The sequence below is a fragment of the Cornus florida genome, unplaced genomic scaffold (genome assembly GCF_030987335.1).
Source record: "Cornus florida cultivar Cherokee Brave unplaced genomic scaffold, ASM3098733v1 CherokeeBrave_3.0.0_Hap2_Chr10, whole genome shotgun sequence".
NCBI lineage: Eukaryota > Viridiplantae > Streptophyta > Magnoliopsida > Cornales > Cornaceae > Cornus > Cornus florida.
Genome location: NW_026775580.1, coordinates 84,614,523 through 84,686,611, shown reverse-complemented (window position 1 = coordinate 84,686,611; position 72,089 = coordinate 84,614,523). Strand labels below are relative to the sequence as shown.

At 34.3% G+C, this 72,089-nt stretch overlaps 3 protein-coding genes across 4 annotated transcripts; 2 read left to right on the top strand and 1 right to left on the bottom strand.

The window, feature by feature from the left end:
* Window positions 1-19,621: 19,621 nt before the first annotated feature.
* LOC132279532 (uncharacterized membrane protein At1g16860-like) lies at window positions 19,622-24,536 on the top strand. 2 transcript variants are annotated; one of them, XM_059781527.1, is made up of 5 exons: window positions 19,622-19,779; window positions 20,764-21,826; window positions 22,378-22,533; window positions 23,299-23,510; window positions 23,928-24,536. In XM_059781527.1, exons 2-5 carry the CDS (start codon window positions 20,948-20,950, stop codon window positions 24,118-24,120), a joined length of 1,440 nt encoding a protein of 479 aa, XP_059637510.1. In that variant the 5' UTR covers window positions 19,622-19,779; window positions 20,764-20,947; the 3' UTR covers window positions 24,121-24,536. The 2 variants fall into 2 exon arrangements, with proteins under 2 accessions (XP_059637510.1, XP_059637509.1); XM_059781526.1 differs by having other exon boundaries at window positions 20,741-21,826.
* A 3,548-nt stretch (window positions 24,537-28,084) lies between these two features.
* Window positions 28,085-38,396, bottom strand: LOC132279530 (RNA-binding KH domain-containing protein PEPPER). Its single transcript, XM_059781524.1, has 6 exons — window positions 37,865-38,396; window positions 33,496-33,754; window positions 30,822-30,970; window positions 30,492-30,746; window positions 29,064-29,258; window positions 28,085-28,648 (listed from the first exon to the last, which is right to left on the bottom strand). Exons 1-6 carry the CDS (start codon window positions 38,258-38,260, stop codon window positions 28,469-28,471), a joined length of 1,434 nt encoding a protein of 477 aa, XP_059637507.1. The 5' UTR covers window positions 38,261-38,396; the 3' UTR covers window positions 28,085-28,468.
* A 5,653-nt stretch (window positions 38,397-44,049) lies between these two features.
* LOC132279529 (DNA ligase 4) lies at window positions 44,050-70,305 on the top strand. Its single transcript, XM_059781523.1, has 26 exons — window positions 44,050-44,515; window positions 46,731-46,822; window positions 50,242-50,327; window positions 50,406-50,542; window positions 53,567-53,641; window positions 53,887-53,978; window positions 54,305-54,376; window positions 57,870-57,949; window positions 58,058-58,105; window positions 58,369-58,524; window positions 60,640-60,715; window positions 61,703-61,827; window positions 61,924-61,958; window positions 62,044-62,102; window positions 63,031-63,114; window positions 63,561-63,656; window positions 63,764-63,812; window positions 63,975-64,062; window positions 64,224-64,433; window positions 64,992-65,117; window positions 65,248-65,347; window positions 65,442-65,547; window positions 65,775-65,905; window positions 66,012-66,173; window positions 66,967-67,116; window positions 69,233-70,305. Exons 1-26 carry the CDS (start codon window positions 44,183-44,185, stop codon window positions 69,984-69,986), a joined length of 3,522 nt encoding a protein of 1,173 aa, XP_059637506.1. The 5' UTR covers window positions 44,050-44,182; the 3' UTR covers window positions 69,987-70,305.
* Window positions 70,306-72,089: the final 1,784 nt, after the last annotated feature.

Here is a 72,089-nt window from a genome sequence, read left to right as displayed (position 1 = left end):
AGAAAGTTTCTCAACCAAACAGCTTCTTTTGCTGCCTCAGAGGCTGCAATGTATTCTGCTTCCATGGTTGAGTCAGCAGTACAACCCTGCTTGACACTCTTCCAACAAACTGCCCCTCTATTGAACTTGAACACATATCCAGATGTAGATCTCCTGGCATCTGGATCTGATTGAAAATCAGAATCCGTATATCCGACTGGAACCAGATCATCACCTCCATAAATGAGCATTAGATTCTTAGTTCTTCTAAGGTATTTTAAGATATTCTTCACAGCTGACCAATGATCAAGTCCAGGATTGGACTGATATCTACTGACAATCCCTACAGAGTAGCAGATGTCCGGTCTGGTACAGACCGTGGCATACATGAGACTACCAACTGCCGAAGCATATGGTACCCGCCTCATTTGCTCAATTTCCTTATCAGTCTTGGGAGACTGATCATTAGAAAAAGCCAACCCATGTCTAAATGGCAAAAACCCTTTCTTAGAGTTTTCCATTCCAAACCTGATCAGAACTTTGTCAATGTAAGACTCTTGAGACAAGCCTATTTTCTTTTTAACCCGATCTCGCATAAGCTTGATCCCAAGAATATAGCTTGCTTCTCCAAGATCTTTCATCTCAAATTTATTGAACAACCACCTTTTAACTGATGACAAAGCATCTACATCATTACCAATGAGTAAGATGTCATCAACATATAAAACGAGAATCATGATGACATTACCCTGTTTTTTCTTATAAACGCAAGGTTCAAACACGTTTTGTTCAAAGCCAAATAATTTGACTGCCTGATCAAAACAAATGTTCCGTGTGCGTGAAGCTTGCTTAAGTCCATAAATAGACCAATTCAACTTACATACACAGTCCTCACGACCTTTAACCACGAAACCGTCTGGTTGCCTCATGTAGATGTCTTGTTCAAGATGGCCATTTAAAAATGCCGTCTTAACATCCATCTGCCATATCTTATAGTCATAATAAGCACTAATGGCTAAAAGAATGCGAATAGATTTAAGCATTGCAACTGGTGAGAATGTATCCTCATAATCAATACCTTCACGTTGAGTGAAGCCTTTGGCAACCAGTCTAACTTTGAATATCTCAACATTCCCATCCATTCCTCTCTTTCGTTTATAGATCCACTTACAACCAATGGGCTGAACCCCACTAGGAAGTTTTACAATATCCCAGACTTTGTTAGAATACATAGATTCCAACTCTGATTTCATGGCATCTTTCCAACGATTCGCATCTATATCGGTCAACGCTTCCGCATAGCTTACTAGGTCTGACTCATGCTTATCGGGGACGGCTTCATAGACCTCACCCAAAAGCGTGAGTTTTTCGGGTTAGATGATAGTCCTCCTACTACGCCGAAGGACCGGTGCAGGAATCGATGTACTAGATAATGGTAATTCAACAGGGACTTCTTGTGTCTTATCATTCTCAGTATTTATATTAGATGTGTCCACAGTGGGTATATCTGATGTGCCAAGTATCTCCTCTAACACTATCTGGCTATTAGGTCTGTGGTTCATAATATAATCCTCCTCCAAGCAAACAGCATGAGTGCTGACAATAACCTTATTGTCCCTGGGATCATAAAATAATCCACCTCTAGTGCCCTTAGGATAGCCAACAAATAAGCATACATCCGATCTTGCTTCCAACTTGTCTGCCTGTTTCTTACGCACGTGTGCTGGACACCCCCATATATGCATGTGATTTAAACTAGGTTTATGTCCAAACCACAGCTCATATGGCGTTCCTGAAACAGACTTGGATGGAACACAGTTCAAAATATACATCGCTGATTCTAAAGCTAATCCCCAAAATGATAGAGGTAATGTAACAAAACTCATCATAGATCTAACCATGTTAAGTAAAGTTCTGTTTCTCCTTTCTGCCATGTTGTTGGTTTCCTTGATGGAGTCGCCACAACCAACAAAGCTTGAAAGTTGTGTGTGAATTTAGGAGGTGACCAAGTTTTACATTTATAGAAAACCACTACTACCTTTCTCTATATAAAATATAGATAGGGCGAGTAGGGATCGTCCCAAGGGATTTGATGGTGTATCGAATCGTGAAACTATGGTAATTAGGGTTAGTAGGTCGAGTGATCACACAATTGTTGATTGATTGGTTGATTATACTAAATGAGCTAAACTATAATAAAGCAATGCAATAAGATAAAGAGTAAGTAAGAAGGAAAGGTCTTGGGGTGTAGAGATCACCACTAAACAATACTATTCCAAACCATAATCAAGTGACTAATGAGGGAAATGAATGTGTTGCAACAATGTTGTGTGTGTAAAAGACATTCAATTGGTAAGGGTAACTCAACAAGTGCAAATTGTCTCAATCAACATGTGTGAGGCCACAATACATCTATTTGTAGAGGAATATATTGTCTAAACATCATGTGAAGATAACAAAATAACAATTCAAGTCATTGAACCTTTCATTAAGCTCATAGTCCAAGCAATCCATAAGGATGACTTAGTTAAACATGCATTATCTAATCATCATGTGAGAGGTACAAAATATCTATTGGGAGAGGAATAAATTGTCTAAACACATGTGAAAGATACAACATATCATAACTAATCATTAATCCTTCATTAAGCTTAAAATTCCATTACACCACAATATTAGAGCATATGCTTTTTGCATTCAAAAGCATGGAACATCAAAGAACAAGCATGAATTGTTTCCCCAACTAACACTACATTACTTAAAAGAGAAACACAATCCATCAAGGAATAAGTATGAACCATCTAGAGACATAACAAGAGCATTACATTAAGAACTTCATATTTTGGCTATCTCAAGATTAAAGGCATTAATACACGTAGACATGCATCAATAACACTAAATCTAGAGGTGAGTATCTACTCTAGCATACATAGACATATAGATAGAGAAAATGATCAATTAGAAGCATTAATCCATAGAACTCAATGAATAATCAAGATCTTCATAAGTTCAAGAATCAAAATATGCATTACAACACAAATCCCTCAAAATTACACAAGATTAGGTAAAGAAAGCATGTTTGGGGCTAACTCTAGCCCCAAGAAGATGTCTAGCCACTCATGGTAGTGATGATCCAACCCTCAAGGGCTACCTCCATGGCTGCTCCTAGTTGGTGAAGATCTCCTCCAATGGTTGCTCTAGCTTCCTCCCTTCTTCCTCTCCAAGAATAGCCTCCAAGATGATTTTCAATGTGTGACAAGAGACTCTAAACTCCTCTCCAAAAAGTGTATCATATTCCTTATATAGGTAGGTCAAATACACCATATGATGAGCTGTGGTCGTGCAAGGCATATTCTCCAATGATTGGGTGAAGGACGGAATGAATGAGCTGGACTTTAACTTTTTCTCGCTAAAGGAAGTTCGATCGATCGAACCTTAACTTGGATCGATCGAAGATGGGTTCGATCGATCGAACTGCATCTTGGATCGATCGAAGTGGTCTGATTCCTCCGGATAAGGACAAGGCTGAGATATTTCGAAGATATTTATGGGGAAAAGGACAAAAGTGGTTGGTAGGCGTATAGCTGTGGATAAGATCAATCATTTGAATAGGACAAAATAGGGTTCGATCGATCGAAGGTGATGTTGGATCGATCGAACTTGGAATTTCAGCAAAGGCCAAGGTTGGATCTATCGAGAAGTACTGTGATCGATCATAAATGTTCGATCGATCGAACTCTAAGTTGGATCGATCGAACTTTTCAGCTGCACAACTTTGATTCCTTTTTGCTCCTTTCTTTCTCCACTTTGCTCCCTCCTTTGGTTTATCTCAGGATTGCTTCAATTAAGCTCTTATTTGGCTGAGTTAGCTCAATTTTGGGATTAGTGCCTGAAAATATAAATAACACGTAATAAGTCTAAAACAGCAAAGTAAGATAGATAAAGGTACTAGAATGCTTAAGCTTAACGGGTTTAAATGCGCACTTTTCAGTGCTCATCATGCCACTCCATTCTGTTGAGGGCAGTCAGGTGCGGATAACTGGCGCACAATACCCTCATTGACCATATGATCCTTGAACTCCCCCAAGAGGTATTCACCTCCTCGATCAAATCGAAGTGTTTTGATAAGTTTACCTAATCTACGCTCCACTTCCGCCTGAAACTCACGGAATTTTCCATAAGCTTCTGACTTGTGTCGCATTAGGTAAATATATCCAAAACATGAATAATCATCAATGAAAGTGATGAAGTACTCAAACCCTCCTCTCGCTTGGGTGTTCATGGGACCACACACGTCTGTGTGCACCAACTCTAATTGTTTTTTGGCTCTATATCATTTGGTTGAGTAAGCCCTTCGAGTCATCTTTCCTTCAATACAGGATTCACAAGTTGGCATAGGCTCCTCTGCCTCACAAGGTAATAAACCTTCTTTAACCAACCTTTGAATCCTATTTTGATTGATGTGACCCAATCGTAGATGCCAATGATACAATGAGTTTGGAGAAACTGCTTTTCTTTTAACATTCAATCTAGATGAAGTTGCATTTAATTCATAATTTTGCATTTGATATGAGCTAGGAGTTAAAACATATAGATTATCTTTCAATGCACCAGAAGTTATAACACAACCATTTAATTTAATTAAAACATTTTTTCCAAAAGTAAAAATATAATTTTTGCAAACCAACGAAGAAACTGAAATTAAATTGTGCTTAACATTTGGCGCATAAAGACAATCTTCTAAAATAAGACTCCTCCCACTATCAAACTGCATATGAACCACTCCCACTGCTTTAGCTTCCACCTTGGCATTAAATCCCATATGCAAGTATATCTCTCCTTCATTGAGGCTTCTGGACTCCTGGAATCCCTGCAATGAATTGCAAACATGATTAGTGGCTCCCGAATCTATGCACCAGGAATCTATAGATTCAACCACATTACATGCCTCAACAATGAATATACCTTTTTCCTTTGCCTTGTGTGCAAAGTATTGGGCAGTTAGGTTTCCAGTGACCCGGTTGACCGCAATGGAAACAGTTTCCTTCACCTTCAACCCGCACTTTCTTCTTTCCCTTATCCTTTTGGATTACTTTGTTTGGCACAACCACAGTTTTGGCACCATCCTTCTTCTTTTTCTTGCCCCTCCTCTTGGGCCTAGAAGTGGATGGTCCAATAGACTGAGTGTAGTTGATAGATGCACCCTTACTTTTGATTATCCCTTCAAAGGTTACCAACTCATTCAATAGTTCAGCGAATGTGTACTCAAGCTTATTCATATAATAATTAACCCTAAAAGAGTTAAATGAGTCTGGCAATGAAACGATAATTATGTCAACCTGAAGTTCACCATCCAAGTTGCATCCAAGGATCTCCAGTTCATTTAAAAAACCAATCATTTTAAAGTATGTTCCCGAACTGAAGTACCTTGGACCATCTTAGTGGTCATCAAATTTGTCATAGCATTTTAGCGTGCACTCTTACCAATTTGCCCAAACATTTCCTTAAGGTTAAGCATGATGTCTGCAGAAGTGAGATATTGAAGATGTTGACTTTGGAGTACATTCGAGAGTGAAGCAAGAATGTAGCACCTAGTCATTTCATCTGCTTTATTCTATTTCTTAAAAACTTCATACTCCTCAGGAGGATCCTCAGGCAAAGGTGGAGAAGGTCTGGGAGTAGTAAGCACATAATTCAACCCCTCATATGTGAGTACAATATCTAGTTGCCTTTTCCGATCAATATAATTAGGTCCAGTTAATCGATTTTCTTTTAGTATGTTTGCAAGTGGACTGAATGGACTAGTCATGATAAATCTGAAAATAAAAGCATTCATACAATAAATAAAGTGAATAATAATAATCATGCAAGTATATAATTAAAAAAAAATTAATTAATTGTGGGTCCTTTAACCACATTGCATAAAAAATCAGACAATCAATATGCCAATAACTTATCCGGTTAGTGGAATTCATTATTACTTATTGACGAGAACAACTCATTATTTCCATATCTCTTTAGACAATGCCTTATCTATATATGAAATAATTCCCGATTAGATTTAGCCTTTCTAAAATCACCTAGTATAGACCACTCCGTTGGGGAGCTAATACTATTGATTTTAGATTGAGTGTATAACATAATTAATGCTCCAACGAAAAATCAAATATTAAATATATTGCAATTAATAGCTTAGACTCTTTAAATCATGCGTAGGGCCTTATTTTTAAAGATCTAACTATAATAGTTATTTAATAAATATATTTTCGTGAGACAACCATTCTTGTAATCTAGACTCTTTAAATCATGCGTGGAGCCTAATTTTTAAAGATCTAATCATAATGGTTATAATTACGAAGGCCATGGGGTAATGTATAAAAATCCCCGCTCCCACCCAATTTTTAATAATATAAAATTAGGGTTTTTAATTCATGATTTAATGCATGCAAAACGCCTTGATTTTAATCCAATTAAATTTAGAAAATATATGGATTTTAAATGATTCACTAATATTTAATTTCAGGCAATAAAAATAATTTACAAAAAGAATTTTTCTGTTTTCCAATAAATGCCCTCAAATTAATTAGCAATCTAATCCAATTTATCTTCACAATTTAATTAATATAAATCAAGCGATTTAGTTAAAAAAATAATGGATCCAATGCATGAACAATTATAATCAGCATTAAATTATTCCATGCATCAAATAACAGACAGAAGCAATATAAATGGCCAATGGGTTCAGCTTTTAACATTTAAAAACTATTATTGCTGTACGGGCGTCCTTTAACTGTCTGTAAACACCCATAGGAAGTTTGTACGCGTTAGGAGAAGCAAAACGCCGCTTGGAACTCGCCTGGAGGACCCCACACGCGCTGGCACGCGCCTAGGGCAGGCTGCAAGACTCGGCAAGCGCTCCCATGCGCCCCCACGGGCTTGGGGCACGTGGGACGCGCCCTCACGCGCTTCCACGCGCCTGGGGCGCGTGGGACCCGCCTTCAAGCGCGTAGAGGACAAAAGCCTCCTTGGCTGGCGCGTGCAACCACGCGATAGCATGTCTTAACCCAGCCCACTCCTAGCGCGTGTGGAACACACGCCAGGCTCACCTACCTGCGCCACATCTGATCCGTGCCTCCTCTGACGCCCCTTTTCGCTGTCGGCGAAGGTCCGGCCACCGGAAAAACGCCGAAAAAAATACAAAAAATCCAAAAAATTACAGAAAATTAAATTAAGCCTCAAAAAAATTCCAGAAAAATTTTGAAAAATTCAGAAAAATTCCAAAAATTACTGAAGCATAATTTAACAATTTAACCCTTTCGGACCCTCTTGAAGCTTCATAGCATCATTTGATGAATATTACATGGCTTTAATAAATACTTACAATTTGAAATACAATGGAAAAAATTAAATTACATCATTGAATTTTCAAACGGCTAAAACAAAGCCTTAATTACATTCATCCAAAAATAAAATTACATTCTATAAACTTATAAGCTTCATCCATGGCCCAAACACACATCATCATCCATTCACAATTATACATACATCATCATGATTAATAGATATCAACATAATAAATCATACATCAACATATATCAATAATTTTATATATGTATATATAATTTGGATCCATGAATATGATTTTTATAAACACATGTTCTCTAGTAATGAATCAAATCATGTGCTCTGATACCACTGTTGGGAAACGTGCAAGTTTTTAAAACTTTTGAGGGATTTGCAATCATGGATCTTAATTCATCACATAGAGACAAGTTTTATGCAAAGATAAATAAAAGATGATTGATAATTCAATAAACAAATTGAATACTTATATCAAAGGTCTGAGTAAACCTTTTGAACTTTCCTCTAAAGTGAGTGTTCTCACTTATTGTAGATCCCTTTAGCAAGATCATTTCTCCTTCTTCTTGATTATTATCTTCCCTTTAGGAATCACCAATATGCCTTGATGAATAACCTTGGAATCTAGGCTTGTGGTAGCCTCCTTTAGAAGAGAAAACAAAACCCTAAAATCTAGAGAGAGAAAGTGTATTCCTTTTTCTTGTTCTTAAAAGTCACCCCTAAAATATACATGAACTCATGCATATATAGGCAAAATAAAAATAAGAATAAGGAAATAATAAATCATTCTCTATCTCTAATTCAACTTTCTCAATTCTAACATGACTTCAATATCAACTTGGGCTATTGGTGAGAATCCTTTTGGGCTTACTATTTTCTTGACTCCTATAAATTAATAATTGGTCCGGTCCATTAAACCATGGACTCAATTCAATTAATTCATAAATTAATTTCTACTCCACTAAAAGAAATTAATTGCACTCCAATTAAATAGTAAATAACCTCTAAGTCAATGTTGCACTTTAACCCCTCTATACTTAATTATTTATCAGATAATTAAAGCCATCAATCCGACAACATAATTAATATAATTATTTTGTTATCTTTGAATATTTTCGGCTCGATCACAATAAAATATTTATTTGACAAAAAATAATAATAATTTATTAAATAAATATATATAGAAAACATTTGTCTAAAACATACGAAGGCCTTCGAATTTAATTTGTGATCAACCATAATCAAAACAAGATAAATACAAATAGCACTAATGCAAATATTGAGAATATAGACCTCTAATTATTAATTACATAACTACCCAAAGTGTCGATCTAAGGATCCCGATGTATCCGCCGAACAAATCAAAGTAATTATTAATTTATAAAAGAGTCTATACTTCTCTCATGCTTGAGAGTCAAAAGCCATGACTGTGATAGAGAGCAATTGCATACGACAGCTCTCGCAATATATTTCAATCTATCGTGGACTCGGTTTAAGTCTTAACTAATTAAATGTCCATCCATAATTTCCGACTTTAAACCATTTATGATTACTAATTTATAACATAGTATTGATTGCCATTACATACATATATAAATATATTTTGTAATCAAGTGGACACAATCAATTTCATAATGAATCGAAAAATAATACATTCCATTCACCAATTGTATAATACTTTAATAATAATATCCTGATAAGAAACCATGACTTTTACAATCCAAAATTAGAATTGGCTATGCTAGGGCACACATATCCTAACAGGTAGCTCTAGGGCATCCTATGTTCGATCGACCTCATCAACATGAGAGAGTGAATACCACAGCTAATAGATGTAGCTCAATATATTTATAGTTTGTACGTAAATTCGGAAATTGATGAATTTGGTGCATATATTTGTTCCTACATTTTCTGGGTTAGCATGGGGTTCTTGGACGTGCCAAAGTTCTTGCCCGAACACGGGGTTGTGGATAGAAACATATCCCTTGGAGTGGCCCAGACAGAGGAAGGCCTCGAGACGTGATGTACAGATTGTCAGGCGATTGTGAGGAGGCAAGAGAGGGTTTTCTGAAGTTGTTTCTACACCATATCATGTTATCACTGCACCGAAAGTATTTAAATTTTTTCTTATATGAAGAGTGTAAGTGGCAGGAGAAAAATTCAATTGCGCCTGTTTTTTTCGAAGGTCACGCTACTACAACCTAGAGTCAAAAAGAACAAAAAAAATTCATGCAATTACCAACACTTTGAGATGACACACAGAAGCATTGAATAGTCCTGTTCTCATGCTTGAAAAGTAGGAATTTGGATGAGCATGCTTACATGCAAAGAGTTGCTAGCCCAGCCCATCCCAGCATGTTCAGCCCAGCCAAATTTGTTAAACTTAGGTTTGGGTTCTGGTCGGTCCATTAAAGGCCTGATGCGAATGATTTTATTTATTTTATTTTTCTCTCACAAAAAACTCACACACCCATTCATTTTGTCATTCCAATAACTCGAACCCTGATAAGTTTACTTTAGAGGTTGAGGAGAAATCAGTAAAGTACAAGGCCTGATGGGAATAATTATGTGCATGGGATTGCTGCATTGGTCATGGATCTAATTGTTCTTTCAGAAAACTCTTCAATTTTGAAATATTTAACGAAGTTAAAATGAAGATGTCCTAAAATAGATGGTCGAATGCTTAAGTCCCTACAGGTAGGGACAAAGTGGGTATGTGAGATTATTCTCGCCAAGCTACAAAATAAATAAATTTTAAGGTGCAGGGAATGGAGAGATTCTAATTAGTATGAGCCAATTGCTAATGGGAATGGTAGGTGGTCTTTGGATTTCATTTATTAGATTTCCAATTAATGTAAATTTATATTATATTGCTAATGACAAGTTATAAGAGCTTTATCTTTTGATGTTGGAATTCGATCATAACATTATATTTAACTATTTAAATTGTATTATAATTGTTATTTGTTGTTGAAAATGATAAGAGTAATGTTTCGAACTGTACATACTATAATACAATTAAACAATATAAAGCTTCATTTGGGCACTCTTCTTTTCTTTTAAGAAATTCGGGTTGGAATGCTGACAATTACCTTGACCTTTTGTGGATTTTGATCATGAGGTACCCCTCTTCTGCCCCATTTGCTGGAAGTTGAATAATTGAAGCTCCGTGTCAGTCCATATTGTGCTGTTGTGCAAATTTTGTAGCCATGCTTTTTAATTGTTCCATTTGGGTCACTCTTCTTGAGGGATAGGTTGGGTTGGTCCATTTAACTAAACTTGGGTTGTTGGTTTGGCCCATTTAACTAAAGGTTGTTGGGTTGACCCATTTAACTAAACTAGCCCATACAAACCTAGTTGTGTTTGGAGACAAAAAGGATAAACGAGGTCTCCATGATTACATATTCAGGCCCAATAATGACTAATGAGGCCAAACTACTTTGAAATGGTCATGATCTGGTAGTATTTAATTTATTAAAAAAATTGAAACAAAAAACATATATCATTGAAAGAACAGAAAGAACATATAAAACATGTTCAGCAATCAAACTAGGTTGCCTGAAAAATCCATGGTCCCTTGTAAGCCAATGAGAAATTATATGAAGGGTCCCACATTGAAGGCAATTCAGTTACCAAATTGGACGTAAGTTAAGGTACGAGACACCTCAACCCCATTGACACTGACCTAACCATAGGTCCATAACCAACTCATTTTTGATTAATGAAGAAGATATCCCCTTACTGACATATGATAGAAACACCTCAACCCCCCTAACACCCCCCAACAGTAACTTTAGGAGCCATGGTTGAATGATAACATTGAAATTTACCTCATTCAATAATATAAATAAAAAAATTGTCAATATTGTTTGTAAGCTGAGGGTGGCAATTGGATGGGTTTGGACGGGTTTTGGACTGATCATGAATAGAATAGTCAATAATGAATCAATAACTTATTATCAGCTCATTTGTAATGGGTCATAAATAGGTGTTAAATGAGTAAGTGAGCTCACAGCCGACCCTATATCAAAATACTTTTAGACACAAGTTGTAAAAGTTATTTTGATTGTTGTATAACAAAAAAAAAAAAAAAAAAAAGAAAAAAAAAGAAGAAGACAAATTTGTCCTTGCATTAATTTTTTTGATTTAAAGCGTCACAATTATTTTTTTTCTTTTTTAATTTCGAGAAAAGTCACTATACAACTTACTCAACAATATTAATTATATAGGAAAAATAATAATAATATTAATTATACATATACTATGTATATATTTAGAAAAAAGAATTTTGAGCAGCAGTTTTAATTAATTGGTCATTTATTTTCATATAATAAAACATAAGTTAAAGGTGAAGAGGAAAATACTAAGGATAACGAAAATGTTTGGTTTGAGAAGGTTACTATTATTATCGACCCACTCATTTAAATTTGGGTGCTTAAATAATTTAATTTTAGTGAGCAGACTTGAACGGTTTAATGGGTTTAGATTTGAATTGTCACTCCTACAAGTTGTAACCCTTTAGTAGGTTACCATAGGAAATGTTAATAAATAGTCTCTTAGGCCTACCGCAAACTCGGACGATCAGTGTTTAATTATCACAATACAGAACAATATTCAAGTTTAAATGATATGTGTGATTTGCGAGTTATTATATATATCCGGAGTTTATTAATCATCCGAGAGTTTGAACGAATTGATTATTCGTTACTATATAAAAGTTACTACACAAATTGGGATTGTTAACACTTAAGAGTGGCTGCATGAACGAATGAGATCGATGTAATTTGTTTACAACGCCTAAATAATCTTAATCTAAACAAATATGCACATAAGTAATTACTGCTCAATGTCCACTTAAGCAACTTAAACAACATGTAACTTTGAATACCATTTTTTGAACCAAAAAAATTTACTACTCAATGTTCTTATTTTGATGCACAATGCACACACCACATTTTATTATGTAACTTGTAAGTATTAGGTTGTTTGAATGGTAAATTCCGAACATCGTATTTGAGTTTTACACCCTATCTTCCATCTCTAACCATTAACCACTAACATTCTTACCATAACCAGTTATGCAACTTTATATCTGTATTGGTGTACATATAATTGACAGCTCATGTCCAAATGATCTGAGAATAAGGACAATGACCATTCAACAAGCACTAGTGGGCAATTGGGCATATTGTTTGTGAACTGTGATATTCTTTTTATTAGCATAAAAGAAAGTTTTAAAAGTCCTTGTTTTTATCTTTGCCACTTAAAAGATAACTTTTGGTTTTAACTTACATATATCTTCTTAAATAAGTTGTAATCATATTATATAATATATATTGTTCTCAAATGACAAATTGAGTCTTATAGTGCCAAAAAAATAATGATAACAGCCTAACTGGACTTTGATGTCAATCAAAAAATTAATTAAGCTTTGTGAGTATGTCTGTTCTGTTGTTGACCAATCTAGTGCTGATCTGATGGGCTCAAGCTCACTCTATGTTTTTCGTTACTTTTCTTCAATAATGGGCTTTGTCACTGGTCAATTGGTTTAATCTTAAATTCAGTGTTCTAATACTATTTTTTACCCAATCAACTTCTCTGGTTTAAGCCATTCTACTTGGTTGTGATATAAGCTCAATTTCAACAGAATTGGGCCCATGTAATTATAACACTAGTCCAAATCATAGTTTGCAGTATCGGTCATAGTCGCAACATCAGTTACGATCGTAATATAATGGATTCAGACAAAGTCAGTGTAAATTGACCGATACAAATCACGTATCGGACTTAAAAAACGATAACATATAAGCTGATATGGCGAACCATAATCCAAATACATAACTTTAATATGATCTCTAAATTTCACGTGCTTCTTTATTTATTTTTACTATATGTAAATTTATTAAATAGATTATTAGTTTAATGGTATAATATCTCTTTTTTTAAAGTGTGTGAGTACTAGCGAAACAGTGAAAGGTCGCGAATGGGATAAGAGGAAAAACTAAAAACCAATTATTCAATATATGAGGGAGGGGGGAGTTTAAAAAGTTATAAAATAAAGAAAAAAAATCACCTAACCTTGATTTTATAGAGTTGTGAAGGGTATAATTGACATTCCAACTTCATGTTACTACTAATCCACTACGGCCGATTGTTTGTCCCAACTCCCAAGTGTGATAAGGATGTGCTACCTGTACCTGAACCATGTCGGAAATGAGGGGAAAATAAGAATATAAAAATGAAAATACAGGGGAAAGAGAAGAGACTCCAATTCCTTCCAAGGAAAAGGGTTTTTGCTGATCCAATCAAACTATTCTCCCATGTTCATGAAAGCGATGGTGTTCATTTTTTTCAGTATTTTTCTCAGGAAACAAACAGAGTTAAAAAATAAAATAAAATCCCAATTTCACACAACAATCTTTGTTAATTCTTTCTAAAATTATTTGAAAGAGTAAGGTTGCGGTTAGGTGAATCAAATTAGCATACTTTGAGTACAGAAAAAGAGTACTCAAATTACATAATCATGTTGTCCATGTTGAAATGGACGTAAGAAAATGAGTTCAAATATCTTATAAATAAAATAAAATCATGGGTCCCAATTTTATGTAATCTTGGTCAAATTAAGTCAACAAAAAATAAATAAATAAAAATCATAAAAGTAAAATTGATGATCAATAAATATATATATTGATACAAAATTTTAATGGTATAACTTTTATAGTTGTATGTAATCCTATCCTCTCAATTAATGGTACAAAATTACTTGAAATCGAAATTATCAAAATTTATTAACTATTTCTTTCGCCATATTTGAAACGCTTGTATGGTTGATAGGTCTATCCCAAAATCCAAACAGGATGAATTCCCCGTATTTGGTAACTTGTTCCAATGACATGATTGAGTAATTAATGACCTAAACCCCATTTGATTTGATAGCTAATGGGCTGAATTTAGATGATTAGTTATAACAACTAATGACCTCATTTGTTGTTATTTGACATGAAGGCAACAATGGTCACTTCCTAAGATTAAGTTTCTTGTAATCAAAGCAAGAATGATCATAATCATTGCAGTAATGACTCAATGATTACATAAATTCCACATCGTGAATTGAACAGGAATGCCTATGGAGCAAAATTATTTAAGACTCCTCTATAAAATACCAAATAGTGCTCGCTTATCGTAGTAAAAACGATGGTGTTTTTGGTCTTTCTAAATGAGTTTAGCTAAAGTTATCCAAACGCATTAATTCCTCCCGCGTAAAGAAAGCTAAAATTTTGCTGGATGGTTGAAATGTAGGATAGCAATTTGCTAATCATATTATGCCTTTGGAAAGTGCTATGGAACTATGTATGCTGAAATTTATGGAACTATATATGCTGATATATGTGTGTGTGTGTGTGTGTGTGTGTACTGTCAAGTTTTTCGTCCAAAGATAGCAGACTATGGGAGCTTTGAATTAGGCATTTACTAACGTGAAGATATAACCATGACTCTGGTCATTTGCCAACAAATGTTTATTATTATTATTATTATTATTTTAGGGGTTAGAAGTTAGTTGTTAGAGGAAAAAAAGTGCAAGACTCAATCACGGGCTTCAAGATACGGGAAGCAATTCGACCACTCGGGCAATATGATACTTCTATTAAAATATAACAAGAGATCATATAACTTGTTATATTTTAAAAAACTTGTTATATTTTAAGAAGGGTGAAGAACAATCTCATTATAGAATCAATGACTCTTTTTAGTGAGTTGTGAGTAAATTGCACTGGGAACTAAGTCATGTAATTTTTCTCAATATGTATTGCTCTCACACTCTTACTTTGTTCTCATTATTGTGATTTAATTTTGACGTTTTTGCGTGCTTGTTCTCGCTTTATATGATTTAGACCAGGATAGCGACAATGGAGATTGGAGACTGGTTCATTTGATAGGCAAGTCACACATAAATCATTTGTTTTATTGGTACTTCCTTGCAAAAGAACATGAGGTGCATTCAAGCTAATTCTTGATAGTGAATAGAGGTAAATATTGAGAATTAAAAATGACTTTTTTTCCCTCTCCAGTCAACACTTACCTTCACCATATTGCTCAAACTTCAAACATGGAGATCCATCTATAATTCCAAAAATAATGGCGAAAAAAAAAAAAAAAAAAAAAAAAAAAAAAAAAGAAGAAGCTCATACCCACAACATGTCCTTAATGGGGCTTGAATTATCATTCTCCCCCTTTAAGAAAAAGAGATACACAGGGCTATTTGGTTAGTAAATCTTAAAAACAATTTTCTGATTATGTTTTTAGAGAATCCAAAATAAAAAATCTGTACAAAAATTGTTTGGTCCAATTTCTTTAAAACTCTATAAAAAGACTTATTTTCATATAAACTGTCTTTTATAATTTTTTAAAAATAATTTTCTACTTTTTGAATTATTGATAACTATTTTTAGAATTATAAACCAAGCGGACCATACCATCTGATAGAAAAGTATTACATGATTTTAAAGTGTTTTATGTACTTTAATTTAAGCAGCAACACTAAATTGGCTATAATTCAAGTTTATCAAGGAATTCCAGTAGCAAAGAACGGTTATAATTCTTGTGATGAGAATAATATATATATACACATAGATGTCTAGAGTTATTTTATTTTACTATTTATTATGGATTAAGTTCTACCATGGTATAATCGATGACAACTTCTTTTCAAGAAATCAAAGTAAAATTTTTATTTATATGAATTATGTGAATTTGTATGAGAGTTAAAGAACTCCCGGTTTATTTGAAATAAAATTATAAATTTAAGATTTTTAAAATTAATTTTAAACCAAATACTGATTTGAAAACGACTTCCTAACTACAAAACATTAAAGATTAAAAGTACTTTCGAAAGTAGTTTGAAATGGGCGATGTATAGTTAGACATAACTAAAAGAGAGATATTTGGTGGGTATGTAGTTACAAAAGGAATGGTGCCTTTTTGTAAAGAAGTGCAAACACTTTTCACAAGTTCCAACAAATATGTTTTTTAAACCAATAAATATAAAACAAATATGTTTTTTAAATCAATAAATATAAATATTACTATAAATTATTAGATGGTCCTGATTTATGTGATAGTTGATAAATTAATTTAATAAAAATGGTTCTGATCCATTGATACTTGGTGGACCAATTCAACTTAAACATTATTAGATGATTCTGATCCATTAACACTTGGCAGGCCAATTCAACTTAAACTCTTCCATTAAGAAAATGACCCCACAAGTGTCACTGGATCAGAACCATTTAATAATTTTCAGATTTGTTTTTTTTTTATTTATTAATTCGGGGTGTCAGGTAAGTCACTGCTGGGACAGCAGAAGCTAACCACAAAGAATACCTAATGAGACTCGAATCCCAGACCTTGGGCTTGTTAAGCTCCAAAGTTTAGCTAGTAAACTGTTGGGCCATATTCAAAGTTAATGACAACGCTCCTTGTTGTTATAAGAAAAATTGTTGAAATATATAAATAAATGTTGAAATATATAAATATTTCTATGTAATTGTGGAACAAAAATCTTCTACCAATCATGGTGTCTCTTTTGACTATTATATACCTTCCATATATTCTTATCTTTACCATGCCCCTTATACTTAAGCAATATACAGATCTGAATAATAAAAATGTATCTCCTAATGGCTCTTTGTTCATAGATGCATGTAGGCCTTAGTGCGGAACCATGTATATGTTCTCCATATTTTTCTCTTCCCTTATCCTATTTGCATTTATTATTTTGCATCCAATTTTAACAACAAAAAAAAAAAAAAAGTAATAATTTTACATCTTTGTGTTTTGTCCTGGGCTACCATCAGGTACGGACTCAGAAAAGTATGCGAAAGGGGGCGATTTAAAAAAAAATGTTGTGGGGGCAATAGTAAAGTTTTTATCTAATTTTAGTTGGGGCAAACTTAAAATTTTGAAAATATATAATTCAAATAAGTAAAATTAGTGGGTAAAAAAGCAAAAGGAAAAAATTTCAGTGCGGGCAATTGCCCCCACTGAGCCCTTCACAGATCCGTCCTGACTACCATACCCAAGGCTCAGACAAGGGTTTCGAATCTTAGTGTCTCTGCAAGTCCCTCGATTTAATCATGTACATGTTGAGGGGTCAATGCGTGTGAGATGTGAATTAGTCGAGACAAAGCTCTTGACACCCCATTAAGGAAAAAAAAAAAAAAATGGGTAATGATAAAAAAAAACATGAAATTTATGTGTACGAAGATATAGATCTTTAGAACATAATTAGTTTTATTTTTATTTAACAAATTGAAAGGAAAGAGTTTCAAAACAGAAAGAGTAACGATAGGCAACACTAAAAGGAAAACGCCAAACTCTACAAATTTGATAGGGCTAAGAGCATTTACAGCTATATGTTAAAATTTTTCTTTGTGTAAAATATACACGGTCACTTATGACGTGTAAATTTTTTCCATCTCCAGCAGTCTGTTAACCTACATTATCACATCACCAATATGTAAAAAGGTTGTGTATTTACCTTTTTACACTACCAAATCAACATATTTCTTTTTTCATTCTTCTTTCTCATTCCATTAAAGAATCAATCATATATTAAGTAAGTTTGTAAAAGTTATGTGGGTCCAGACATATGTACGTGAGTCTTAGCATAACACCTGGTTGATTATTATTGGGAGATATATTTTTATACAAAAGGTATAAAACAATCATTGGAGATAAAATTAAATAATTCAATTTTTTGTGTAAAACCATTGTGACACATCAGATTTACAAAAAAATATATATATACAATGGTTGGAGAGGCTCTAATCCACGTGAGAAAAAAAAATATATAAGGAAAGAAAATATATACATATATGGTGCTTTCTCTTTCCCCGCACAAACATGAAACCAAAAACTTTTCAAAATTAGATATATACAACACTTCTCCTCAAGTGTCATCTTTTGTAAAATTACTCTTAACCCCTACTTTTTCTTTGAAAGACAAATACATTTTGTAGAACTCTAACTAGATGAATAAATTATAGATTAAAAATTCCTTAATATAAATTTAAAAAAATAAATATTTGATTTATTCACAGCATAGATAATACTGTATTTGTATAGTTTTATGAATTATTACTTTATAAATTTAAATTTATGGAATACGGGAACAAATAATTTTCGATTTATGATTATTTTCTTTTGCTCTCTCCATCCAATTTTGGAGAATTTTTAGTTCCTGTTTATGAGGGAAAGAGAAAATACCATGTATTTTTTCTTTTTTTTTTTCCTTTTCATTTATGTCATGTAAGAGATGACTCTTTCTTTTTTTTAATTCTGACGTAGCTTACCCAAAAAGATTCGAATAGATAGACAATGCGAAAAAGAAAACACCAAAACTCTACGAATCTGATATGGCTAAACTACGTCAGAATTAAAAAAAGAAAGAACCCTTACATGGTATAAATGAAAAGAAAAATATATGGAAAGAATATATATATATATATATATATATATATATATATATATATATATATGGTGCTTTCTCTTACCTCTCACAAAGAGAAAACTAAAAACTCTTCAAAATTAAATATATACACAACACTTCTCCTCAAGTGTCATCTTTTATAAAATTACTCTCAACCCTTACTTTTTCTCTAAAAGACAAATACTACTTGTTCTCCAAAATTAGATATTTGAATTTTACCTTTATTTCAAAAAAAAAAAAAAAAAAACAGAGACATATTCGCATTTTACCGATATTTCAAAAAACGCTACACTTATAACCAAAAATAGCATTATAGTACACTTGTAAAGGCAATTGTATCATTTCATTTATTTGGAAATCAATTTGAGTATTAAGGTATAAAACTGTAGTATAAATGCCACATCCTTTCAAAATTACAAAGTCTAATAAATAAGAGAATTATGAAAGATATTCCCACCATATAAAGCACTTTTGTAGTGCACTTACTATTATTGTCTAAAAAAAACATAGAAAAACACACTTGTTCTTCAAGCACAAAAAAACTCAAACTTCACAATTATCAAAAGATACTTACAATGTAATTATGTTTAAGTGTAGTGTAAGAGCATTACTAGTATGTTTCTTTTACTGTACCTGTTTTTATTTTTTGAAAATCAAAAACAATTTTCAAAAATGTTTTTTGAAAACAAAAATGGCTGATTGGATATTTCAGGTCAGGGTAAGGGTCATAAGAGTCATTGTACTAGGAGTAGTAGAAATCTGAAGAAAAGAGCATAGGAAGGCGGATGGTGTGTTCTCAGTTTCCACTTTTCTTCTGAGTAATATCATATCTTTCTTCTCAATTTCCCTTTTGTAATTTTTTCTCTGCAGAAATCTCTGTCTCTCTTCGCTCTCTCTCCTCTGATCCGTCATGTTTGATAATCTCCAGATTCCAACATCACTCTCTGCTTCAGGTATGTAAATTTCTCTATCATCTCTCTCTCTCTCTCTCTCTCTCTAAGGCTCTCTCATTCTGTTCTCCTTGACTCCCTCAACTCTGTTTGGGGTTTCTGATCTCTCTTACTTCACTCACTTTTGTTCAGAATGAAAATGTACCTATTTTTAAGTTTCCTTATTTGATGTACGGATTGGATTCCAATGTCGAAAATGGAAACTACTCATTTAGATTTTGATTTTCTGGATCTTAATTTTTCAGATACCTGATGTCTAAAAGTTGCATATTGTTCGTATGCTAATGTGCATTCTAGGGGTGTTTAATGTCTCACATTTTGCTTTTACATGTGAATGACGAACTGGGCATGTTTGCTTTTTGTGATTTAGGCAATCCTTGTCTTTTATTTTGGATCTAGGAAGTTGAATGTGGCATTTACTTTTCGAATCTTTGTTCTGTACTGTTTTTTTTATAAAATGGGATGGTCGATTAGGGTTTATTTTGATTCATTGTTCTTGGTTGGCTGGAAATGGGATCTTAAATGCAGTTCCTGTATATGAACGAGACTTCTGTTTATTATAGCAACATAAAGGGGGATTTTCAATTTTCTTGCATTTGACATTGGGATTCATTAGCTTGATTTCAGATCTATGGTGTGTACTGTATCACTTTCTCATAATTTAGATGTTCTCTGTCTGTCTGCTTGTTTTGGTACATGTTATCGAATCAATAAATTGTTGATATTGATATACATGATACTCCTTTTGGTTATCTGCTTTTTAGGGGATACTGGATTCTTAGTTATTCTGTAGTAGATTGAGTTGCAATGCTGCAAATATCAGCACAGCTGGTGTACCATAATATGTGTTGATTTGTTGGACTTGCCAATTTCGTTAGTGCTGTCTATAATTTTTTATAATGGCATTTATACATGGACATTTTTCTGAACTTTCTAGCTAATAAATAACCATGGTTTTTATTAGATTTCCATGTTTTGTTATAAAAGGGCTCTGAAATTGCATCAAGACGCTTATTTTGTTACACTCTTGATCAAGTATGATTACTCCGGAATTGGGTGCGCTAAGTTGAGCGTTTGGACTCTTTTAAGCTGGTATAGTTGGAGGTTCTTGGGGCAGTGCTTTGTGTGCTCTTGTTGTTTGGTTTCTCTTGCAGTCATTCAAGTCAGCTTAATGGGTTCCCGATTCCCATCCCATCAGTTGAGCAATGGCCTTTACGTATCAGGCCGGCCTGAGCAGCCAAAAGAAAGGCCTCCCACAATGAGCTCAACAGCCATGCCCTACACTGGTGGCGATATAAAAAAGTCTGGAGAACTTGGAAAAATGTTTGATATTCCTGTGGATGGCTCCAGGTCAAGAAAATCTGGACCTATAAGTAATGTTCCTTCTAGAACTGGATCATTTGGTGGTGCTGCTTCTCATTCAGGCCAATTGATGCCTAATGCTGTGAATAGGGTTGGTTCGGTATCTTCTGGTGGGGTTCCTGGTTCAGCCTCATTAAAGAAAACCAATTCTGGGCCTCTCAATAGACATGGTGATCCAGTGAAGAAGTCATCTGGTCCTCAAGGGGCAACCTCTGTTTCACGGCAAAATTCTGGCCCTCTTGCTCCTGTCCTCCCCACAACAGGTCTCATCACATCTGGGCCTATTTCTTCGGGGCCACTGAATTCATCGGGGGCTCCTCGGAAGGCATCCGGTCCGTTGGATTCCACAGGATCAGTCAAGCTACACAGTACTTCTATAGTTCATAATCAAGCCGTCACTAACCTTAGCCAAGAGGAAGAATATTCCTTCCGCAAGAGCTTCCCGAAGCCTATCCTTTGGTCGATGATTCTGCTGTTTGTGATGGGTTTTATTGCTGGAGGTTTTATCCTTGGAGCTGTTCACAATCCCATTCTTCTAATTGTTGTCGTAATTCTTTTTGGTGCTGTTGCTACAGTATTTACCTGGAATACTTGTTGGGGAAGAAGGGCTATTACCGGGTTTATTGCCAGTTATCCAGATGCTGAGCTTAGAACTGCAAGGGATGGCCAATTTGTCAAAGTTTCTGGGGTACGTAACGTCTTGAAGAATGCTGAAACAGTGTTTCTATTGTGATTCTGCATGTTTTATCAGTAGCATGCTTTTATTGTTCATTTCCCCCAAGTTCTTTAATTAGCTTGATTTCTCGACTAGTGATGTCTTTTTATCTTGGAAAGGTTATAGCTATTTAATTTATTTATTTTTAAATAATAATTGTGAATTTTTTAGCAGAATTTGTTAGGTTTCAAAAGTAGTAGATTGAACATTTGTTCAATGGAAATCTGGAATCAGTTTTGTTGGATGTCTTGAATTCTATGGAGTTGAAACCATGAACGCTTTGACATGATTTTAATTTTAATTTTTGTTTTACCTAGGCGTGCCCAAAAAAATGTTGGAATCGGTACCCGTTCTGAACCGAACCAATTGTATTGTTATATATAGATATTTTATACTTGCATGTGCTTGTCCTATACTGCTTAGAGATTGATCTGGTTTTTTCTTATGTTCTTTAAATTGCATCCATTTGTTTGTTACACTTGCCTATGAGTGTCCTAACAATGAAGGGCTGTAATTTCTTGAAGGTGGTTACATGTGGAAATGTTCCCCTCGAGTCATCGTTCCAGAAGATTCCTAGATGTGTTTATACATCTACAAGTTTATATGAGTACCGAGGATGGGACTCAAAAGCAGCCAATGCCACACATCGCCGCTTTACTTGGGGTCTCCGATCACTTGAGGTGAGAAAGATTTTATTCTTCATTAAATATCCGGATGGTTACGAATTTTTAAAATCGTTTCTTTCAACCATTGAAGTGGATGTTTTTAGTCAAGTATGCCGACTTCTGAAAGGTTTCATGCATGTACATGACTTAGGAATGATTTTTCTTTTCTTTTTGTATTACATCATATTCTTTTTGAATTTTGATTTGTATAAACCTCACTTGGACATGATTTTGTGATTCAAATTGTCCAAATTTACATTGGAAACAACTCTCTGAGTCAACTGTGTCGGAAGAAAGTTGAAGATGCGTGTCAAAGTTGTATGTAATTATTAATGAGCCAGTTATGTTCAGAGGAGTGAAGTTAACAGGTTTCCTGTACTCACCAACTCTTGAATGTAGTTTTGTTGGTTTGAACTTGTCTGGACCTTGTCCAGGTGGTGACAGCGTTTTTGTGAGTGGATGAATGTCTCTCAATGACTACCATCCGGACCTTAAAATGAGTGCATCATTAACCACATATACTTCTTTCTAGGGTATGCTCTTGAGTCCTCGTTCTCATTTAAGTTTTGGCTTGTTATTATGGTGAATGCATGAATGAAAGGTGAAGGTAGTTGCTGTTATATTTCTGGCTATAATCAGTCACAAGGTTTTCTGATTTGACATATTCCACCTTTTTTTATTGCTCTGTCATGGAAAGAAGCATATTTACATATTATGAATTTCTTCACACAGGCGTATATAATTTTGCCGGCTTGAAATATTTTCTCTGTATAATTGCAGAGGCATGTGGTTGATTTCTACATTTCTGACTTCCAGTCTGGGTTGAGGGCATTGGTTAAGACTGGCTATGGTGCTAGGGTGACTCCATATGTGGATGAATCTGTTGTTGTTGACATCAATCAGTCAAACAGAGACATGTCTCCAGAATTTATCAGATGGTTGGGAGAAAGAAACCTCTCAAGTGATGATCGTATAATGCGATTAAAAGAAGGGTAAAAAATTCAACCGTGTACCAAAATCTTCTTAGTTCGTTTAAGCTTAATTGCATGCTTATGTAGTGTAATATTGCAAAGTGAAAGCTTAATCAAAACTAGCAATAGAAAGAACAACAGAGTATATTATTACCTAAATGGTAGATATGGGAAAGCTTTTGCCTCTGAAGAATTCCTTTCAAATTGAAACTAGCAGATGTTTTTGGATTAAATAATGAAGTGACTAGCTTGATGAAATATAATATGTTTTTGCTAATTTTTTAGGGATGTTTGTTCATTAATGGTGAAAACATATTTACATCTGATGCTTTTTCGTTGTTTCTTTTTTCCTTTTTTGCCCCAAAGAGGAGAGATATTTTTAGATATTTTATTGGCTATTCAAACTCTTCTTGCTTGTGTGGTGATTGACGACAATAGGTATATCAAGGAAGGTAGCACTGTGAGCGTAATGGGAGTTGTCCAGCGGAACGAAAATGTGCTGATGATTGTTCCTCCACCAGAGCCAATCCCCACTGGGTGTCAGTGGGCTAAATGTATTCTTCCTGCAAGCCTCGAGGGCATTGTTTTGAGATGTGAGGACAGTTCAAAGATTGATGTCATTCCGGTGTAGCAAGCATTTCGAAGTTCAAATTCTTGACGGTTTGCTGCTTTGAGATTAAATTTGTCGAATAGTTTTGATATGGTGGTGGTGGTGGTGGTGGTGGTGGTGGTGTCATTTTTCATTTCACCAGATGTATAGTTTTGTGATTTTTTTCCATCCTTATTTTGGCTCAGAAGCTTTTGTAATGGGGTTGGTGTGATTATTATAGCAAGTGGGAACTTGATTGGTTAAATGAGGGGTTTGAGGATTGGGTTTTATGTTTAGGATTGTTTGAAATGATTTGAGTAATTTGTGTTTGTTCTTGTCGAAGGTGGTGGTATCAAGTAGTCCTCAAGTGCTAAGTGGTTACCGGTTTCAGTTGTTTGAGATATGACTGCTTTTGGGCCGTACTCTGAAATTAACTGTCTCAAATTTGATGTGGTTGAGATGAGGAATGCTTTGCAGAGATGCCTTTTGCTTTGGCTTTTGTGGGAAAGAAATTCATGCTTGGGACTGTGTCTAAAAAAGTTAGTTCAGACCCACAACTACAATATTAGGTTTTGTACTGTGCTCAAACCTTGTATATATATGTGTGTATATATATATATATATATTAGTTATTGGATATATAAATTATATTGATATCTGGGAAAAGATTAAAAAACTAAAAAGAAATTTGTAATATAATATGGCAGATAATTTATTGACATAAAACCTGAAGGACTGATCCTAATGAGGTACCGTTAAAATTTTGATACTAAATAGGTTATTTAAGGTTTTAAAAATATAGATATGTGGGGAAAAATTAACATGGTAGAAAAGTAGTATACTACTGATAGATTAGGTTCTAAAATGAACAGAAACGGAATGACCGATACCAGTTGGTTTTAGCCCGGGGGGTGGCTAGACACTTATTTGGTTGGAAGGAAAGAAAAAGGGTGGAAGGAAAGTAGAAAGGAATAAATAAATTTCTAACGTGATATAAAGAAAAAAATGATAGCTTCAAAAATTTTCATCGACCGAAGATAGGAGAGAAGACAAGTGAGCCTATTATAGAAGTTTTAAATTACTACATCACCCTTCATAAATATTTAATAAATTCCATAAATAAGGTAAGGGGGGTGTTTAAGGATAAAAAGAACTTAAAATTTTATCTTTCCTTTTATCGTACATATCAAATTACTTAATCTATCATCCTTTCTTCTTTCCTCAGCCAATAGGAAGGCCTCAATTAGTTTTTATTTCTTTATATTATATCCTACCTAAAATTTTTATTTCCTTCCTATTATCACTCCAGTCACAATTAATTTTTATTTCTTCATATTATATCCTATCTAAAATTTTTATTTCCTTCCTATTATCGCTCCAGTCAATATAAAGGCCCCAAAAATTGTATTTCCTTATATTATAACTTTCAAAAAAAAAATATTTATATTATAACATTCCTAAAAATGTTATTTCCTTCTTATTAGTAAACTCTGTCCAATAGAAATGCCCCAATTTTTTTTTTTATTTCCTTATATTACAATCTCCTTAAAAATTTTATTTGTATCGATTATTAGACCATAACCAATAAAGATTTAATAGGGACCAAAAGATTTCTATCATTATCTTACCTCTTTTTTTCTCTCCCTCTCTCAGCTCCTCATTCACGTTTCTTTTTTCTCTAAAATTTGTAAAACTTTCCATATTCTTATTTTAACTTTTTCTTCTTCTTTTTTCCTTCTTATTTTTGACAGATTTTTCCTCATTTTTTATTAAATATAAGTTCTATAACTCTAAGATCAATTATGTGACAAGAAAGATTAATTGGATTGACTATATATATATTAGATATTAAAAGGCTACTTTTATATTTTTTTGTCTAAGACCTCAAATTATATTGAGCCACCCTTGATTTTGGCGTGCTTTCTTTGTAATTTTTTTGGGTAGGTGGTTACGTAAGACCTATGAAACACAGACACCCCTCCTAGGAGTCTCATACTAGTATCGAACACGTGTCTGGCACTTCTATGAAGTGTCTAAAAATTATTTTTTATTGGACACGGGGTGTGGCACACGGAGAACACATACTAGACACGGATAATTTTATTGGCTGGTCCTACGGTGTCCGTGTCTTGTTTTTTTTAAAAAAAAATTTACCGTGTCACCGTATCCGTGTCGTGTTATACCCGTATTCGTACTTTAAGACTAATATATAAAATTGCTAGTTTTTTTAACTAATGCAGTGATTATATTTTACCCCTACCGAAAATTCAATCTTTCTGAACATATATCATCTTAAACTAGTGTTTATGGTTGCGTTTGTTCCTTTTTTTTCAAATTTTATTTCTTTATTATTTTTCATATTCTTTTTCAAAATTAGATGATTTAAATCGTCTTGTCGTATTAAATTCTATACAATTGTTCTCTGTAATAGATGCCCTTGAATTGTGGTCCCAACTCTCCCAAGAAAGATTAAAAATAAAAATAAAATTGTTAGAAAACATGTGACGTCGTGAACAAAAATGTGGTCCAAAGACATAAACGTGATCATAAAACTTAAAAACGCGTTACATCGTCATTATATTTAATTTTCAAAATTATTTTTTGGGTGTGGGTGTGGTTGGTCGGAAAAAAATTCTTCCGACAATTTGTCAAGATGAAATTCAAATAATACTCCCCCCTTCTCCCAAAAGTTAATACATTTCTATGTTTAGCCGCTCAAAAAGTATATTTTTAATAACATTATCAATTTAATTTTGTTGTTTTAAATTTATAAAAAATAAATTATCATATCATTGTGGACCTATTATGAGTAAATTGATAATTCATTCACTACCAATATAATAAATTAAAAAAATTAAAAATTAAAAGTTGTTACCTTATAAAGTTTGATTCCCAAAAAGAAACATTTTTGGCGAGACAGAGGGTGTACAACCTGTCTAGATTCTAACTCAAGTTATTTCAAGGAATGATTTTTTTTTTTTTAAAAAAAAAAGAAAATAAAAAAAAAGGAAGAGTTGAGACAATACAAATTTAAATGTAAACTTACAGTGATAAAAATGATTTGTAGTAGAGTTGAAACAATACAAATTTCAATGCAAACTTAGAGTGATAAAAATGATTTGTAGTAGAGTTGAGCTTGGATTTCTACTTGTTTTTTTCAAGTAATGATCCCGATTAATGATTTTTATATAAATAATAATTTATTTTTTTTAATTAGTACTTTCACACACATGTTTCAACTGCACACACATGTCTCAACCGAGGTTCGAACTCCTAATCTCCTTTTGAAAAGGTTCTCGCTGGACCATTGATCCATTAGTTGATTTTAATAGCATTTTTTCTATTATTATTGTTTAATATTAGACTATTCTATAAAAAAAATATATACAAAATTTATCTTTAATTTATTTATGTTTTAATTATTTTTCTTAAAAAATATGCATAATGGTACACCACGAACTCTCCACAACCCTGATATGGGACGGCCTCGAATCAGATCTGAAAAAAAAAAAAAAAAATTAAAATTAAAAAAAAATTATTGGCGAAACGAATTTGAAAAGGGTGCCGTCCCAAACCCGCCCGTTACCATCTTTATGGACTCTCGTCCACCTAGATTGGGTGAAGCTGTATAAGATAGATACTCAGACCACCTTGATTTCACGTTAAAATTGCAATGAAGCTTTGAAATTATGTAACAGAAAAATAAAATAAATACGACAATTAGAGAAAAACAAATATAAATTTTATAGTTCCCCCCATGTTGTAACGGGTGGTTTTGTGAAGCCATGAATAATGGCGATGAGCATCGTGAAAATAATGAATAGAACATGTAAAAGGCAATAGAAAATGGATGGTCAACCGGGCATTCCAACCGCTCACTATTCACTATTCTTTTTCCAATGTAGAGAAAAACCCTAGCCGTGTATTCCTCTAACCCTGCACCGCGAAGGGATTAGACCTAAGCTTTTAAGAGACAAACTAAAGGAGGTAAACACAAAGAAATGTGTTTTTAGCAATCTTCCATTCGTTTCCACGAAGCTCTACTAGGTTAAAAATTAAAATCCAGGGAATTGCTTTTACAAGGAGAAAAAGTCTAGTGATCATAACAACCACCTCATGAAACTACTAGGTTAAACATAAACCATGCATATCAGAAAATATAAAAACCACTACTACAACTTCTACTCTCTCTTTTTTTTTTTTTCTTTTTTCGGGGAGGGAGGGGTGCTTTAATGGCTAACCACCAGAATAAAATTAGTTCACATAAGATTCAAAATGCATCTCAGATAAACAAAGTATAAACCATCTGCTGCAGAAGCTTTACACATACTATTCTCTGACAGTAATTTGATGAAATGATTGGAAGAAGATGAGTCATAGGGTTATTGATTCAGAATCTGTAACTACCATATCCTCCCATACCAGACGATCCATACCCACCATAAGGTTGTCCTGACAAGGAAGATGAGGAATAAGAGCTGCCACCCAACTGAGAGTAGGAAGACCTCAAACCAGTGTCAGTATTGCCATAGCTGCTAGCAACAGGCTCTCTGTGGCCGCCGATTGATTCCTGCAAGAGTGAAGAAGAAAATGAATCTATTCAACAACAATATAAAAAATAAATTAAATTATGTTATCAATACAAGCCCATGTAAACAGCTTTCTTAACACAATTCCGTAACCCAATACGCAAGACTCAAATAAACTCGAGAAATTATTTACATTAACTAACGGAAAATAAATGAAACCTCACTTAAAAATCTTTTCACATATCAATCCTCAATTTTTGCTATATTATCATTGAGCTAGTAGCTTTCTTCAATTTAACATAGCAAAGCCAGAAAATAAATCAACAATAGTTCATTTTTTCCATAACTTTTCATAAAAAAACATATTTTGCATATTTGATTCCAAGTAAGAAAGATTATCATCTCAAAAGAAAGTTTAAAGAACACATAAGACAACAATATGGTGATTCCTCAAACCTGAATAAGTTGCTGAGCTGTCTGAACCTGTGATGAAGTCCCCTTAATTTCCACAGTAATTTCATCAGGTAGGCCTCTACTCTCCTGCACGGTGAGGATGGCGCCACTAGTACGTCGAATGTATGCAATATTTGACCCTCCAATCCCAATGATGTCCTCAGCATAAGTGAGTGGTATTTGCATTGTCTGCGCAATCTGATTAGAGGAAGCAAACAGATCAGATAGTGAAACTAGGGCAAGCAATAACCTACTAAAGTAAAAAGAGATTAGGCCAACAATATATAACAACTATTTGGTGAGCATGAACTGGTTGAAATCTATGAAAATGACTTCTCTTCTTTCCTTTTGGTAGTCCTATTCATACTCAACTTTTGATGCTCAATCTCATCACTGAAAGAATGGTGATGTTACAAATATTAAAATAAAAAATTAACAGGCAGGGATGATATTTTATCTGGACTTCGCGACAAGATAGAATTGCTGATTTTCATTAAGACGCATATAGCAAGGCAATTGATGCAATTTTATCGGGCTTGAAGTCTTGATGTTCTCCACTTGAAAATAAACTCTGCTTCCACGTTGTTAAGCAAACTTCATCCTCCCAGATACACAACCAGGTCTCTGTATCACATATGAATATGATGCCAAGCATCATGCTAGAATTATTCTTTTACTTGAATACAACGGAATGCCCGTTGGGTCCTAGTCAAATCATCTTGCAACATCTGTTAGGTAGTAATAACCAAGTGGACTAAAGAGGGGAATAGTTCTTTCTGAACATCATAAGTATCCGATTTCATAGATCATACAGAAAACTGAGTAATATTTCTGCATAAATTTATGTTCGATAGTCCCAACACAAGCTTTAGATCACATTAATATCTTTCGGAAAGTAGAGGCACAAGAAAGAAAATGAGGACCTCAGAGGAGGTTCAGCAGTTTTAAGCAAGCAGGCTGAATGAATCATACCAGTAAGCAAGATGGAAACTATGTGGAATCTATGTTCTTTTTCGGGTTTGAGAAAGAGAAATTAGTAGACTTAACTGTTAGGTGCTCTTTTTCAATGTACGAAATTATTCTTGATGAAATTTTTAATATGTTTGACCATTCAAACAAAACTCAATTTCATTAAAGTATCTATCATGTTTGTTCTGAAATGATAATATAGTACAAACACACGAATATGAAACTGCCCAAATGCAATATTCAAATACATCTTGAACATTTTATTTAAACCACAGTCAAAACAGTGGAGAGAGCATATGTGGCCACTCCATGGGCCAGTCCAGGCCAACCACCCTATTACAATCAAATGTCTGGACAGACCAGAAAGAAGATGACAGGAATATGCAATATTACCGACACCAAAAGAAATATGGACTCAAAAGTGGCGTAAATAATTAGATAAATGCCATTGAAACCACCAACCTGGGTTACAATAGGACCAGCAGCACGAGTAAGTCCTGAAGATCGCATTCCAGATAGACCAGGATCTTGAGAATAAAGTGAAAGCCCAGAGGAATGGATTTGTGATTCCATCTGGGTTTCACGGTCAAGATACAGAGAATCCCGCTTTCCTGGAAGAGAATAATCACTACCAATTCCACTTTGAGAAGAAGTATGCAGCAATGGTTTGTCAGACCAGGTCTCTACTTGTCGATCTTGTTGAACTGTTGTATTGTTCTGTAAAAAGGATGTGGCATTATTAACTTATTTTTAGTGAAATAATCCATCATACTCGACAGAAATTACACTTACACTTTTTTCAAATAATGGAATAACACTATGATCCACCAAGAACTTCCTTAGGTTTCCAACCACAGCTTCTAGAGCTTTAAGAACCTTGAGAGCTTCTCCCTGCAACTCCACAATTCTCTCATCTGAGTTGGCATAGATTGGCAATTCATCTGGCAGCACATATATTAAGGTACCATGAGCCTTGTTATTTGGAAATTGAGAACCAATTTCAGAATAGACATGATATAGAAATCAGATGTATATAAATAAATAAAGCGGTTCCAAAATCATTATAGATAGAAAATGCACAAAAGACAAAATCCTTGATTTCACTGAGATAACCACTTGGAGGGGTTAAACACTGTAAGGATCAGGCAATGTCCTGAGATAAGACCAGAGCTCTTTTAATGTCTCTGCCAAAGATTCCTCGAATCACATTTCAGCATGGCAATGTGGTTGGCTGATATATTCCTTGACCAAGTAGATTGTCCACATTTGAATAGCAGCTAAGTATTTTGATTAACTTTCTTATTTAATTATTTATTTTATATAGATAAAAACAAAAGAATATGAAGACAGTGTTCAAACTCCTTTGGAGCTCAAACTCAAGAATACGATTTGACCACCACCATGCCTTGCCAGCTAAAATAGCTCTGTGCATCTTATAAAGTTTCTGTAAAGGGCTTACATCAGTAACCTATTACTATCTTCCGTCATTAACCAATAATCAATCCTCGGGATTGGGAATGTTAGAAAACAATTTCAGTAATATATTTCTGTAAAGAAAAGATTCAGGTCGTAATTTATAAACCGAACTAAGGTGAACAAAATCAAAATAAATTTAACACTTGTCACTAAAATACAATAGGTAAGATTTTGCATGAAGATCTAAGGTTAGATCATGCTAATACGTTACTTTGGAGGAGGAAAATTACAGAATTTATTAAAAGAAATGGGGAAGAAAAACAAAACAAAAAAAAAAAAAATTAAATGGGCTACAAAGGTTCACGTCCTTTATGGTCCACACAGCACGACAATAGCCATAAACCTGTCAATTTTAATAGGACTGTTGTATGGGTTTGCGCCCTCAATTGCATTATGTAAGAACAGTTACATTATCTAATGAGTGCTTGCCTCTATTCAACGTGTTTGGCAACCACATTTTAAAGCGAAGATGGCTTGGCTGCATATTAGCCATAAATGAAACTAAAACTCCAAATGACAAGGACTTAAAGAAACATACTATCACCAAGACTACTTTAACAACAAACATGTGAAAGGAGAGGTAATTGACAGAAATTTTTGGAAAAATAGCCGCTGCCACCCCAAAAAACACATTGTCAGTAGCATAAATGAAAACCTTTGGCTAATTAATCATCTATATTTAGATAGAGAATGCCCCCAATAAGATCAGTTTTATACTAACTAACAGCCTATCAAGTAAAATTGTTGTGTTTTTTCTATAGTGTATTCATATTCTGCCTGTTTGCCTCAAGTTTCATTTGGTTTTCCAAGAAGTTGCATTTCAGCAGCGCTATCCATTTTTGGAAGTGTTCTTAAAAAGAATAATGTAATAAAGATTGAAATGGACTCTAGTTCACTTGAGCTTAAGTTTTTCTGCACAAAGACTTGGCCAATCTCCCTTTTTTTCAGGTGCACCCAAATGAATCTTCTATAACAGCTCTCATCCCATTCCAGAATTTGGTTTTCTTATGATTGCCCTATTGACAACCAAAAATCTTGTCAAAATTGATCTTCCTTAACACCATTGAACTGGAAAACTTTTAATTACAAAAGAAGTCCCCACTTGCTTCATAGAAGCACTAAAAAAGAAAGTAAATAGTATTTTTCAAAGCAATAATAATCTAGGCAAAACCTTTCTAGACAACCCATCAGATTTAGCAAGAGTTTTGGTAGTTAACTTTGTTACTTGAACATGTGGAAATGGGAGCATAAAAATAATAATTAAATAATGTCAGAAGATTAAAAAAATATGTAACATGTCTCATAGTGTCGCATAAGGATCATCTAAACACCCTAGTAATGACAGGAAATTTCCAAATACAAAATGCTCCAAAATTTTTGATAAAATAACAATTTTCCACGACACATTCTGAGAAATCAAACGGCCCACGAATCTACATATTTCCCTTCTCTCAATTTCTAGCCTCCCCTATATACAGCAAATACTAGTTTCATACATAGATGATCAACAAATAAAAAAGTAAATTTACAGAGAGAAAAAAGAAAAAAAGTCCTTTTAAAGGATTAGGAAATAAATATGTGAAGCAAGAAGTTGGCAATTGTTTGGGTTTGTTTGGTTCAAAAACTCTGAAAAACTAAAAACTGTTTCCGATTCCTTAAAATAAGACATTTTTTATAAAAAAGAATTCAAAAAACTGACAACCAACGATTTCTCAATTTTCAATAAACATAAAATAAAAAACAGTTACCAGAAAGTTGAACCAAACAGGCACTTGATATTTCACAGTTTTCATTCATCATCATGCTAGTAATGCCAGCAGTGCTCTCTTGGTCCCACCTATGTGGGACGCAAGCACGGTAGCCTAATAAAAACCTAACTTTTAATATTATTATTTGCATTCAATGGAAGCTTTTACTGTACACCAAATAATGGGCCATATAACAATTCTATAACAAATAAAAAATTCATTTTGAAACATTTAAAGCATACCATTTGAGAGAACCCGAACAGAGGCACCAGTGCTCTCTTGTATTGACTTAATTATAGAGCCTTGCTTGCCTATTAAATTAATGGCTTGTGCAGATGCCACCAGTAACCTGATTGAACAAAACGCAACCCCAGCAACACCAGATGCTTTACCATCGCTCTCACTCTCAGGTAATCCACTGACACGTTTAAATACTTTTATGGTAGCATCCATTGCAGGGGACAATGGAGCCTCCAGTTCTTCCTTTCCAGATATTAGGACCTATAGGATTGAGGAAAAAATAACCCAGTTCAAAATTAAAATCCAGTGACTTGGTAGAAACAACAAATTGAAAATAAAATGAATTTGTGGTGAATATTAAACGCAACACCACCAGGGCCACCTAATATAGCAAAAATATAGAGAAAAAGAAAAGAAAAGCAACAGGCTAGCTAACTAAAACAGAAACTTCACTACTCTAAGGACCTGTTTGGGAACCACAGTTGCTTTGTGTTTTTGCTTTGACCCGAAGCAGAAGCAATGTTTCTGCTTTGGAGTGTGTTCAATACCATTTGGAAGCATGTTTTATAACGTACATTTGTTGCAAGATTTTTGGGAGCAAAAAAATGAAAACATGTTTGGTAAAAAAATATTGCAAGTTTGAAAAATAAGATGGCTAGTTAAAAAGGTCATTTAGAGTTTTTTTTATTTTTATTTTTCTGGGGGGTATTGTTCATTGCTATAGTGCGGAAGCACCAAATTGGTGCTTCCGGTTTTGGCCTCTTTTTAGGAAGCGCTTCGGTACTATTAAAATCGTAGCAAACGTTACCAAGCACACTTCGTGCTTTTGCTTTGCTAAAGTACACTATCCGAATCAAGAAACACGAAGTAACTGCGGCTGCCAAACAGGCTCTAAGTAAGTGCTCTTGCAATTTCCATAAATTCGATCAAAAATGGCAACCAAACACATGATTACTAAAATTTGGAAATCATGTTGATGAGAAAACACTCCGTCACTTATGTTGAAAATAAGTGAGGCAAAAACCAAAAACTTCATGGAAAGCAGCCAGTATTGCTAAAGGAAGAACAATTACTCCGTGTAAAGCAGCTTGAATTAAGTTCAAGATCCAAGATGCACTTAGCTCACGTGAAGATTAAACAATTTAATAGATAAAAGACAAAAACAAAGAAGTGAAAGGTTTAAATAAATTTTAAAAGCACTCAGTTTTTTATCGAATGTCCCCGAAGGGACTAAAAGCACTCAAGTCACACGCCAATTCTTCACCAAGTCAAGAAAAAAGTTTAAGGACAAAAAGAAGTGCATGGTATAAGGAAAAAATTAAGCTAAATCCCATTATTAGAAAGTCATTGAATGTGGTGTGATTCAAATTATATAACTAGTATCGAATCAATATTAAACCTCTCTTTCATTATAAGCAACTTAAAGCAATACTGTCAACAGAACACACTCAACACAGCTTTGTAACGTGGGGTGAAAAGAATACATGATGCAATTTGGAAACCCTTACGTCATGTTAGAAACTGATCAGCACAACACATGCAATGTATTTGAGCAATGTAATTTCACTTGCAAACCAGAAATAGGCAATAGTTGTCTCTGGTAGTGGCAGGTGGGCTACGAGTTAGCAAGTAATCATGAAGCATAGTGGGGGTGGGACAGCAGTGGAGTTGCTGTGAAATAGAGAAAGGGGCAACTGTTGTGTTGGTGATTTAGGCGAGGAAGAGGCATTGATGGTGGCCATAAAAATGAATGTTAAAAAATAAATAAAGTATCAAAACTTGCTGCTAAAACAAGAAAGAAAAATTTACCAAAGCTAGTCAAAATTAAATAATACCTCCTTCTAGATAAGGCTCCATGAGAAACAAGAGGCTCAAAAAAAAGTTAGGCCAACGTCATAGGCCATCTAAGTTGGGAGCACTACTCAAAGCGGCCACGTGAACCTTTTAATCAATCAACATCACTTGCTTCGTGAAAACCTATGGACTCTAGGGTATCAATTTCATTTGACAACTGAAACCCAAAAGCCCTCTGAGAAAGTTTACCCTCAAAGCAAAAGTAAAGCTCGTCACTTGGAAGGGGAAAAAAAAAATCAATGATTCCTTGTCTACCCCGAATTAGCTCAATATGTGACACCTCAGTTAACTTATATGTTGTCCCATCACGTCAAATACTCAATCTACCACGTTGAATCAACATCTCATTACATTTACTGTGCCACCATACCTCACTAAGTACTGCACCGAACCCCCCATGCAATCACGACTAAGACCATACTTAGTCCTAATCAGTTCTCCACCAATCCATGCAAACATGACTAAGACCATACTTGAGGTTTTTTTTTTTTCAGTTTTAATTTGAATTCAAAATGGAGACGAAGATGGATCTTCTAAATCCATTGTGTATCCAGGTCGTTTTTGGATATGATTTGACATAAAACCGATTGCATTTAAACCTAAAATACAATATAAACCATGCCATTTTATGGTATAATATGACTTGTTTGGATTGGACATGTACTATATGAGTTGTATAAAAATGTACACATATAAATCCAACTTGGATTCAGATCCTACCATGGATCCTGACATTATAATATCGACCTAGACTTTGATCTACATGGATTCACTCCATATAATAATATCAATTTATATACGATTTGGATTTGCAGAAAGAACGCATGGTATCATGACCTCTCCTATCGCCCAATGGTCTTAATCTTGAAGAACCCCTCCCCTCATCACTGTATAAGATCATAAGCCCACATTTAAGAGAACAAAAACTACCCGCTGAAGAATAAATTGTTTACACCCTTTCCGTAAACCCATTTTTAGAATATTAATTATTTGCCTTTCAGATTTCAATTTTCTGAGGAAAAATCAAACATCCATAATGCCATTACCTCTTCCCTTCAAGTTTACTTGTGTTTCCACCTAGGCTAGCATAGCTGACAATCTTGCTAGTCTTGAACAATATCTCTAAGCCACTACCTAGATTATAAGCTCTACTATTAAGCCTTTATGTCCGAGTGGCCCAAGCATTTTAAATATAATTTTTCATATATAAATTGAAAATTGACTATGCAATATATGATCATTGATAAATACCTAATAAAAAATTTGATAATAATCTGATATTTTAAATCTAATATTTAATGTGCTATCCTAGTGGTATACAATTTAACATTGTTTCTGTAAATAAATATTTTTTTGCATAAAAGTTAATTTGCTCATTATTAGAAGTTTATGTAGTCCAAATATTTACATGAGTTTTAGCCTTTAGGCTTGTCCATGGTGTATTTAATAGAATTACGAAGATACAAATACATTATTATAAACTATTTGTTACTGTGTATAATCTTACAGTTGCCAAGTTGATTCTATAATCCAATCCTGAAGACATCCTTATTAATCCAACATTGGATCCCAATATTAACAATCATCCATATCATTAATAAATTAACCCAAAAGCAACTCTAAATTTGATCAAGGTAATAACCACCAAATTTCAAAGATAGAGAAACAAATGCAAAAAGGTCCCTTGCCACTTGGTGGTGAAAAAGTTGATCCACCGACTTGGGGACCTTGTAGACTTATACACAAGTATTTGGAAACTTGTATCTACTACTAAAAATAATCCATTAAAAACAATTGTTCATGCCACTCTCGGAGACAATAAAGTGCCACAGTGACACTTGTAACCCCAAAGACATCCATACCTTTTTTTCCCCAAAACATCAACCTCCTCAGGTTTTGACAAAATATATATTATAGGAATCGATTCTAATCAAACCATCTGCACTCTCCTTCTGTACTGCAACAGTGACAGCTTTAATATAGGGAAGTAGATAGTGTGCAAACAAAATTAGAATTATGATAGCGGATGTGATCGTGATGCAGTGATGGTCCGCTAGTATTAGTTACGGCAACATGGTAGCTGTTAGACACTGGTGCTTGAGGTATTAATGATGTTTACTAAAGATACACTGAAGAGCTTGATAATGTTTATCTATATCATAAATTAAAAAGAAAACATTGTATTGGGAAGCAAAACTGATGCCATTAATTTACTCACTTATAGGCAACAACATACTATTAAATTTTCAACGCTATATTTTAATTATTCAATTGATTTATGGAAAATTAAACAATGCTAAACATAAGCAACCAACCAAGTGATAAGAATAAACACAAAATAATTACTATTAACTATAACATGAAAGAAGGCAATTTCCCTAATAGCACCAGAATAGTCATAAAGGAATGATTTTTGGAATTAAAAGATTAAAAGCTATCAGACTGTAAATACAGAAACAAAGAGAAAGAACATTACAAATAAATAAACCCTAGATATAGAGATAAAGAAAGACTCACAATGCGATCGGGAGTGCCGACAGGGGCGTCGAGGACACGAATGCGGGCGCGAGTCTCCTCGCACATTTTCTTTATCAGTTCACCCTTCCGGCCAATAATACTTCCGACCTTTAGGACCGGCACGATGAGCCGAAACACGCAGTCCCCGGGCCATCCTGGCCACTTCTTGTCGGTGACCGTCGTCGCCGGATCCTGGGTGGCCGTTTCTACCGGAGCTGACTCGGATGTAGGAGGATTCTCGGTTGCTGGCTCCGACTCCGCGGCGGTGGTGGCTGTGGTTGTTGTGGCGGTTGCAGTGGCGTCAGTTGTATCGTTTAGTTGGTCAGATCCTGGCGCCTTTGCTGACCCGTTCTCGGCAGGTTCGGTAGCAACAGCAACAGCAGCAGTAGAAGCCATAAGAGATATAGATATATATGTCTGAATCTAGAGAGAGAGAGAGCGCGGGAGAGATTAGGTTAAGGTTTTAGAGAGCTGGGAGAGAGAGAAGAGGTTTTTCCGAGGGACCTGATGCGAGGTTTTAAGGAAGATGAGAGATATCTAGGGCTCGGTTGATGAGTGCACCTGAGCTGGGCACGTGACCTGCTTTTGGCTTTTTAGTATTTATTTTTTTTTTTAGGTAAAAGGCTTTTTAGTTTTTTTTTTTTCCTTTTTTCTTTTTTTCTTTTGAAACCCGCACTTTTTAAAATAGTAAATTACACCAACCTCTCTCAGATTTTGACAAATTATATCATTAGTTGTTTATTATTTTAACCTTCCCAAAATTCAATTGTTAGTAGTCCGGATGACTTTTTAAGTGTTAAGCAAGCACGTCAAGTCTCAATAAAATCAAAATAGCAAACATATAAAGTTGCTAGTGTGATAATGATAAGGTGGAACCGAACCAGAATCGGTATTTTGGCCGTTCCGGTTCTTATTTCAATTTTTAGGAACTATTGGAAACGGTTCCGGTCAGGGACGAAGCTAGGGTTGCAAAGTGGGGAAGTTAAAGATGAGAAAATTTGAAGATTTTATTTACATACCTTCATCTTTTGAAACGTTTTCAAATTTCAATTTTTTAGAGAGATGGGAAATTAGAAATAAGGGGTGGAACTCTCAGGAATTTCGAGTAGTTAATTAGTTAGGTCTTGACTCTTCTTGACTAATTGGTTAATTGGTTTGTTAGGCTGTGGCTTTGGTTAATTGAAAACAAGACTAATTCACAAAGTTGTGTTTGGACAGTCATATATAAAGGCATTTATTGGTTATAGGGGTTTTCAATTCAGTTATATTTTCCAATTCAAGAAAAAACAAAAAGGAGTATATTTTTAAATTGTAAATTGTTTTAATTTTTCTTTTTTTTTTTCCCTATTTATTTCAAATCCTAATTTTAGATCATTAGTAATAATTATAACATTTGAAATATTCTTTTTCTTATTGCATTTTAAAAATATATATTACACATTGGATTATTGGAAAGAAAGATGAACACTAATCATTGTTTGGATTACATAATTCTATTTGTTGGTTTAATTACGAAATTGGACTGACTTGTAATGTTACATTTTTTTACGGTATTATTAATTGATTGCTAAAAACTACAACCAAATAAAATTGGTTTGTTGGGCTGGAGCTTTGGTTAATTGGTTTGCTGGGCCGTACCTTTGGTTAATTGGTAATTGGTTTGCTGGGCTGTAGCTTTGGTTAATTGGTTTGCTGGACTGGGTCATTCATCATTTATATTTTTATTGTGGATTGGGCTGCTTGGGCTGGGCTATGACTGATAAGAAGTAATAGTATTTTTTTTAAAATTTTTTTTTTGGACCTGAGCTATAGCCCAAGTTAGCCCACAGTATGCTCCGCCCCTGGTTCCGATTCCAAACTTCAAAACTGAACCGTATAATAATTATAAATATATGTTTTTAATTATATATTGTAATTACTAATATATATGTCTATCGAATGCATACAAAGAGACATTAAAAATAAAATAAAAGTATGTTCTCATGTACAATAGTATATATCAAAATACACTGCGAATTGGTTTAAAGTCATTAAAAATAAATAAATAAATAAAACCGAACCGAACCGAACTTAAATTGTGGAACCGGTTTCAATTCCGGTTCCATGTCCCAACGGTTCCAGTTCCGGTTCCAATTTTTAGGAACCGTTAGGACCAGGTCCGATTCCGCCAGGAATCGGAACCCTGTGCACTCCTAGATAATGATGATTCTTGCTTCCTTTTTTTTTTTCTTTTTTTTTCCCTTATTTTTATTCCTTAGTTGATGAGTACTCACACACCTCCACTCAAGGACTTTTTGCACCGACCAAATTCCATGAGTATTTTACTACATTGTTTTCCCTATTCTTAATGTATCACGAAATGAATAGCATACAAGCTAAAAAGAGAGAAAAAGTATAATACAGCTTAAATAAATAAAGGTGAAAAATAATATGAGAAGAAAAAACACGAGAATGTGTTAGGCATCCGATAAATGAGACTGCGAGTATTAAACACTTCTAATCGCATTATTCGTGTTTTGTTGAAAGGACAACCACAACAATTGATTGTTTTTTACTTCATTTTTCCAATTACATTTGAATTTTAAGACTGTTGGGTCCTTTTCATAACACAATAAAATATATATAAATAAAATGATATACGAAACACACAGTATAAAGGACATAGAGATATATGAATGAAGGAGGAAAGGCATACTTGTTGAGGTTGAATTTCGCCGCGGTCTAGTACGACATCGTTTCCTGCAAAATAAGGATGGCAAAGTCAAACACCGGTGTGGTGCCCGCCGTTGACCCTCCAACGATCAAGTTGGCAAGGATTCTCGACAGAGAATTTTAGTCGTAATTTGCTTAGTATGAGTTTTTTTGTGTGTACCTTATTCCCGAGTCGTCTTTGTATTTATAGTCACTTCCCTTATTCTTGATAAGAGAATTTCATCGTCCTTAGCCCATGGAACCTACCTCGTGAAAATCCTATTCTTGATAAGATTTGAACTTACCCCATGACAAATCCTATCCTAGATACGATTTGTCATTATTCTCTATCGAGAATTCTTGCTAACTTGATCGTCGGAGGGTTAACGGCCGGCACCACACCGGTGTTTGACTTTGCCATCCTTATTTTGCAGAAAACGGTGTTGTAATAGACCGCGACGAAATTCATCCTCAGCAATACTAATCAGCGATAATGTTAGTGAAGGTAAGGAAGTTTTGCGTATATGTGACAGTCATTTGGCCTTGGATCCTTAATGCCTCATTTCTCTGCCTTCGACGTTTCTTGTGAGGTTAGTATTTATAGCGAGTGTCCCTCAGGCTATTATCCAACGGTCCTTGTCATGCTTCGTACTTTGTGTTGTACATGTGCACATAAGCCCTTTGGCAGCTAAAAGGTTATATCTAGGGAGGTTATATATTCTCGTATAGCCATTTCCTTATAGAACGTGATGTGCCAGACACTTATATCACGAGCATTAAATGCATCTGTCCTTACATGACTGACGACAACAAGACGAATGATGATGTTGTCTGGACATCAAATGTGGTGGTAAGGCTTTTTATCACATTATACACCTATCTTCTGGCTAACCATGCCCCTTTGCTTGTGCAAGGCATATTATGGCTTTTCATCGATCAATCCAAGATCATTCAAAGTGTAATAATGGGAGAAGGCCATACCTTTATCTCGTATTTCGCTTGTCAACGTTGAATTAAGGTATGGGTGAGCTTAAAGCTCATCAGTTAGCTTTGCTGCCCATTGTCTATTTAAGTTTGGTCCTCGAGGTTTGATGATTCGGTGAAATACCAATGTTTGATGACTCGAGGATTGGACCTTTAAAATTTTGTGACCTTGTGCGATATCGGGGTTTTATGACTCGAAGATTGAACCTTTGAGGTTTGGTGACCCATTATGGGTGAATGTAACGTGCCCACAATAATCAAAAAACGATTGGCTTTTCAAAAAGGCTTGTGGGTATAACAATCTAAAATTATTTGACTTTTCAACGTGGCATGTGGATGATATTATATGATACCTACAAAGACTAAAAACATTCCAGACTTTATGATATTATATGATACCTATAAAGACTAAGTGCAATTTTCGTTTGCAAAATTACTATTAATTATTGTTACCAAAATAAGTTTTTTTAAAAAGAATGAGCAAGAGACCTTAAGTTAACTTCATTATGCAAACTTACTATTAATAACCACAAATAGGGGATTTGAATTTTTATTTAATTTTTACTCAGTACACTAAACCCCTTTTAGTTTTAAAAAGTTGCACAATACCCCCCTCACTTTTTTTTAGGCAACAAACAATTTTTATTTATAAAGGGTTACAACTTACCCCATTTGGCAAACAATTTTTATTTATAAAGGGTTACAACTTACCCCATTTGGTAGACGGATGTCCCACTTTTGCCTTTAAACCAGTCACGTGAATTACACGACTCATTATTTTTTATTTTTTGACAAAATAACCCTTACAAATGCTGAATATACCATTCCTAATTGATTTACAAAAAAATATAAAATATTTCGTACCATATGATATTTCATAGAAAACAATATTATGGATTGATTCAACATAGATAAATATTATATATAAGTTAAAATAAGTTGACTTGAAATTTATTTATTTTTTAGTTTTTCGTTGGTAGATGATATTTTCTGAAGTTTCTCTACAAAAAATAAATATATATTTATATATATTATTGTAAGCGCCAATTCTACTTGTAATTTCAAATTTTCAAATATAGATATTTTCACGAAGTTTCTCTATTATTCATTTAGTTCCGTACTTTTTTAAAATAAAAATAAAAAACGCACACAATCTTCATGGTGTACGACAAGCAAGGTTTCATAATCCAGTACGAAAGATACATGGAACTGGGCAATTTCAATATCCCTCTGTAAGTTGCCAACTTGCCATTAGGGAAAGGCAAGTAAAAGACACCTATACTTTAAGGTATTGTACTGTCATAGTGGCCAAATCTAGTTTTTATATAGATAAAATTCCCTAAATAAATAATTGGTAAATTAAAATCATACTAGACATAAACAACTATGCATTATATATATATATATATATATGCATTATATAATATATAATGCATATATATATATATATATATAATGCATAGTTGTTTATGTCTAGTATGATTTTAATTTACCAATTATTTATTTTATATATATATATATATATATTCTATATAGCTTATATTTTATATAGAAATCAGTTCCATTATTACTTTGCTTATGTGTCCACTAGTTTAGTTATACATAAGTCGGTTTAGTTATGGTTTTTTTGTTGTTCTAAAATATTTATTTATTTAATTCAATTTCCTTATTACCGGTATAAATATAATTTCGTTTCATCTCCTTAATGACAATTAATTCTTCATTAGTCAAGGTAAGTTGCAACAAGTTAGTAAATAGAGATTGTTTGTTGTCAAAAAAAAAAAAAAAAAAAAAAAAAGGGACTAAACTTGATTACTCTGTGAGTAAGTCGTTGAAGGGTCAAATCACAAATGCACAAATAGTTTTGTATTAAAAAATTAGAAAGATGATATATAAGTACAATAAATTTTTTTTTTTATAAATAAATTCAGTCACCTTAATCACTTTCATGATTTTTCAATTGCAGTCCGTGTGTATTTTTAATTGCACTACATTAGTGGTGACTAGATAAGTCTTGTCAAAAATAAAATAAAAAATAAAGGGTATTATGCAATCTTTGGAAACTAGGGGGGAGTTGAATGCACTAAGGTTTTTTATTTTTATTTTTAACATGATTGTTAAAAATATTATAGTAGAGATAATGGAATTATGTTCTATGATGATTTATTATGAATTTATGTATATGCTGATTACTTTTTTTTTAATTTCAAATTATATATCAATGTTAGAATAAAAATAAGAGGAGTGCTATACATATAAATTCACAATCGCTTAGCCACATAAAACAGCCTTACCATTAACTCCCTAGATCATATAAATAATGCAGGTAGTTTTTTGAATTCATAGATGCACAGTGATAGGTTGCATTTGGGATTCTCACACACATATAATATATATTTTTCCTTTTACCTTTTTTCATTTCAGATTAAATATTTTGAACTATAAAATCATCTAAAACATTATTCTATCGAAAAAAGAGAGTAAGGAAATGACATAAATGGGATAGTTGAGTTCTCCCACATAATGCCAACTATGAGGTATCTTCCCCTGTAAGCTTTATGAGGAGTACTTCATTAGAACCAGTATATAACTTTAAACATTCGAACTTTCTGCACACACCAATTCAATCTCGAGCCCTAGACAATGTCTGGCGAAACAAAGTTCAGCGTCTTGTCCAGTCTCTTCAACTGGATTCAGAAGAGCAAGACGTCGGCAAAGAAGAAGTCGAAGTTCAGGAAGTTTCTGGACAACTTCTGCAAACCGTCGGACTACTTCAGTGCCATCAGGTTGATCCTACCGAGCCTGGATCGAGAGCGAGGCACGTACGGCCTCAAGGAGTCTGTTCTCGCCACCTGCCTCATCGACGCCCTTGGCATGTCCAGGGAGTCCGACGACGCCCTCCGCCTCGTCAATTGGCGGAAGGGCGGAGCCAAGACCGGCGCCAATGCCGGCAATTTCTCGCTCGTTGCCACCGAGGTGGGTTTTGCGCAATCTAGTGTTCTTGGTTTTGGGTATTGACGTTTTGTGCGTTTTTTTGATATATTAGTCGTTAATTTTGTCATCTGTTTGCTTGAACTAAAATTAACCAATTTCTGTATAAGAGACGGTTCATGAAATGGTAACCCTCAAAATGATCTTTTGGATTAATTAAAGAAACATTTTGACAACAAATATGAAAAAGGATGGACACATTTGGTGTAGTGGATTAAAAATATAGTAAGATTGTTTCGGGCATCCTATAGCACCCTATACTTCACCACTGGGCCTATACAGTCTCCCATCGAACATACACCAGTCAATTAGTGGATAATTTTCCATGGAGAAGGGTGTCTGCTACTTTAGCTAATAAAATTATAAAATGCTAAGGACTGCGACAATAGGACAAGGAAGTAGGTGGTGTTATTGACAATAGGATAAGGAATTAGTTGTTGTTATGTTAATATAGTACCACGTCCTTGGTAAAGGGGAAGAAGAATGTGCAACCTTTAGGAGTGTATGGAGAGATTAGAGAGTACACTTTCCTCCATCATTGGACTGCAAAAGGTGGTTGCTATTACAATGCTTAAAACCTTAATATGCCTCAAGATGTTATCTTTTGGATAGCAGGATTTGAGTAATACTGAATGATACATCATAAGAATATATTACTAATAAAATCAATATTTCAACACAAGTAGCCTGGCTGTCAATGCATTCTACATTTTATGCCAATAAGGCAACGTAATGGAAGGCAAAAAAAAAAAAAAAAAAAAAAAAAATGTAGTCACAATCAATAGTCAAAAAGATGCTTTATTAATGGACAGCAATGTGCAGACTACCAAGGGAAGGGGCAAGACTAATAGGCATAGACTCATGGACATATGTAGTAGGGCTTATATTTACTTGATTGAACAATGAATGAAATGGAAGTGTATACAATATGTAAGAGATGCAACCAATTATTTACATCTTAATACTATCTAGCGATGGTTCTGAAAATATTGAGATTATAGTACTTTATTTTTTACAATGACACTCTAATGATGGGTTATACTTTTTATTTTTGTAACAAGCATGCCCAAAGCATTCCATTTTGACGGGACAGTCATTTTTTGGGGCCATTGACACGGGATGCACACCGAGAGGTGGCATTCCTCCGGTTCATGAACCCGCTAAAACCATGTTACTCTCGTGAGTTTTGAAATAAAAAAAAAGATTCGCTTCATCCATAATCTTCTCTGAGCCTTACGAGCTTCCTTATAGATTAATGGCACATCCAATCCATATTGGCATTTAGTGCATTTTTAGTTTTATTCTTAAGAGTCTTAAAATCAAATTGGACGGGAATCATGGTTTATCACTTTATCTTGATTTGAAGAGGCTTGAATGCCTGTCTAGATCATTTTAATTTATTGCTTTATCGTAAAAAGGTGGCTAACCCAATGAAACTCCCATTTTTGTGTTTACAAGTAAGTTTAAGGATGTAGTTATCCCTATTTAGGCTTTTATGCTAATGTTTATTACAAAGGCTTCATGATTATATTATTAGTTACTGGTTGAGGCATGCTTCTTGCTAGAAGAGCTTGTGAGGGCCGGTTTGGACTTTGGAGTTTGAAAGATTAAAGTCTTGCTGTTTTTGGATGCTAAGCTGCTATAATTTTCTTGAAGCGTTGTTCTATGGGAACTATACATGACAGGCTATTGTAATTATTCTAGCGTTCACCTGAAGTCATTTTCCTTGAAGTTGTTCTCAGACACTCCCAACGTAAGTGCTAGAGCACAACATGAGATGGCTTGGTATGTCATAAACATTAACCTGGTGGGCTTTATGCTGTGGGATTCAAGTTGGATGGCATGATCTGATATCAAGTTTCAAACCTTGACATCATTGAACATTGTTGCTTTATGCATGACACCTAGTGTGGCTCTGTTAATCAAGGGTGTTGGGAGAAATATATAGGATATAAACCTAACTTTTGACATTATTTACACAAAGTGGCTACCTTTTCTTACGCTTGACAGTCCAAGCATTTATCAATGCACCAAGCAACGATGCCTTTGCTTTAGTCATGGAAGAGAGAGAGAGAGAGAGAGGAGGGAGGGAGGTGGTTTGACTAAGGGATCATGTTCGTCCAAAATACTATATATCATATTCCATGGATATGGTGTTAACCGTGTTATAATAATTTATTTTCTTTTATTTGTGTACCAGGTGCTGCAACGCAGGCAGGGGATGACTTCTGGTGGACTAACAATCAAGGAATTAAATGACTTGCTTGATCGCTTGGCTTCGAGTGAAAATAGGTATATGAGTTTCATTTTTGTATTTTATAATGTTAGTTGGTAGTTGGTCGCCGCAGAATGTTGCAGCATGAGGAACTGATTGAGAAACATTTTCTGTCCCCACATTTGATGTAGTTCTCTTTAGTTTCTGCTCAATTAGGTTCCTGTTCTTTGCATTTCTGGACTAATTAACTTCCTTTTCGTGATGAAAAGTAGCTTTCCAATATAACGTGCATTTATTATCTGAACATCATTTTCCTTGCAGATTGTAGATAAGCTGTAGTTTTCTGCTTTCAATATAACAGGGAATATACTTTGCTTCAGAATGGAATTAGCTGGGAAGTTTTGGAAAAAAATTGTCTATTGTTGTAGGCTTGCGGCATTGCAAAGTTTTTCCCTATTATTTTTTGTTTTTTGAAAAGTCCTATTAATTTTTGTTTTATATTGGAACCAAGTTTTTTTTTAATAAAAAAAAATGTGGAAATGGATATGGTATTGTTGTGAATGGTTAAACAAAATATGCCATAGTTAATGTATACTACATCCAAGTCATTAAGTTTTTGAGTTGTCTCATCAAGCCAAGGTTCTGGACTGCATAAAAATTATCTGATGATTGTTGGTTATATGTTCAGAACTTAAAGACTATGTTTAGAAAGTATGGACACATCCAAGTGCATGAGTTTTTGAGAAGTGTCATCATGTGACATGTGGTCTATGCAGCATGACTCCTAAGTTGGAAGTGTTGGTTTACTTGGGTTAGAGGGCATTTCACATGTTAAAATATAGCAAATATATTTATGTTGCTAGAATTTTTACCTAAATAATTACGCTATTATTGCATATTGTTTTTTGCAAAAGATATTGAATTTCTGGGTGAATTCTTTGCCTTGTAAGTTTAATCTTGATTGAAATGAAGGTTCAAGGATGATTTCTACATAATTTATATAGGACTTCACGTTTGGCTGATATTGTTTGCAGATTTAAAATGTTATTAGAATCACACAATTATTACTAGATTTATGGTCCTGAGATGACCTGGTTGCTATCTCACTAAACATGCACGGTTCATGGTTGATATGGATGATACAACCGGACATTTGGATGAGTGAAGCTCATAGTATGGTTTCTTTGTAGTGGGAGGAGATAATATTTTGGGACTCTTCAAGACTATCCAATTTGACTTGCAATTAGCCGAGATATTGGACAATGTTTGTGATATAAGATTTATTTTTTTGTATCTGACAGAAATATAATGAAATAGGGTATTTGTCTTGTTTAGCATCTTCAAATGAAATCCTATGGAGTCCAACTATCAATGACTAGAGGTATAGATGAAATTGTATTATGTTGATGCCGAATCTATTGAGTTATACCATCTTTCAATTGATACTTGATGAATGATGTAATACTTTTTACATAAGAACTGTATTAAGTGGATGTATTTGATGTTAACATTAGGAAAGTGTTTAGAATCACAGTACGGGAAGCATGCCTCAGACATAATCATTGGGATTGTATGGACGAGTATACATATTAAGAACACTGTTTATGTGTGTGTTGTTTGTATGTATGTACACTCACACACACACACACATATATACATAAATTTGGGGTAACAATAATTAGTTACTATTACAACGTTTAAGTATCTCTTTAAAATTTGTCTATTTATCAATTAGACTGTTGGATTATATGCCTTACAAATATCAGGTTAATTAGATTTAAGTAATCCATAAACTTATATTATTCATTATAAAATAATAGGACAAAGTTCAACTGAAAGTGTGATGTTGATGAGGGAATTCTAAATCTCCGACTACTTTTATATTTAACTTTCGTAAAAAATTGAAGTGGACATCCAATCCAACATCTCGATTGTCAAAAGATGAATTTTGCAAAAAGAAGTTGTTGGATGCATGATTAACTTAATTTTACATCAGGTCTAAATACTTGAAACATAATATTGATGAACCTTTTTGTTGGGCTAATAGGATGCAGGTTGGCAAATTCTTAGAGCAAAACTGAGTTTGTAACTTTTGTTTTAATTTCTAGCTTAGATTAGAAATGTTCAAAAGTTAGTGTTTGTTACCTCTTAAGGTCGAAGATGGAATTTATGCTACATTCAAGGATAATATGATAATCTTTCTCTTCAAGGACATAAAGGTAAATTGACAAATTGATGCACATACCAAATTAGGATTCATGCATGCATATCTAAGGTTTCCAGACCTTCATGCTTCAATCTTATTTTGATTCCCTAAATTGTTTTAAATTTCCATGAAAAGAGCTTTGGAAATTTCCTTATTGTAAATTTTCTTAGTATAAAATCTACAGAAGACTTCAATCCATCGAGGGATTGATTGAAGGCCTCTGGAGTGTTGTTGATTGATCAATGACAATTTTGATTGATCGAATCTTTCGGAATAACAATTTTTAAGTTGATTTTAAATTCTGCCTAACCTAATCTCTCTATACTACTTTGTTTCCTATATAAGTACTATGTTAGGGTAGAATACAGATACCCAGATTATTGTGAGTTTTGAGAGTGCATCTCAGTTTTCTTTTACGTTCATCATTTGTGTGCATTGGTGATTGTAATCTACATGTGTTGACGTCTGTTGCTTTGCACTACAAAGATGAGTTCACCATTATCTTTCAATCCACCATTTGATTGAAGTCTGGACTCAGTGGTTGAGACTGAATTATTAGAGAAATGGGTTCATGAGGAGCAGGTGCTGTTGGTGAGTGGAAGAACTATCTAGAGACTTTTGGGGGGAAAAGTTTGGAGTCTTTTGTGTCAAGAGGTAACTAGGGAATTCTTGGGGTAGAATTTGTTAACCTAGGTTGTAATCTCTTTCTATTATAGGGAATTTGGTTTACCTGGACGAGGTCTACTTAGAGTTTTTCACGTAAAAATCTGATGTTCATTGCTTTACTTTTAATGTCTTACATCTTTGTGGATTGTTTAGATTTTTACCATATGCTATGTTTGAATTTGAATTTTTTTAAAAGTTGTTTTAAATTAAAAATAAATTGTTAAAATCAGTTAATCATCCTATAAGGCCTATTCACCCTCCCTCTAGGTTTAGATCAGTGGACCTCGCGTGACTCTCTATTAGAGCCTCGGTTCCAGTCCTTACTCTCATCAGTTTCTATCGCTGTTATACTTCATTTCACATTAGTCATAACTTTTTTCTTCTTTTCAGATAAGTTATTTCCCCATACGCTACTTATAAAAAAAAGAAGTCATTTCACCATATGCTATTGTGTTATGCATGAAATAAATTATGCTTTAAATTTTACTTCAGTACTAGCTTTGAGCTGCTGTTAAGGTACTAATAGCTTTCATTTTCTGCGTTACAATTCTGTTTATTGATTTCATGAAATATAAACTCTTTCCTCCATTTTCTTCTGGTTTACTTTTCAAACTATTAAAACAGGGAAGAGAAGGCTTCTGTCCTTTCTGAACTGATCAGGAAAACAAATGCACAGGAAATGAAGTGGATTATCATGATAATTCTTAAAGGTTTTGCATATTACTTTTTAAAATTTAGTTTTTTTTTGTCCATTATAGTGTGTTTAAACTATGAGCTTCTCTTCTCAGATCTGAAGTTGGGAATTAGTGAAAAAAGCATCTTTCATGAATTTCATCCGGATGCCGAAGACTTGTTCAATGTCACCTGCGACTTAAAACTAGTCTGTGAAAAGTTGAGGGACCGAAGTCAACGACATAAACGCCAGGTTCCATTCAAGCTTTGGAATAATTCCTTTTTTTTCCTTTGCTTGTCCTTTGGTATAGCCACGGGAGTTTAATTTTCTTTGACTTATCAAAAAAAAGTTTAATTTTCTTTCGCTGGTTTTGTGAGATATCTTGTCAGAGTTCAAGTGTGTCTCACCTTGTAAATCTGACTTCAATGCTGTATTTGTGGCATCAGTTCTTCTGGGTGTCTTGGTGCATTTTGTGATGAATAATATTTCACTTTCCTCTCGCAAAACAGAGATATTTGATGGACATATACCTATATTTCAAGGTTATTTTGAATTATTAGTTGTCAAGGTTATTTCAATTTTAAACGTTCAACTCAATGCTGCAGAATAATTGCTGTTTTGAAGTTCACATTCTTCATGTAACATTTCAGAATTGTCAATGATATAAGCATGCCATTTATTTAGCAAGAAAAGTTTCAATTTTCTAAAAAATTCCTTTTCTCAACTTTGGCTTTGCTACCTAAATTTTCTTTGCAGTTCAACAACTCAACTAAACAAAGTATTCGGTTACATGAATCCTATTTTTCCATAACCTCAGTGAAACCACACGTTTTCATATATTTCCTACTAACTCTACTCACGCTAACTTTGATCTTCCTCTTCCTCTAAAATTACTTTCAATGTGGACCATGTCACTCTTCCTATCTGACGCACTTACTGGTCTTCCTTCACATTTCCAACCATCTTAATTGATTTTCTCTCATTTTATCTTCAATTGGTGTTACTTCAATCACCTCACCTTATCGATATGTTGTTTCTTAGCTGCCTAACAATTTTACCACAAAGAACGGCTGGTCTAATAGCTGTTTTAGATAACTTCTCTTTCAATCTTAGTGAGATACGTTAATCACACAATATACTAGATGCATTCCTCCATTTAACCCATTTTGTCTTATTCAGTTATTACCATCATCTTTTCTCTTTTATTATGAATAATTAAGCCTAAACAATGGAAATGTTCAATCTTTTGTACCTCTCGATCTTCGATTTTTACTTTATCCCTTGTATTTCTAGATTTATTGAAGTTACACTCCATATATTTAGTTTTAGTCCTACTTATCTTAAACCCTTTTAATTCTAGAAATTCTCTCGAAACCTCCAATTAGCACTTACTCTTTCTCTAGTTTCATCAATTGAAACAATATTATGCGCAAATAACACACTGATGTAGGACAAGAGAGCAGCCTTAAATAGCTAAGAACTCAAAGAATTCAGAGTCTGAAAGTTCAAGAACTAGGGCAGAATTTGGAGGTTTGATAGTAGAAATGTAGAAAACCAAAGGAGAAGTGGTTGTTAATTAAAATAAACAGAGCTATGGTTCAAAATATTTGTAGAGAGAAAGGATTGAAAACAACAAAAACCTACTGGAATCACTCCAATAGGGTCTAGGCATCACACCTAGGGAAGGCCTCACACCCTCAGAATTTGTGAATCACTCACAAAGAAATCTTAAAAGATATTTTTATTCATTCATTGACTGCCTCAGCAAGTTTACATCATACCCTTCTTATAACAACTTATGACCCTCAGATTACCCCATGATTGAGGTAATTAAAAGTTGACTCTATAGCATAATAAAATTAATCACCCCGTAATTGAGGTAATCAATATTTGACTCTAGCATAATAAAAGTAATTACTATGGACGGATGTAATTTGATCGAAATTGATGCAAGCTACCATAATTATGCAATTTGACCAAATCCCCCTAATTATGCAAGACTCCAAGTGGAAGCTACCATAATTATGCAATTTGACCAAATCCCCCTAATTATGCAAGACTCCAAGTGGACCCATCGTCTAGCATGTGCCAAATTAAGGTTTGAGCCTTAGAACCCTCCTTGCCACGCCTTTTATATACCTCAAAAGGCTGCTGCCACTGTTCTCTATCACACACGTCATGGAATTTCATCCTCAATGCTTCTTGTCAGTTCATCCATAACTAAGGCAAAATAATATGGGTTTAATGCTGAGCCTAAAGTAAGTGAAATTCTCTTGTTTTCCCACAGTCGTTCTAGTGATGGTCACTCATCCATCATACATGTCATTTATTGCATCAATATATCCCTTTGTAACTCGTTTCTTTTCTAAAACCCTCCATATTAGATCTCCAGGTACCCTATCAAAAGCTTTCTCTAAATCAGTGAAAATCATATAAAGACCTTTCTTCTCTTCTCTATATCTTTCTTTTTTTTTTTTTTTGGCTTTTTCTTAATTGGTACTCACACACACATGCCTCTACCGAGGCTCGAACCCCTGACCTCCCTTTGGGAAGTAGGAGCCTGGTACCACTAGGCCACTGGCCTGTTGGTCTCTTCTCTACATCTTTCACTTAGTCTATTCAATAAGTAAATAGCCTCCATTGGTGATCTTGCTGGCATAAATATGCCTTGCAGCAAAAATTTAAATCTGGCAATATTTGGGTGTTGAACCAAACACTCACTTCTACTCTTAAAGTATACCTCAATGCTTCCCAAACATTAGTATCCTTGGCAAAATATCTCACTACTGAGTCCTTGAAAGATATATTTATCCTGCGAAATTGAAAAACAAAACAATATTAGCTGTGAATCTGTGATATTACCTGTAATATGCATTATAAAGGCTTAATGCATGGGGCTACGGGGTAAGACCTCCGCATGCACTATGTAATACTTCAGGTGTTTTATTGTTTAGCAACTAAAAAAATTATTAAGTGGAAGTGAGAATAATCACAATTTTATTTGACCAAGGAAAGAAAGAATAATGCACCAAAATGCAGGTGCTGCACCAAACACTGGTGGTTGTTTCTTGTTGTGAGTGAGTGCAGATTAGTAACATGCACAAGTATGTATATACATTGTGTGGTTTATTTGTGTGTGAAATCTGCACAGCTATAATGAGTGTGCAAGATGTATCAGTGATGAAACAAGTAGAGTTAGTTGGAAAATCGTACGACCTCAACTAGCATTAAAATCTGCACAGCTGTAATGGTTTGTTTGCATTCATTCTTTTGCAGGACATAGAAGTTGGAAAACCTGTACGCCCTCAACTAGCATTGAGGATTGGTAATGCAACTGCTGCATGGAAAAAGGTCTGCACTTGGCATAGATTTTGTATTTCAACTAATCTCATATGCTCAGGTCAAATATTATAATTCTCTGGAGATAATAATCATTAAAGCAGTTGTTAAAAGAACAAAATTTGGAAGTAACTATTTCACTTATTTTTTATTTTATCAAAGTTTTCTTCTTCTCCCCCCTCCCTTTTTTCTATGATTTTTACATGATTGCTCATTAATTCATTTTCATCTGTTATAATCTTTTCCCTACTGTCCAGCTTCATGGGAAGGAAGTTGTTGTTGAATGCAAATTTGATGGTGACCGCATCCAAATCCATAAGAATGGAGCAGATGTTCATTTCTTCTCGAGGTAGTTGCACACCTGAATACCTGATGGTCATCAGTCATCTCTTAACATTATTATTATGTCACTTTATCTTTGTCGTTATTTTACATGGTGGATAGTAGATAATTACTTTACTAATTCCATGATTGTCTTTAATTTTCTAAACTCCCTTGAGTATTTACAGTTCCATGTATGATATATGCAATTTGGCAGTGCCATTAAAAAAGGATAATAGTGTTACATTAACCAAAAGCTTCTAGGATCCAGTTATCACATCAACAGAATATTTTCAACATTAAACCCAATGTAATTTAGTAAAATGCAATTCATGCATTATGTTATTGTTGCAGGAACTTTATTGATCACCCTGAATATGGACATGCAATGTCGAATATCGTTATACAAAATATTCTTGTTGACAGGTAAGAATCAAACATCATGTTGGCTTTTAAAAGAACATAATTGTAGCTGCCTTTCCTTTGTTTGATCTCTATTTGTCTAGATCATGCAGTGATTTGGAACACGGCTTGATTGGGCAGTAAGACCAGTTGAAATCATCATCAATCTTGGTTATAAGTTTTAAGATATTATGAGTTCGGGAGCAGCTAGGGAGAAATATAGAATATGATTTTTTTTTTCTGTGTATGTTTACTTCTTTTTTTTGCCCCCTAGTTGTATGTTTACTTCTTTCAATTCATTGATTTCACCAAACACCTCTATAAAATGCAATTATCCAGTCTTTCCTGCATGGGGTGCTTGGAGAGAAATGTTGGAGACAGACTTAACCTTTGCATTATTTTGCATAAAGTTGCCACTCTTAAAGTTGAACATGTGTACTCATACTTATTAGCCTGAACTTTTTTCATTGAACCAAGCAATAACCTCTTACCCAGTAACATTATTATAATATATATATATTTAGATCTTTTGTTTTTTTCTCTCTCTCTCTCTCTCTTTTCAATCCTAGATCATGAATAATTTAAGCTGTGCAAGACTTCTACATGATTAGAGAAATGTCTTGGGTATGGGAACATTTCAATCTTTTTGCGTGTAACATCTATGTTGTATATGACCACTATTCAACTTCATTTTTCATATAAAATCGTACTTGTTTTAATTGGCAGTATGACTATAACACCTAGTCCTGCTTACAATTTATTACTTAACTTTGGCTTGCTTAAATTGCGTCTGCCATTCAGAACCAACATGCACATGCATATTCTTGTTATAGAATGAAAATATATTGGAAAAGGTCTTAAGCCTTCTAAGTTGAGAGTGATTTATGGTTTAACTTTGAGGGGCTTTGTCATTAACGATGTTGGTGGTAAGTACCACATTGAAATACCAAGTGTGCCACCTGTAACCACAGTACTTTCTGGGTTGTATTTGATAGTGCAGATGTTGCACTAAATGACATATAAGAAAATTATGCTCCTCTATTTGGTACAATATGCACGATAAAAAGACCAACACTGGAGTATGGTTTGTGAGATATTGTTCTATGTCTAGCAGGATGAGAACCATATTCAAACAGTGGCCCAGGCCATTTCATTGTATGCCATTCCTTGTTCTCTCCTGTGCAACAGTATATGCAAGTCTCTTGATAAATTGATCTGCAAGTTTTTTGGTGGAGCCCCAAGAATTCCTTAGATCACTTGAGTCCTGTGCTTCAAAAGCAACTGAAGTTTGGGATGTAGACTGTAGTTAGATTAATCATTTCTTACAACTTCCCGCTGTTGAATAATCATCTTTTGACCTCAATGTGACGATGCAGAGTACTTTTTTATCTTTACTGTGATGGTGATGGAGGAAACTTGGATGAAATGTAACAAATTATTATTTTTTTTTTTGGGGAAAACTAAAAAGTGGACTTAGAGGACTTAAATAACAAAATCCTGGACTTTTAAAGTCCACTTTTCACTTATGTTGAGTTAGAAAAAATAATTTTAAATATATGGAGAATCACTCTTCACTCCTTTTCCATGTCAAGAATGTCCTCCCACTTCACTTTCGAAAGTATGAATTAAAAGTGGTACCTTAGCATACTAAAAGTTATACGTTAGTGTACAAAATGTGGTACCTTATTTCACCAGTAGAAAATGATTTTGCACTGATGCAAGACTCTATGGTACCACTTTTAGTACCAACTTTACTTTTAAAATTATGAATTAAAAGTGGTACCTTAGTGTACTAAAGTGATGCATCTGTGCACAAAATGTGGTACCTTATTTCATCAGTAGGAAATTATTTTGCAATGATACAAGACTCAATGGTATCACTTATAGTATTATAAGGTACCACTTTTAGTATTCGAACACACTACATTTTCTACGGTAAGGTTGCTTTTAGCACGTATGTTAACTAAGGTTAGTTTAGTTCAAAATGAAAGATGGAGTGCATTTTGAATACGGAAAAAGAATTGATTGTTATTCTCCATGTATGTGAAGTTATTTTGCCCAACTCAACCTAAATGAAAGGTGGACTTTTACTTATTTAAAAAAAGAAAGGTGGACTTTGAAAGTCTACCATTTTGTTATTTGAGACCCCTAAGTCCACCTATATGCAATTTTCCCTTCTCTCTCTCTCTCTCTCTCTGAATATTACATAAAGGATCCTGTTGCTCAGTCAGTTCTAAATCATAGGCGTTCCTAGCATGTATCTGTCAACTGAAGCCATAAATTCTTTGCCAGGGTGTTTTTGGTTGTATGGCCGGTTTCATCATCCAGTGGATTTCCCCTTAATCACATGCTTCCATATTTTGGATTTCCCCTTAATCCCGTGCTTCCATATTTGTTTCTGTTGAAGTGCAAGGAAGGCCATTGATATTATATTTAGCTTAGCACGGTCAATTTTATTTTTGAAGGTGACGCCTATTGTTTCCTCCGTCCTCTATAATTGGGGCTTGTCCCCCCTATTTGGCCCTTGTTGTTTGTTATTGCTAATGCCAGACATGGTCTGTTCACCTTAATCTTAGCAGTACTTAGGAGATTCCAAATACTCTTGGCCGCAGCACCCAAATATTTGGTCTATGGACTCTCTCTTGTCGTATTATGTTGGGTGCTCTATTTGCTTCTGCTCTTCCTATTTTAGTTTAGGTCCTGTTAATTTGTTCTGTTTGTGCCTTCAAATGATATTTATCACTTCTAAGAGAAAACCAAGAGAGGTGGCAGTTTCCAACCAGTAGTTAAAATGACATAACTGTTCCTCCACCAAATGACAACAGAGTTTGAACTATTAGAAAGGATCATCTTGTTGTGGTGTTATCTTGTTTCAAGAAAAAGCTAGATATTCCTGTGGGAAACTCACTATTTTACACGATATGTGATTTTAAACTGGCAAGAAGCTTGCTCCATTCATGTCCTGAAAGGATAGTTGTTTTTTCTATCAATAATGAAAATTTGACTGCCATTTCATTATGATATGAAGGTCATGGTCACTTTTACCTGTGTACCTCCTTTCTTTGCATTAATTATTGTCCTTCATCATATTAGGGCAATTCTTTGCTTGAAACAACCAAAGGAGTAGAGGTAAGGATAAAATATATGTTCTTCAATTGGGCTTTTGATCTTAGGCAGTTGGACACCAATATCCCTTAAGCTTCTTGAAAATGATTGTTGATTGCCTCCTTTATCTGTGAGAAGTTGTAAAACATGTGCCTTTTTCTCTACTGGTCACTTGCAGACGAGACATTCTAGCTTCAGGGACTAACCATGGACTTGTCACTTATTCCCCATGCTTCACAATCTTCAGAAAGTTCATATGCTATAACTTCCTTATTCGTGTATGGGATTGCATATAATATAATAACTTTTCTGCTGGTCTCATAGACTTTGTCATTTACTAATTTCATTGAGTTTATAAAGCATGGTACTTATTTTAGCTTATCTTGACTGTTCTGTTCTCCTTTGGTTTTAGGTGTATACTTGATGGTGAAATGCTGGTCTGGGATACATCCACGAACCGTTTCGCTGACTTTGGTTCAAATCAGGAAATAGGTTTTATACTTCTTGGTCCATTTTCTTGCATCATTATCCCCTCATTGTCTAAATATTCGTTGCATTGCATATATATGTTTTAATCAAATCTTTTTTCCTGTTTCGTAGCCAAGGCTGCAAAGGAGGGGCTTGACAGTGACAGACAGGTTTTCTGCTGTATAAAGTTTGCTATATTGTTATTGTTTTTAGAAACCACTTCCCACAATTTTAATTTTTGATTTCTTCTAGTGCAGCTGTGCTGTATCCTTTCTTGAATCTGCATTTTTTTATTTTGAGAGATCCACCCCTGGCTTTTCAGGTGCCATCGTTTACTTCAAATGGTAAAAAAAGTTTGAGCAACCAAAGTTCCTATTTCTAGAATTTTAACCCACATACTGGATGAACTTGATGTTGTTTAACTTGACATAAGATGTGGCTAGATGTTGCGTTTGATATTCTTTATGTTGGAGATACGAGTGTTATTCACCAAAGCTTGAAGGAACGGCATCAGCTTCTACGGAAAGTTGTGAAGCCTATAAGGGGCCGTTTAGAAATTTTGGTTCCTAATGGTGGTCTTAATGCCCATTGTCCTTCCGGTAAGGATACTACTAGAATTTAGTAGTTTATTTTCTTGTTATTAGACATCATTCATGTCTTACTTGCAATGATTAATGGGTTATTACTTATAATAGTTGCTTGAAAAGATTTTACTCGTTTAGTTACTTTAGTGGATTATTATCGTTGACTATATAGTTTAAGTTAGCTAGTTTTGTTGGTACTTTAATGGTTATAGTTGTAGTATTGTTCAAAATAGGGCTGCACCCAAGGAACTTTTCTGGGCAAGTCCAAGCTCAAGCGAGCTGTACAGTCCACATGTCTTGACTGCAGATCAGTTTAATTTCTACTGTTTAACCAAGGGTCCATTCAGTCTGATGGGTGTTGACTGTTGGGATTTAATTGTATGGAAAAGTGGGTAATCAGGTCCTCTCAGTTGCTTAATTTGCCAACTGGATTTCTTGGACTGACAGGCAATCTAGCAGCTTTAATTTCGAACTTGACATCGGATTAATGACAAATGTTTTTCTAATGCCATTGTTCTTGGCAGATGCCTTGGAATTCTACATCCAGGACAGCTTACAACAAACATGTTGTCCTTGTTTTTCTTTTTCTCTCCCCACTCCTTTTTTATTTTTTTAATTTTTTATTCCAGAGGGGTGGTGCTGGTGGTGTTTCTTATTGTATGCGTGGTATTATCCTTGGTTTTAGGAATCGAACCAGGTCCTTAATTCACTTTTAGCTCTTTTTAGCAAAGAACTTTCGTTACTTTTGTTTTGGAGGTTCCTTAGTTCAAGCTGGAAGGGTCAGACCCTGACTCACTTGTTACCCACATCTAGACAGATAGAAGCAGAGAAAAAGCAATATCATGGTATGCATGTTATAGTTGAAAAAAATGGGTAATTATACTAATGAATGAAGAGGCTTCTCCTTTCTATTTTTGAAATGTGATATGGTCCATATGGGACATGATGGGAGGTGCATCCGAAGGAGACACATGAAGAACTTAGATCATCTTGTTGTTCCCAGTTGCTTGCATAATTGTTTTCCTGTATGGCATTAACACTCATTAATGTATAATTTATAAATTAACATTGAGGGGCAGCTTGAGGTTCAAACATTATGTAATGTAAGTGCCTTTTTTCCAAGGCAGAGTTTGAGAGGATGCAAAACCAAATTGCTATGGGAGTAAAATGGTTATAGGTATTAAGTCCCACTTGTTGCCACAGGTGCCACGTACGCAGCCATGCATGATGCTTTTGCGACTATAGTTAGAACGACTGGAGGGGAAACAAGTGAATTTCTAAGACACATTCAAGACAAGATTGAGTAGAATCTCTCCCAACATTAATTACTGTAAAAATATGCATGTGATCTTAACCTTGAAAAGGTGTAAAAAAATGAAACATATAGTTTCCTAGGTTCAGCTGTACTTAAAGTTGGGTTACATTTTTTAATCCAAACCATCCGCGGGGCATAAAATATACCTGTTTAAACCTTATTATTGCCTGGATCCAATGTTGAAAGTGGTTTAACAATTGTAGGGATGTGATACTGCACTCCACTTGATCTTTAGTAAAGGGGATACAATTATCTCTCGGCTGTGAAGTGTAAGAGTAGTTTTTGGGAATTTTTCTGGAGTGCGAGAACGCTTTTAAAGGACAATTGATTCAGTCCCCCCTCTTGTTTATTAAAAAAAATTAATAATTAGAAAGTGGTGTGTGAATATTATCTCCCTCATTTCGGTTACATTGCAAAATCTGCAAAGTCTCGTATTGCTGTATTAGTACTAGGTTATTAGGTGACTATTGTAATGATTTAGCCTTTTCTTCTCTTAAGTTTTTCAGTGCATGAAGTACATTGTCCCATGTCGGGAAGTTTCTTCTTAATTTTGTGATTGTTTTCCCATATGTTTAGATAAGGCTGATATATTCTTTCACTAATTTCTACCACATAATGTCAATCGTCACTACCAAGTCTGTTGGAAAAGCGGTTCATGTTACTGTTTTTATCAAAAGCTACATATTGTTCTTTGGTTTCACTTAAATTAAGTCATATATGTATGTTTGATTCTTTTGGGACATAGTGTCTCGGTTTCTGTCACTGAACACAAGGCTCTTAATCTCCTGCTTATTGCTGACTTACTGGCCATACAGGGGATCCGTGTTGGTCATTTATTGCTTATAACGTGGATGATGTTGAGAGGTTTTTTAAAGCAACTGTGGAAAACAGGTAAGCAGTCTTTTTGGAGTCCAACATATAGTTACATTGTGTGGAGTTATCTAATTGTCTTATCTTGGTTATGCATCGACAGTTGAACACGTTAAATACATTATTCTTTCCTTTTCCAATTTTCAATTTTTGTAGAATTTTAATTTAGGGTATGATTAGACGAGAATAGGCATGAATTGATGCATGTATTCATGTAATTTACAGGGTAAATGCAAAATGAGATATAACTAATGCTGTTGTAAATCTTCAATTATCATATTGTATTAAACATGGTTTCTGCAAATTTGTATGATGAATTTTCGGCACCAAGAAAATGAAAAGAACCATAGAGACTTATTCTTTGTGCTCGAAAACTTAGAGCAACAAAATACTTCCCCTCCTAATTCAAGATGATTCATGAATTTCCTACTAGGAGCATAGTAAGTAAGAACACTAATTTAAAATTTTCATCTCGCCTGGAACAACACATTTCTTTCTTTAGGAGACAAATGAAGAAAATCATATTTTTGTGTTTCAAACTTCTCAAATCCAAACCTAAAGCTAATATTCTATTGTATTAAATATTTATTATTAAGGTTCACTCTTTAATCTAATACCAGTTAGATAAATACAACAATATAACCATTAACCGTCTGTTCAATTGTTAAGTGAATAAGTTGGGTTAGGATTGGTTCCTACACGATACTGTTGACCCTTGGTTTTTAAGGTTTAGTGTCAGCCTTTGATTGATTTGACCAATTTTGCAAGTGTAATTTCATGCTTCAGTAGAAATATCACATAATGATTTTTTTTTTTTTAATAAGTGAAATATCACATAATGATTATCTTTGATGTTCTTCAGTTCACTACTACAGTTTCAAAAATATTGGAAGTTCTATTGCTTTATTGTAATACTCTCTTATTAATCTGAAACTTGAGTGGCCCATAACTCCATAAGTCGTCTGCTTATTCAATCTCCTACATGTATGATAATATTTGCTTTCTTAGAGATGAAGGAATTGTTCTAAAAGACTTTGGTTCCAAATGGGAACCAAGTGATCGGAGTGCAAAGTGGTTGAAGTTGAAGCCTGAGTACATTCGAGCTGGCTCTGATTTAGATGTTCTCATCATCGGTATATAATTGTTTTCCCTTAACTCTGTTTGCTCCAAATTCAAAGTAGTGCATTATTTGTAGCTTATTTAAGCTTTGTCTGGATACTTGTCAATAGGAGGATACTATGGTTCTGGACGTCGTGGAGGGGAGGTGAGTATTCTGGCTTCTTAAGTTATTTCTTCTTTCTGTGCTATTGTCCATTAAATAACTTCTGAATTTCAATGTATATTTGAAGGTGGCGCAATTCCTGGTGGGCCTTGCAGAGCGTTCACCTCCAAATACATATCCCAGGCGGTAAGCGATTGTCAAGAATTCATTTATTACATGTCATGGAGAGTGCTACATTTCCCTGGTTGAAGCTCCAGATGTTTCCCCTTGGGTTACAGAAAATATTGCTGTGGAAATTTTTGTTTGATTGAATTGCGGTTTTGCTAGTTCTGAGAAAAATTACCATGTTTGCAGCCTTGCTTGAGAATGCTTCAGCAAGATTGCCAAAAGTTATTTTAGTTCTTCAGATATTCATCCACACAAACAGATGCCCTCATGCATACACATGTCCTACACTATTTCTAGTAATCATTTTTATTTTTGTATTAGATTCATTTGTTTAAAGGACACATAGAGTCATCTAAATCATTAGATGCATAGTTGTTGGACTGGCCTGGGCATATCCCATTAAAGGTCTTGGTCCATTGGTCACTGGCTTAACTGTGGGTTAATCAGTTGAGTTGAACCTTATTGATATATGCTTAAAAAAATGTTCTGCAAAAGTTAGCAAGAGTAATTAGTTTAGGTAACATGAATATACAGAAGTTAGATATGTGTTAAGACTGAGTCAGGCCTTTAACTCCGCTAAACTGAAATCAAACTAAAACTTTATTTCTTGCTGTTACTATAGTACTATATTTTAATTAATTTTGAATATGAACAATATGGATTGGCTTTGGGTTAATCTCTACCAAAACGGTTGGGTTCTGGTTTTGGTAATTCTAACTAGGCCTTTATTCAACTCATTTATAACCAAAATCTGGCCTGGTAATATTATCATGATAATGGAACAGAGAATAAATCACAGTTCATAGCTATGATGCGGGATGTTAGTATATGAATGACAGTTATCAACAATTGACCTTAATTTATTCAAGAACCTAAACATAATTAGTATTTTTTTATTTTACATTAGGAGCTTATCAATGGTTCTGATTACATTTTTTTGGTGCAGATTTATTTCCTTCTGCAGAGTGGGTACTGGACTTTCTGATGAGGAGCTTGATACTGTTGTAACCAAGTTAAAGCCGTATTTTAGGTACTTATTTGTGGTTGCTATCATGATGTTATTGCGAGAATCTTAATATAAACCTTCATTTAGATGGCCATAAGCAACCGCAAAAGCTCTAGTAATAACTTCTCCATTCATTATCACTCGCCTTGTAGTGTCAGACCCAAATCAGTTTGGCTGGCGATTTTTTTTTAGTTCAGTTTGTTGATTTCAAAACCCATCAGCTTGGCCCTATGTATAAATCATTAAGTAAAGCTTATTGAGTAAACATCGAGACCTAATTCTACGGAATGACATTCTGGGCTGGTCAACTGGAGTTTGACAAAAAAATTTGTGATGTGGGCCAAGAATTAAACAATATGGTGACAGAAGACATTGAAAAAATGAAAGCTTTTCAGGTGACATCATTTGAATTTTTAGGCATTTATATTTAATTTTTGGTACCTATATCATAGCGGAAATCTGCCTTGCAGGAAAAATGAGTACCCAAAGAAGGCACCACCAAGTTTTTATCAAGTTACAAATAACTCTAAAGAGAGGCCAGATGTTTGGATTGACAGCCCTGAAAAGTGAGCATCTTTTTTAGCAAAAGTACAATAAATATACTTATAAAATAATATTCTGCTGACACTCTTCCTTCCTACCACCTTCCCTGCCGCTCCCCCGTGATTCACAGGTCAATTATACTTTCTATAACCAGCGATATTCGAACAATAAGGTCTGAGGTATGGCTCTACAACCACAATGTTTGATACTTGTATCTATTTAACTATGAATAGTAACTAAATCGTAGGAGGCTTCATAGGCTTGCATTGTTTGCTTATGCAACTTGGTTGTTCAATAACTGTTTTAAGACCTTCCATTATTCACTGGTTCTATTTTCCTAGGTATTTGCTGCACCATACAGCTTGAGATTCCCACGTATTGATCGAGTGAGATATGACAAGCCTTGGTATGAGTGCCTTGATGTTCAATGTAAGTTTATGAAATATGCTTCTCATCATTTTTAATTCAATTCAACTTTTTTTTTTTGTCTCTTCAAATGCATGTGTGACTTCTTTCTTTTTGGTAAATTTAAATTATATCTAATTGTCAAGTGTTTCAGGTTTAATTACTTTTTAATTTTCCAATTGCAGCTTTTGTAGAGTTGGTACATTCAAGCAATGGTACCACACAGAGGGGAGCAGATTATGGAGTTGAGCAAAATAATAATAATAATAAAAGACGCAAGGAATCCTCAAAAAAAGGAGACAAAAAGAATGTTTCTATTGTTCCTAGTCACTTAATTCAGACTGATATTTCTGACATTAAGGGAGAGACTTTGATTTTTTCAAACATGATGTTTTGTATCCTTGGACTAATCTCATACTTTTTCTCTCCAATAAGTGCTGTATCCAAAATTTTATATCATAATGCCGAATGATTGGCCATATTTTTTGGGGTCACTCTACATTGTTGGGGGTGGGATACGCATAGAGAAAATGCACTTTTGCTTCACAAATTTTGAAAAATTAAACTGGTGTATTTTATTCTAGAGGGTTGTAGTAACATGAAGAAGCCACTGCACCTGGGACGTGTTCCTATAAGGGGTTAATGTGAAAAGTTGTAATTGCATCTTTGCTTCATACCTAAACAGTGATCTGGTTTAGCAGATTTCCCTAGGTATTCTATCGACCCAATGAAGCTACAACTTTAGGTTATAGCAGATTTTATGAGGTTTTGTATTGACCTGGTGAAGCCTTTCTTGTTTTGAACATATTGACCTGGTTACATGTTGATATTCTCATTCTTTTATAGTAGTTTGACAAGTCAGATGTATCAAAGTTGTTGTATTAAGCTGGCCTTGATCAAGATTATTAAATTCTTTGGGTTCTGCAGTATTGGATTTACCTTGACATGTATAGACTTTGTCAATGTGCCTCCAACCCATTCTCTGGATTCCTTGCACAAAATGGTGGCTGAAAATGGGGGCAAATTCTCAATGAATATGAATAGCTCAGTTACTCATTGTGTTGCAGCTGAAAGCAAAGGTCCAACCTCCCCTGCCCCCCCTCCTCTCTCTCTCTCTCTCTCTCTCTCACACACACACACACACACACACACACACACTACTTTTCTTGCAAGAAGATCCATCTGTAATAAAAAAATATTTTTTGCCAGGGCTCAAATTTAAGGCGGCAAAGCTTCATGGAGATATTATTCATTGCTTGTGGCTCTTTGATTGTTGTTCACAGAGAAAGCTCCTCCCTTTACAACCAAAGTTCGTTATTCCATCCTTAACCTGTCATTCCCCTGCTCTTGCACTGTTAATTGATACTACAGCAAATTTAATTTATTTATTTATTCTCCTGAAGGTACTTCCTCTTCCTTTCTGACTCTTCAAAGAAAAAGTTAGAAGAAGAAATTGATGAATTCTCTGACTCTTACTACTGGGATCTTGAAATTACAGAAATTCAACTGGTACGGTTATGCCAAATCATTGGTCACCGTTGTCTTTACTTGTAAAATGGGGCATTTACTGCTCATTTTTTGATTTCTTCTTATGGGAAAACTACCTTTCACTTACCAAGTAAGAGGAAATATAAAAAGTTTTAGGATCAGGAATATATGTAGGGGTGGATATGCTTATAGTGAACTTCTGGCAAATTTTATTTTTAATTAATTAATTTAATTTTGTTCCTTTGCAGCTCTTAAGCAACATAAATAGATCAGAAGATCCCAGAACTGTTGATTACTATAAGAAAAAATACTGTCCAAAGGATAAATGGTGTCGCTTTCATGGCTGCTGCATTTACTTCCACCATTCAATACAATCTTTGTAAGATCCTCGTTAATGTTTCTTCTACTCTCTTAGGAATGAAGCTGATTTGCTGCATGTGGGACTACGGATAGATATTTAATCATTTTCTTATGACTACATTAAGGAATTCGGATTCAAAATTTTTATTGGGACTTGCACTGAGGAGGATGAAGATTGAAGTGTCCATGGGTGGTGGTAAAGTCATCAGCAACCTTTCTAATGCTACCCATATTGTGGTCATGTCACTGTCGAGATCTGATGCTGACTTCGATACTATATTGAATAGGTAAGCAACGAGTCACCATACAATGAAAATGAATATCATAATTTCGATCCTTTATTATATAAAAAAAATAACGTAATTACTCATAGCTCCTGTTTGCAGAACTGATACCAATCATTGCAAGTTAAGAGAGTGTTATATGTGAACTTAATGGCTAACAATGTATAAAATGAATTCTTTAGGATTTGGGTTGTGGTCTGTCAAAGCTATTCATCAATTTGGGTTGAACTATATGTAATAAAATTGTACAAAACATTCTGTATGTTTAGCCCTTCCATCATAATTTTTTCTTTATTCACCGCAATTGCCAAGTGATCAACACAAGTACCATTTATTGTACCAGCCTACCAGGGTGGGAAGAGGTGGGGCGGTTCAGTTGTGTTATTCATGCATAGTTTTGACATAGGCCATCATGATAGCATTATAACAGATGTAGACTTGTATGGCAGAGAATATGTATAGTGAATAAAAATACATCTAAGTTTAAGCATGTAGTTTGTTTATTCTGTTTCTGTTACACTTGCCTATAATTTTCATCTTCAATTCTCCTCATTGACTTAGTTAATTATATTTATTTCATTGTCCAAGTGTTTGGATATTAAGTTTGTTTTGAAAATAAGAGTTTCACAATACAGAGAAATTTCCCCTTGTTTTTAAAACATAATTTCTGTTAAAATGATTAATAATAATCCAAGTTCCAACTCTTATGTTACTGCTGTTACTTATTATGAATTCATTTGTGATGAGAAGTTGTTATACATATTATCTTCTTCTTCTTCTTCTTTTCCTCATTCAGTTTCTCAGCAGATGAGCTACATTTTATACGCAACAAAAGGTTGCATGTTGTTGCTTCTCAATGGTTGGAAGATTGCCTTGATAATGAACAGAAATTGCAAGAGGAAACATATAGCTTGAAGCCTGATGGCTTTGAAGAGTCTGGTGACTGGTATGTGCAAACATGAACTTACATGAATGGTATTATGCAGCTGCATGCATGCTTTGAGATGCTAATTTCTTCAGTAGATTCACATTTCTGGCAAAGAAACTTTTGTAAAGTTCTTTACCCAAAAGAAAAAAAAAATTAATTAAAAAAAAATAATAATAATAAAAAAATATTTGTAAAGCTAATATACTACAAGCCATGGATTTGAATCTTAAAGGCTATGAAAATTGTGCAAGTAATACATAAGGAAATATATTAGCCATGGCTGGGCACTTGTGAATTGTGATACATTATAACAACTACACGAACAATCATACATAATAGTTAAGGACCTTAAGGTTAGGCTAGTGATGGAGATCAAAATTTATCTTGTACACCTGAGCCGCACATGAATCTATCCTATTCTTGGAAGAGGGGCAAGGACAGATCTATTCCAACACCCTTATCCCAGCCATTTGTCTCAACCAATTTTGTCGCATCAACTTCATGTACCCTGTCTTCCATCTGAAGTCCAACACAACCACTGGCAGGATAAACTCCGACCCGAAATGCAACCACATTGAGTACCACCCCATGGACACGTGCTAAAGAAAGAATCTGTGAGAATGGAGGGAGGCTGTCTGGTGAAAAGCTTAGAGGGGAAAAAAAAAGAAAAGAAAGGAAAACCTCAGGAATGGGGTATTTTTGTTTGCTTAAATTTCTGGAGAAGGTTAACATCACCTACCAGGTGGTACATTTAACATTCTTGAATATTATTGTTTATTTTTAGTAAACAATATGTAAATGATTTGAAGGTTAGTTTGTGCAAACTTTTTACCTTCGTTTTCTTCTTCAAATATGTAAAATCATAGAATAGAGCACTCTGTATATGAGAATTGGTCACATTTAGTTTGATAGGGATGTCAAAATTAATGTACCTCACTACCTATGGCTGATATCGGTCTTGGGCAGGACTCAATAATGCGCTGCAATAGAGTTTAAAAAAGAAAAGAAAAAATGGAAATAATAATAACACAATATCTGCGTGGGATATATACAAAAACCATATAACAATTTTAAAAATCACACAGGTGCTACCACTATAGTAACATTATATACCATTGAAATGACGAAACACACACTTACAAATATATGTATGTTTATATCTATATATTAAATATGTTGCAAGCCTGGTTGTTGCCCAGCTGATGGACCACAATGCAAAACATTAAAAATTGCTGTTATTAATCGAATATAGAAAATTTTAGAATCAAATTAATGCGTGAGCCTTAAATCCCATTAGAAATGTGTATGCACGCGCGAGATTATTCAACAAAATTGCTTTAGATGAATTTGTTTTGGTACAAGAATGCTGAATATATCCCATTTTTAAACAGTTGGTCCTTTCAGATTTGTTGTCTTAAACTCCCGCGTATGAGTTTTTGTTTATGGTTTGGTCATTAATCTGGGTTTTGATTTAAAGTTTCAATTAAATGCAGATTTCTTTTTTCACTCACAATGATAGAAAATTTGTGTAAGATTGGAAGTCATTCAGCTAACAAAAATTATATAGGACAGGCACTTCTTAAGAGAACAACATGGCCATTTTGAAAAAAAAGGAAATAAATAAAGAAAAAGAAAACTGTGCATGGCTGACAAGTCATGCTTGTAGCAGATATCTTTTAATACAGAAAAGGATATGGTTAGGCAAATAGTGTTATCATGGTGGAATTGTCATACATAAATTTGTTCAAAAATCATATTAGTGGTAGTATGCATAATTCTATTTGTTGAGCTTCATTTTTCTGAGATGCGGTTTTAAATGTAGTGATTCATGTAAATTAAGGAAAATTATAAAATTTTCTCATATAATATCAGGCGAAAATATAAATACTACTCCGTATATATAACTGCCGTGTCCCATTTCTGCATCCTTGCTTACATTGATCTTTTTTGTATCCTTGCTTACATTGACGAAAGATAAAAAATCTTGAAATTTGTTATATTGCAGTTGAACTTTGTGTGACATTAAAAACTTACCTACATGTGGATTACTAGTTTGGTATCTCTTATATTTGTTTAAATCAAAGAAAATGCAACTTCATTTAGCTAGTTTATGTTATTCTGTTTTCTTTTCTAGTAATCATGACTTCAGTCTAGAAAACTTCTCTAGCTTGGACAATGTAGAAAAGCAGTGTGTGTTATCTTCTCCACACAAAGATGGAATACAGAGAAAAAGCGAAGCTTCTTTAGATCACCCCCGAGTCTTGACTTTACCCCCGAGGGATGGAAATAGGAAAAGAGAAAGGCCCGCCACCACGACCACTAGTAAAGGGAAAATAGGTGTCATCCAACCTCGAAGGACACGGGCGCGGCTTGGAAACAAGCCTGCTAAAATACATGAAATTGAATCAGATACAAATGCTGCTTCAAATGAAGACACGGTTATGAAAGAGTCCGAAATGGGAGGACCAAATCATGGAAGCATTGGATTGATAGGTCAGGAGAGTACAGGAATCCGAGAGAAAGAGACAGTAGAAGATTCCGAGTCATTGCAAAGAGGCACGGCAGTTAACCAAAGAGGCATGGCAGTTAACCTAGAGGTTGCAGAAGATAGTGAACAGAAGGAATGGTTAGATAGAGCTCATGTAATTGAATCGGGCAGTGGATATAATGCCAAAGGCAGTGAGAGGCTTGAGAAGCTTGAAGTTATGGTTGATCCTGTCCAGGCCATGCTATTAGACATGATACCGAGCCTTGGGACACAGAAAGTTGAAACTAGCAATCCTTTTCTTGAAGATGAGAAGCCACCGGTAGATCCTGATGCAAAACCCGTAAAGAAAAAGAAAATCAGCTACAGGGATGTTGCAGACGAGCTGCTTAAGGATTGGTAACACTGTCACATTTCCTCAGATTAACTTTTTTCCATGACTTTTTTAGTTGTATATAAAACCATGTTGGAAGCAATGGATGAAACGGATCTGTTAGTATATGGCTCCATTCCTTTCTTGTACTGTACCATATCTATAGTAATGACAGATGTGGCAGTTAACTCATAATCTTTTGCTGTTGTAACTACTAACTGGAACATGTTGCATATCAGTTTGGAACTTTGTTATCTGAAGTGGTGTCCAAGTGTAGTTGTAAACCTAATGAATTCTATAATTGTCCAAAAAGTTATTTTATTTTTATTTTTATTTTTAATTTATTAAATTTGCTGCTGTTGATGGAAAAGTCACTAACCACCAAAATGAACTAAAGTTCACCTTTATATACATGTATATATTAGTTACATGTCATATATTGAGCACATTGACCTGTTCGTTGAGCGGTATTAACGCAGGAAAATTTTCGTAGAGGTTGAAGGTTCAAAGCACAAGGTTGAAAGTGTTATGATTCTTTTGCCATTTTTTTTTTTTTTTTTTTGAAAATTACTGTAATATGTATACGAAATTTTTTGTAAATGAGTTTTGCATTTTGGTGGAATTATGTAAAACTAATGAAAGTTATATATAGTCATTATTTGTGTGCTGCTACCCCTTACAGGTAAATTTAGTTGTAGCTATTCAGTTGGATGTCTTATGATACTGGTTTGTTCAAATCTATGAGGCAAAAATGTGAATAACATGGTATATCAATGAAAGTCATCTTTGGACAGCTACAAATTAATAAATGTGTCGAATGTATAAAGTTGTTTCTCAATTGGGAAAAAATTTTCCTAAGGACATTTGTGAACGCACTTTTCTTTCTTTTTCCAAATGTTCTGTTTTTTTTTTTTTTTTTGGGAAACAAACAAGAAATTAAAGTCATTCAGAAAAACTAACATGGAAGCAATCAGTTCAGTCTTTTCATCAACGTGATAATTACACAGCTTCCAAGAAACCTCCTAATTCATCCATCACACCCTAAAGAAGGGGTTCACATTCTCTTCTGTGCAATAATAATAATGTAGTGGACGTTATGATAAGTTACACGTTTAATTCTGTCACAAGGAGTTCAAATCGACGATTATAATCATTCACACGTGTAATTGTGTTATAACAAATTCGAATCCTCTGTAGTACAATACTAATGTAGTGAACGGCTACGATGATATTCACACGTATAGTTGTGTCACACCTATGAATAATTATAATCCTAAAAGTTCGAGTTAATAAGAATAAGATCAGGAGTTTGAATTTAAAATTAGGCAATTTTTTGTAAATTAGTGTGAAAATTAGGTAGTGTGCTTCTCTCTGCACTAGCATAGTAGTAGGACCAGCCATGAGTACTTAACCTTACGCATCAATTGTGTCCATCAAATATGTTCACGTTCTATTAGTGGGAGTTGAATTGAATGCAACTAAATTTATTAGCCAAAATGACAAAGCGGAAGTTAATAACTAAAATACCAAAAACTAGAATAATTCTAATCCGTTTAGAACACGAATACAAATATCAAAATATTTTAGTTTTACTGTCGGTGAAAACCATGATTTTGAGCCCTAAACCACCAAATTTGGCGCGCGCACAAAAAAAAAAAAAAGAAAAATTAAAAAGAAGAAGAAGAAGAAAAGCATGGGTCACTAAGTAAACTAGTAAATTTTGTTTATTAGGTTGGTTTTTATCATGAATGGATTTTTTCGGATCAAAATAATAAGGTCAAATCGAATTTTGAAAAAGCCAATAAACCTAGTGAATTTTGTTTATTATGTTGGTTTCATCAAGAATTGATTTTTTCGGATCGAAATAATATGGTCAAAGTGAATTTTGAAAAAGTCAATAAAATTGTCATACGTTACAAAAAAAGTCAATGCAATGATGAATGTTAGTCAACCTAATGATGAATGTTAACATGGTATCGACTCTCGATATAGAAAAGGTATTGTCAGGAGTTTGATTTATCTTAAATTTTTTGAGATAACTTTATAAGATTATAATTAGCTAGCCTAAGTTTTATTATTATTATTATTTTATTTTGATAAGTAGCTCGCCATAGCTAATTTGACATTATTATA

Coding starts and splice junctions, on each gene's coding strand:
- LOC132279532 (XM_059781526.1), top strand. CDS start 20,747: ATGTTTTGTTATAAAAGGGCTCTGAAATTGCATCAAGACGCTTATTTT. Junction 21,827..22,377: donor AATTTGTCAAAGTTTCTGGG/GTACGTAACGTC, acceptor AATTTCTTGAAG/GTGGTTACATGTGGAAATGT. Junction 23,511..23,927: donor ATAATGCGATTAAAAGAAGG/GTAAAAAATTCA, acceptor TGACGACAATAG/GTATATCAAGGAAGGTAGCA.
- LOC132279530 (XM_059781524.1), bottom strand. CDS start 38,260: ATGGCTTCTACTGCTGCTGTTGCTGTTGCTACCGAACCTGCCGAGAAC. Junction 30,971..33,495: donor TGTTCGGGTTCTCTCAAATG/GTATGCTTTAAA, acceptor ATGTGCTGCCAG/ATGAATTGCCAATCTATGCC. Junction 30,747..30,821: donor TTCCATTATTTGAAAAAAGT/GTAAGTGTAATT, acceptor TCCTTTTTACAG/AACAATACAACAGTTCAACA.
- LOC132279529 (XM_059781523.1), top strand. CDS start 44,183: ATGTCTGGCGAAACAAAGTTCAGCGTCTTGTCCAGTCTCTTCAACTGG. Junction 50,328..50,405: donor TATCATGATAATTCTTAAAG/GTTTTGCATATT, acceptor TTCTCTTCTCAG/ATCTGAAGTTGGGAATTAGT. Junction 61,959..62,043: donor CTGGACGTCGTGGAGGGGAG/GTGAGTATTCTG, acceptor GTATATTTGAAG/GTGGCGCAATTCCTGGTGGG.